This window comes from Ochotona princeps, chromosome 2, assembly GCF_030435755.1.
Source record: "Ochotona princeps isolate mOchPri1 chromosome 2, mOchPri1.hap1, whole genome shotgun sequence".
Classification (NCBI taxonomy): domain Eukaryota; kingdom Metazoa; phylum Chordata; class Mammalia; order Lagomorpha; family Ochotonidae; genus Ochotona; species Ochotona princeps.
Genome location: NC_080833.1, coordinates 105,872,056 through 105,933,003, shown reverse-complemented (window position 1 = coordinate 105,933,003; position 60,948 = coordinate 105,872,056). Strand labels below are relative to the sequence as shown.

The window sequence follows — 60,948 nt, the reverse complement described above, 5'->3', positions numbered from 1 at the left end:
CGGACCCTGCACCCACATGGGAGACCCAGAAGAGCTCCTGCCTCCTGGCTTTGGATTGCCGTTGCGGCCTCTTGGGGAGTGAATCATGGGACAGAAGATCTTCCTCTCTGTCTCTTCTCCTCTCTGTAATATCTGCCTTTCCAATAAAAATAAATAAATCTTAAAAAAAAGAAAAAGAAACGTACTAAGAGCATAATAAGCCTTCGATAAATGATAGCTTTTATAAGTAATTTTATTGGAAGGGCATAGGAACAGAGAGGGAGAGATAGAGCTTCCAATCTGCTGGTTCACTCCCCTAAATGGCCACACAGCCAGGGCTGGGCAAGGCTGTAGCCAGAAAACTGGAACTCTATCAGGGTCTCCTGCATGGGTGACAGGCCCCAGGTAACTGGGCCGTAATTCTCTGCTTCCCCAGGCACATTAGCAGGGAGCTCAATTGCAAGTCAGGACTCAGCAGCTTTACCCACTGTGCAACCTTCATTAGGCCCAATAGGTGGTATCTTTAATACTATATTGTTTCCTATTTCTTCTACTCTTGTTCATGGTTTACTGTGGGGTTGCATCCTAGAAGTAGAATTCCTAGGTAAAACTGTGGGATCAGTGCTATGGCACAGTAAACTGAGCCTCCGTCTGCAGTGCCAGCATCCCATATGGGCACTGTTTGTGGCCCAGCTGCTCACTTCCAGTCCAACTCCCTGTTAATGTTCTGGGAAAGCAGCAAATGGTAGCCCAAGTGCTTGGGACCCTGAACCCACATGGAAGATCCGGAAGAAGCTCCTGGCTTCGGACCGACCCAACTCAGGCCATAGCAACGATTTGGGGAGAGAAGCAGTCGATGAAGATATATCTCTCTCGGTCTGTTCCCTGTGTAACTGCCTTTCAAATAAAAATAATAAATAAATCTCTTTTTTTTTCAAAGATTTATTTTTTATTGCAAAATCAGATATATATATGTATATATATATGTATATATATGTATATGTATATATATATATATAGAGAGAGAGAGAGAGAGAGAGGAGAAGAGACAGAGAGGAAGAGCTTCCGTCCTGTGATTCACTCCCCATTCGGCCACAACAGCCGGTGCTGCGCCAATCTGAAGCCAGGAGCCAGGAGCTCTTCTAGGTCTCCCACATGGGTGCAGGGTCCCAAGGTCTTGGGCCATCCTCGACTGCTTTCCCAGGCCACAAGCAGGGAGCTGGATGGGAAGTAGAGCTGCCAGGAATAGAACCGGAGCCCATATGGGATCCCAGTGCATTCAAGGCGAGGGTTTTAGCTGCTAGGCTTCCGCACTGGGCCCAATAATAAATAAATCTTTTTTTTTTTAAGTCTTCAAAATTTTATTCTCTAGGAAAATAAGTCTTCCAAAGTGTCTGCATTATTTTCCAAAGGTACAAGATGTTGATGACAACTTATATATATTTAAATAAATTCCATTTAAATGCTTATAATGATTGCATTCTCTCTTTTATTTATTTATTTATTTTTAAAATTACATTGCATTATGTGACACAGTGTTATAGGCACTGGGATTCCCCCCACCCCTCCCCTAACCCTCTCCCCATGGTGGATTCCTCCACCTTGTTGCATTACCACAGTTCTAGTTCACATGAGATTCTTTCATTGGAAACATATACCAAGCATAGAGTCCAGCATCTTACTATCCAGATAAGTTCAATGGCTTGTTGGGGAGACCATCTCTGGTCTGAAAGTAGAGCCGGCAGAGTATCATCCCAATCAATTAAAAGCCCCAACATAACATCAGCAACAGTTTATAACGTTATGGAATTAATTGACATAGTATTGAGTAACCAATAAGTTAAAAACAAAATGCAAGTTCTTAACCACATCCTGTGACTTCTTCATTGACATTTCAATTTTAGTTTATATACAACTGGGTTCTATACACCTTAAAATGGCTATAGATTACTATTCAGCTGTCTCATGTCTATTTTCATTATAGTATTTAGCATTTTATAGCGTTGAAGCATAATTTTGCTGAACCTGGCTTTTTTTTGGGTAGCCTAGACTGGCTTATAACTCTAACAAGACATATGTCAACAGTTGAGGTGCAGAACAGTTTTAGGAGGGGTGTGCAGAGAAATCTTCAATACCCTAGTGAGGAGTAACTAATCTTTGTGTCCCACCTAGTAAGGTATAAGTGCATCCCCGTTGACCGATTCCTGTCTGATTCTAAGCTTTCCTTGTTGTTCTCTATCTATTCTAGATTGTTTCTTTGTTTGTTTGTTTGTTTTGAGGGGTTTCCGGAGTGATCCTGATGGTCATTGCCAGAGAGGGTGGGGACCCAAAGTTGGAACCAAGCGAGGACCAGAGAAAGCTCCCCTCCCTAGTCCCAAAGGAAGTTTACTGTTTTGTTTCTGCGGACGGCTCAGGGCTCTTGGCTGTTGTTCTGACGCCCTTAGATCTAGCGAGGAAGGATTTGGCCTTCTTCCATCCCATGTGGTAGATCCAATCAGGAGTGGATGACCTCAGAGTTCTCGGCCTCCGAAGGCACTCCAATTCCCCGTGGTCTCCTTGGCAGTTGGGATGTAGTACTTGGTGCTCGTACTGATGATAGTCCTTGGTGAGGATCCTGGAGTCCTCAGGGTTGGGATACAAGCCTCCTCCTGTCCCCCTGCTCCGCTGTGGGGTTCCCCCTGCTCCGTGCATATGACCTCCTGTTAAGAGGTTGTCAGGATCGCTCTTAATTCCCCCTATATGTCTTTGTAGTTTAACTATTGTCTAATGCTGATTCGAGTCTGTTGTCTATAAGTAACCAGTTATGATCCTGGTAGGTTGTATTTCACATCTTCCTTACACATTCTAGGGAGATGGAAGATTTCTCTGCTCTCCTGCCCCATTACGGAATAACATAGGGTCTTAAAAGTATATTAGGTTTTACAGTTCTTTGATGCAGATCATAAGCAGTCTGACTCACATTGATTGTTGGTTCGTTGGTTACTTCACAATATCTGATTGCATGTGAGATAGGCTGTTTGAGGTTGAAATAATATTACAATATACAGGTACTATTTTTCATATTGACATCATATCATATTAAATTAAGGCAAACATGTGGTATCTAACCTTTTGGGATTGGCTCATTTCCCTTAGCATTATGGTTTCTAGTTGGGCCCATTTGGCCACAAAGAACTGCATTTTCTTTTGTTTAATAGCTGAGTAGTATTCCATGGAGTAGATGAACTGTAGCTTTCTTCTTTTTCCTATTTTTTTTTTTAAAGATTTATTCATTTTGGGCCCGGCGCCATGGCCTAGCGACTAAAGTCCTCGCCTTGAAAGCCCCGGGATCCCATATGGGCGCTGGTTCTAATCCCAGCAGCTCCACTTCCCATCCAGCTCCCTGCTTGTGGCCTGGGAAAGCAGTCGAGGACGGCCCGATGCATTGGGACCCTGCACCCGCGTGGGAGACCTGGAAGAGGTTCCAGGTTCCCTGCTTCGGATCGGCGCGCACCGGCCCATAGCAGCTCACTTGGGGAGTGAATCATCGGACGGAACATCTTCCTCTCTGTCTCTCCTCTCTGTATATCTGACTGTAATAAAATGAATAAATCTTTTTTTTTTAAACGTTTAATCCAACTAGTTTTTTTTTTTTTTAAGATTTATTCATTTTATTACAGCCAGATATACACAGAGGAGGAGAGACAGAGAGGAAGATCTTCCGTCCGATGATTCACTCCCCAAGTGAGCCGCAACTTGCCAAAGCCAGGAACCAGAAACCTCTTCCAGGTCTCCCACGCGGGTACAGGGTCCCAAAGCATTGGACCGTCCTCGACTGCTTTCCCAGGCCACAAGCAGGGAGCTGGATGGGAAGTGGAGCTGCCGGGACTAGAACCGGAGCCCATATGGGATCCTGGGGCGTCCAAGGCGAGGACTTTAGCCGCTAGGCCACGCCGCCAGGCCCGAACCATAGCTTTCTTATCCAGTCTTCTGCTGATGGGCATTTCGGTTGCTTCCATGTTTTTGCAATTATTGATTGTGCTGCTATGAACATAGGGGTGCATGTTGGTTTCTCGTGTAACAGGTGTTTTGCAAATATTCCTAGGAGTGCTATTGCTGGATCATATGGTATGCAGATTTTGAGTTGTTTGAGTGTTCTCCAAACTGATTTCCATAGAGGCTGTACCAACCTGCAGCCCCACCAGCAGTGGAGAAGGGTTCCCTTTTCCCCACAACCTCGCCAGCAAGTGTTGTTGGTGCTTTTTTTGTATTTGGGCCAATCTTACTGGTGTTAGGTGGTACCTCATTGATGTCTTAATTTGGATTTCCCTTATTGCCAGGGAACTTGAGGTTTTTTTTCATGTGTTTGTTTGCCATTCAGAGCCCATATGGGATCCCAGTGCGTTCAAGGCGAGGGTTTTAGCTGCTAGACTGCCACACCGGGCCCAATAATAAATAAATCTTAAAAAAAAAAAACAGCATGCACAGTTTACCTGTTAATCGGTATTAACTGGCACCTTAGTTAGGTGCCAGTTGCCACACTCATCAGTCGTGAATCAATGCTCACTTGTCCTAACAATCTCATCAGTACTAGAGTTCTAGCCTCATCCAGCCTCACCAAGTTTTGCCCAGGGAGACTCAAAACACTGTTAGGTAGGAGTAGTAGGGTCTGGTGGTCCAAACCACACTGGGGCAATCGTAGTTCATGATAATGTATTTTTAAAATATGTTTTATTTATTTTTATTAGAAAGATCAGATTCACAGAGAAAAGGAGAAACAGAGAGAAAGATCTTCCATTTACTGGTTTACTCCCCAAAATGGCCACAATAACCAGAGCTGAGCCAGAAAGCCAGGATCCAGAAGCTTCTTCCTGGTCTCCCACATGGGTGCAGGGTCCCAAAGCTTTAGGCCATCGATGGCTACAGGAAACTAAATGGAAAGTGGAACAGTCAAGACAAAAACCCATGCCCATATGGCATGCTGGCACTGGCAGGTGGAGAAGTAGTCAGTTAAGCCATCGCCCCAGCTGGAGGACAGAACAAATTGATCAACTACCCAAGGCAAGTGTTGGCAGAGAATATCTGGGAGACTCTACAGTGGACTATGTCAACCAGTGGATTCTAGAGAGATTTCATCATGCTTGGAGTGGCAAGACATGCAGCAATTCAGAACTACTGAACTATCAAAACCTCTTGAGTAGGACCCTCGGTAATGCCCCACATTGGGGACCCTGGGGTGGTGGGTGGCTGTCCTCGCTCCCAGGGTACAGAGGCGTTTAGGAGTCTGGGTGTGGCTTCTCCCCTTATCTTCCTTCTTCCCCCAGATATAGGAAGGAAAAAGAGAATGAGGAAATCATGGTCTCACCCACCTTCCTGTAGCCCTTGACCCTTATCATTCTAATTACCAATGTAAAAATCATCAAAAATAAATTAATTAAGATAAAAAAACATTTACTTTGACGTAACAATGATAATGATGCTTTTTAGAATTGTTTGTAATCATTGCTTTAACCATGAAGTAAAAATGAAACAATTGGATGTTGTGCAAGGATTGTGTTGCTCTCTGTATAGACAACTTCTCTGAGTTGTCCATTATGAGCTCTAAAATATAAATAAATATATGCTATGGAAATATCCAAAAGACAAGAGTTGGTAGGATTTAACACAAAGAAAAAAAATAAGGAAATGGAAAGGCTGATTGATTTGATCTGTTTACACTGAGTACATGTATTGTAATATGATAGATATTTCATAAAAAGGAACAAGCTTTACATGTTAATCAAAATATATATTTTTTAAATTGGGTCTGGCGCTGTGGTATAACAGGTAAAGCAGCCACCTGTGGCGCCAGCATCCTAAATGAGTGCTGGTGTGAGTCCTGGCTGTTCCGTTTCCCCCAACTTCCTGATAATGCACCTGTGAAGGCAGTAGAGGTGGTCCAAGCACTTGGGCTTCTGTCACTCGTGCCAGAGACCAGGATGGAGTTCTTGGCTCTTAGCTTTGGCCCGACCCAGCCCTAGCTTTTGCAGGTATTCAGAGACTCATTCAGTAGATGGAAGATCTCTCTTCCTATCTCTCTTATTTTGACTTTCAAATAAATAATTTTTTAAAAATTGTTCCTAATATTTTAAATCTTCACATGTAGCCACTGTGAGTAACCACTGGAATAATAAAGGAAACTATATCTCTACAAAATCTTTTTGGCAAGCATATAAACAGATATTTGCATGTAAATTTTAAGGTTAATTTATTTGAGAGCTATGGAGAGTCAGACAGACGACAGAGTTCTTATCCACTGCTTTATTGCCCAGATACCCTGGCCAGGACAGTGCCAGGTCAAAGCTGGGAGCTGCGGAGCCATCCAGGGCTCCATGGGAGTGTCAGGTGCCTAATTACTCGAGCAGTCAGGGCTTACTTCCAGGGTGTGCCTTAGCAGGAAGCTGGGGTTAGGAGCCAGCCAAGAGCCAAACCCAGGTCTCTGATATGAAATACAGGTACAGAAATCACTGAGCTAAAGGCCAGTTCACTGGATTTCCATCTACAATGTGGCTGGGTATTGCTACATCGCTTTTTAAAAAGGTATCATCATGGGCCCTGTGCAGTAGCCTAGTGGCTAAAGTCCTCACCTTGAACGCACTGGGATCCCATATGGGTCCCAGTTCTAATCCCAGACCACCCCACTTCCCATCCAGCTCCCTGCTTGTGGCCTGGGAGGGCAATCAGGAACGGCCCAAAGCCTTGGGTCCCTGTACCCATGGCTCCTGGCTCCTGGCTTCAGATCAGCTCAGCTCTGGCCGTAGCAGCCACCTGGGGAGTGAATCAGTGGATGGAAGATCTTCCTCTCTGTCTCTCTTCCTTTGTCTCTGCCCCTCCATCCCACCCAAATGAGTCTTTTTAAGCTTTGCTTTCTGAGTAGCCTTTTGGTAAGCCAGGAAAAGAAATGAGACTTCCATACTATGCATTTTCCACATGGCCTGTTGGCATTTCTACCCATGGAGGGGGACCCTGGAAGGGTGCAAGTTGAAACCAGCAGGTCAGATACTACAGAGTGGGGCGGGAGGAGGGACAAAGACTAAACCAATCCAGACTGGGCACAGAGACTCCATCCCAGGACTCTCCTGGTCCCATGCCAGCTTGGATGAGAGGCTCCTGCAGCCAAACTCCTGGGACACTGGGAACAGCCTCTGTCCCTCCTTCCCAGGCGGCCCGGAGGGGGGTTCCCAGGTGAGCAGGCAGAGGCCCAGGGCTCCCCAGAGAAGGAGGGCTTTGTCTCTACCCATCCCAAGCCCGAGGAGAGAAACTATAACTCCCGGAGCTGACTCCAGGGACCAAAGGTCCTTCCCAGCTCCTCACGACACAGCTTTTATTTTCCTTTGGATATTTTATTTACTGTTTGTAACATGTCCAAAATGGCAAGTTTATTAGGGGTTCTGATGGCTTAATTTGGACCATTAACCACGACTGATGCAATTCCTTTCTTCCCAGGGCCCTTAGCTAGCCAGGTGAAGAGGAGCTGATTGCACAAAAGCTGTTTTATGGTTCTTGTCTCAGCTCCTCTGGAACCTGGCTGGGTACGAGAGAGATGGAGGACACTGGGGATGGCCCGTGTCACCCGTGTCCCTGTAACTAAAGTGGCAGCTCCTCCTCCTCTCTGAGTGCATCTCTGGTTTTCAAACTCAAAGTGCAGCTTTCCTTTGCATGCAGTCAATGGGCAGCAGGGTGTGGGATTTCTGTTTCTGTTCCACAGCAGGGAGCTGTCAGCAGGGAGCCTCACTCTCATACACAGTTAGTAGAAAGGAGAGCCGTGGACCTCCTTTAGACCTGGAATCAGACAAACCAAAAATTGTGAAACACAAGTGGGTAGGACAACAGAGGGAGCATTAGAATCCTTGCTGAACAGCAGACCACAGCCAAGGCTAATTAATTAGGTGCGCGATTATGGCATTTGTGGTTTAAAAAGAATTGTTATCTGGGATAAATAGTGATGCAAGAAATGACGTCTAGGACTTATTTTCAAAAAAAAAATTAGGGTAGAGGGAAACTAAGAAGTATGTTGGGGACCCTGCGCGGTAGCCTAGAGGCTAAAATCCTTGCCTTGTATCTGTTGAAGTCCCAAATGGGCACTGGTTCATGCCCTGGCTGCTCCACTTCCCTTCTAGCTCCCTGCCTATAACCTGGGAAAGCAGTCGAGGACAACCCAAAGCCTTGGGGACCCTATATCCACATGGGAGACCCAGAAGAAGCTCCTGGCTCCTGGCCTCGGATTGGCTCAGCCCAGGCTGTTGCTGCCAATTGGGGAGTAAACTAGTAGATGGAAGATCTTTCTTTCTGTGTCTCCTCTCTGTAAACCTGACTTTCCGATAAAAATAAATAAATAAATAAATCTTTAGGAAAAAAAGAAGAAGGAGAATGCTAGAAAAGAAGGTGGTTAGGAACTGAGTCGATTTTCATTGAAGAGGGGCACTTTCCCAGAGGTTTATCAAACCATTTTACTCTACTTCTGCACATTTTGAAATTCTCCAAAGAGAGACCGTACTCTCTCCAGGACTCCATCTCTCTCTCACTTTCTCTCTATCTTACTTTTTAAAGGTGTTGCAAAGTGTATTTTCATATTTGTCATTTTTTTAGAGCTTTATTTATTTTTATTGGAAAGGCAGACATACAGAGAGGAGGAGAGACAGAGAGGAAGATCTTCTGTCCGATGATTCACTCCCCAAGAGACCACAATGGCTGGTGCTGCATTGACCCGAAGCCGGGAGCCAGGAACCTCTTCCAGGTCTCCCATGCAGGTGCAGGGTCCCAAAGCTTTGGGCCATCCTCGACTGCTTTCCCAGGCCACAAGCAGGGAGCTGAATGGAAAGTAGAGCTGCCGGGATTAGAACCGGTGCCCATATAGGATCCTAGCGCATTCAAGGCGAGGACTTTAGCCACTAGAACACCACACTGGGCCCCTGTCATCATTTTTTAACAATGGAAAAACAGAGGCAAAGGCTTTAAGACTGCAGGGACAACAGTGAGCTGCACATGTGCTGAGCTGGAAGCAAATTCACTGAGTTCAGTGCATTCCACTGGTCCCACAGGGAAAATAATATAAACTTCAGCATCGTATGGGTCAAAAGAGGTCAGTGTGACCCTCAGATCTAACGGCCAACAGGTTTCGGCAAGATCACCACCAACAACAACCTAAATGTATAGCACACCTGGTGTCTCCCGAATCCTGGGACCTGCCCTAAGAGCAAGTGGGAGCAAGATTGTACAGTCAACAGTGCAGCCTCAGCACAGTGAAATAGGAGGTGGAGAATGGTAAACCAGGAGCTGGAGGTACAGAGATCATAGAGGAAGTCTAACATAAGAACGCAGACCTGGAACTCACTGGAGGGAGTGGCACAAATGACTGTAAACAAAGAGCCATATACCAACTGCAATAAGAAAATTGCATTGTAGACCTGTGGGTGACACAGCTTAGAAACCTGCCCCAAGGAGAAGAATCTGATAAATAGAAGTACAATGAAAAAGAGCAAAAGAGAAGACAAAGGCACAATGAATATTACTGAAGACTCTCCTGCAAAAGAGCAAAACCCTTTGCCAATTTCAGAGTTCACTTAGGAAGAAATCAAGAAAATGTGGGATACAGAATTCAAAACACTTGTTATAAAACTTTTTATCAACAACAAGAAGCACATAATACAGGAGTTCAAGGAATTTTAGGAATATGTCACACTGGAAATGAATCAAATGAAAGCTGATATATCAGAAAAGAAGAATACAGTAGACGAAATTAAAAGTGCAGTGGAGAGTCTCCAAAATAGAATGAATGAAGCACTAGAAAGAATCTCAGAATTGGAAGATATTTGTGGTCACCATGGGAAAACAAACAAAAAGGTGGAAGCAGAGCTGGGTCAAGCTAAAAAAAAGTATTTGGGCCTGGCACGATAACGTAGTGGTTAAAGTCCTTGCCTTGAACGCACCAGGATCCCATATGGGTGCCGGTTCTAATCCTGGCAGCTCCACTTCCCATCCAGCTCCCTGCTTGTGGCCTAGAAAAGCAGTCGAGGACAGCCCAATGCCTTGGGATCCTGCACCTGCATGAGAGATCTGGAGGAGGTTTCTGGTTCCTAGCTTTGGATTGGCACAGTACCAACCATTGTGGTCTCTTGGGGAGTGAATCATCAGACAGAAGATCTTCCTCTCTGTCTCTCCTCTTCTCTGTGTGTCTGACTTTGTAATAAAAAAAAATATATTCAATAATTGAAATACACTATTAAAAGACCAAATATAAGATTATGGGAATCCCATAAGCTACAAAAAGAGAAGCTAGGCTTAAACATGTGTTTAATGAAATAATAAAGGAAAGTTTCCCTAATCTAGAGAAAGAATTGGGAAACAACATCCAGGAAAGGCACAGAACTCCCAACATGGTTGACCAAAAGCAATCTTCACCACAGTACACGATAATCAAGCTCTCTTCAATCAAACATAAGGAAAAGATCCTTAAATGTGCAGGTGAAAAAAATTAATTGAGCTATAGAGGAAAATCAATCAGACTCACAGCTGACCTCTAACAGGAAACTACAGGCAAGAAAAGAATGGAGTGGCATATTTCAGATTCTAAAAGCGAAAAAAAATGTTGGCCCAGGATAATGTAACCAACAAAGTTTTCATTTGGGGCCCGGCACCATGGCCAAGTGGCTCACGTCCTCACCTTGAACACACCGGGATCCCACATGGGCTTTGGTTCTAATCCCGGCAGCTCCGCTTACCATCCAGCTCCCTGCTTGTGGCCTGGGAAAGCAGTCAAGGACAACCCAAAGCCTTGGGACCTTGCACCCGCGTGGGAGACCTGGAGGAGGTTCCTGGCTTGTGGCTTCAGATCGGTTCAGCACCGAATGTTGCCGTCACTTGGGGAGTGAATCGTTGGATGGAAGATCTTCCTCTCTGTCTCTCCTCTCTGTATATCTGACATTCCAATAAAAATAAATAAATCTTTTTAAAAATAAAAAGCTTTCCTTTGTCTTTGAAAATGAAATAAAATTCTTCCACGGTAAACAAAAGTTAAAAGAATATGCCTCTTCCAAACCTGCCCTAAAAAGGATATTAAAGGGCCCCGCGGCGTGGCCTAGCAGCTAAAGTCCTCGCCTTGAACACCCCGGGATCCCATATGGACGCCGGTTCTAATCCCAGCAGCTCCACTTCCCATCCAGCTCCCTGCTTGTGGCCTGGGAAAGCAGTCGAGGATGGCCCAATGCATTGGGACACTGCACCCGCGTGGGAGACCTGGAAGAGGTTCCTGGTTCCCGGCCTCAGATCGGCGCGCACCAGCCCGTTGCGCTCACTTGGGGAGTAAATCATAGGACAGAAGATCTTCCTCTCTGTCTCTCCTCCTCTCTGTATATCTGACTTTATAATAAAAATAAATAAATCTTTAAAAAAAAGGATATTAAAGATGTTCTCTTGACAGAGAAAAGGAATAGTGCCCATCAAAACCGAAGGCAAATGTGAAAATCATCCCAGTAAAATAACAACAGAAGGCTAAATCAATTAACAACCTATTGCTAAAATTACAGGACCAAGTTACCGCCCATTCATATTAACCCTGAATGAAAATGGCTTAAATTCATCTATCAAATGTCATATATTAGTAGACCAGATTTAAAAATCAAAACTAATCTATTTGTTGCCTGCACGACACATATGTCACCAACAACGATCAGTGGAAACTATATCTCCTGGATTTCGATTTTTTTTTTTAAGTTTCATCTCTTCAAAACACTTTTCTTTCTCATTAATTTCTTCACTGACTCATAGATTATACAGTAGCAACATTTTCTTCAAGAAGGTTCTTGATTACCTTTCTCATTTCTTCAACAGCACATTAGTCATTCAGTAGTATATTATTTAACTTCATGATGTTGTTAATTTTTTTCTTCCTGTTTTGTTTTTTGGCTTTTCATTTAAGGGGATGTACATTAACCATGTAATGGAGACTATCATATCCAGAAGTGAGGATACATTGCAGTATGCATCTCTACATCCAGACAAAGATGGACTCCCAATGGAACTGTTAACTGTATCTTAACAATAGGATGCTGGACTCTGCCATCGTCCATGCCTGCAATGATAGACATGTGACTGTTTTTGAAGAATTATACTACAACAACTATATAGGGGAACTCAGTGAGAGGGGAAGGACTTGAGCAGGGGATAAGGAAAATCCCAGGGTCTATTGAACTTTATCATAAAATGATAATAATGATTTTAAAAGGAAAAACAACAACAACAAATAAAAACAGAAATGACCTAGCAAAAGTTCAAGGGACTCCCTACTTCTCTGTACATAAATATACAAAATTATGGGCCCGGTGTGGTGGCCTAGCAGCTAAAGTCCTCACCTTGAATGTGCCGGGATACCATGTGGACGCCAGTTCTGATCCCAGCAGCTCCACTTCCCATCCAGCTCCCTGCTTGTGGCCTGGGAAAGCAGTCGAGGACGGCCCAAAGCCTTAGGACCCTGCACCCACGTGGGAGACGTGGAGGCAGTTCCTGGCTCCTGGCTTCGGATCGGCACAGCACCGTCCGTTGTGGTCACTTGGGGAGTGAAACATCGGATGGAAGATCTTCCTCTCTGTCTCTCCTCCTCTGTGTATATCTGACTTTGTAATAAAAAAGAAAAAATCTTTTTTAAAACATAAAAAAATAAATATTCAAAATTATGGACCTAAAAGTACACAAATTAACAGTCATGGTTTAAATGTCCCTTCCTCCTTTTGTGTCTCCCTGGCGGCTTCTTCTTAGGGCTGTCCCCAGGAAGCACCTTGTGAAACTGAGGCAGATCTTGTCCTGGGGACAATCCCTGCAAGCAGCCAGAGGTGAGAAGAAGGGGAGACCTCAAATGAAATGCAACGAATGTGACAGCCCTCACGATGTCATTCCTGAGTGGGGAAGCCCTCGCCATGCCTAAGCTTCCAGGAGCCTAGGCTGAGGCCACTGTCCCTACTGCTCATTTAGGTCTCCCCCCTCAAAAGGTTGAACTCACTGTGGTTCAGAGACCAGGAGTGGAGCAGCTGGGTGACTTGAGAAAACTCCACGTCCCTTCGCAGTTGCCTGCAGGCTGCCCCTCTGCTAACCCCATGAGCCTGGCGCCAGTCACACCCAGGGAGAAGTTTTAGCCAGTGCCCCTCCCTGGCTCCCAAGGCCCGAGAGGCCGGTCTGTTAATGCCAGGAGGGAAAAGCTGGACAGAGCTCAGATACTCTGCTTAACTGAGGGAAAGTGCAACCTGTCCAACTAGTCCTGCCTCAGGCCTCTGCACGCTGCTGCCTGCATTTGTAGGCTTAGGGACTGTTTTGTGTGCAATCAAATCTGTGCTTGAATGTACTAGATAAGGTCATTTAATGGAATACTCACTTCCGCAACCTCTTATGTTAACCTACTTGTCTGAATTGCCTCATCCAAAATGAACTTTATTATGTAAATGTTTGCTTGATTATCAATGGTTTTTGAAAACGTCATCTCTCTTGGGAACATGTGCTATGGCGTAGAGGGTTAAGCCATCACTTGCAGAACCAGCATCCTCTATGGGTGTCAGTACAAGTTTCAGCTGCTCCTCTTCTGATCCAGCTCCCTGCTAGCGATCCGGGAAAACAAGCAGAGGATGACTCAAGTCCTTGGACCCCTAAACCCACGTGGAAGACCTGGAAAAGCTCCTGGCACCTGGCTTCCATGTGGCTCAGACCCAGCTGTTGCAGCCAGTTGGGAAGTGAACCAGTGGGTGGAAGATCTGACTCGGCACAAGCTCCGCAGAAATGTTGGCGGAGTGTAAGAACAGATGGATGAATAGTGGAAGGCAGGTCCATGCACATGTGTGTCTTCCAGGGGACAGACAGGCAGAGGTGCCTCGAAAGGCATCATGACCAGTGCCTCTGCCTAGCAGGGCCCTCACCTGGGCCACACTTGATGTTCGACCTTTCCTTTCTCCTAATTTTGTTGTGTTAATACCTTTACTTGGGCTTTTAGTTGCAAAAGTAGTGCATGTTTAATGTTTTTGTAAAAAAAAAATAAATAAAATGCATAGAGAAAAGAAGGAAGGAAGGAAAGAAAAGAAAAGAAAAGAAAAGAAAAGAAAAGAAGTAAGGTAGGTCATCTCCTTCCTTTCCCTGGCCTTCTGTAAAGGCAAATTTGGTTAGAAACCCTTCCAGACCCTTCCATTCCCTTCCAGACCTTTCTATTCCTTCCCAGACCCCTCTAGGCTCTTTTGTACAGCATGGCTGTTGAAAGGTAGGGACCACGAGCCTCACTGCCGTTTCCCTCTCCTCCAGGAAGACCCCACTGCTCAGTTCAGAAGATAAATGCTTCTTTACTCCTTCCCCATGCCAGAGGGAAAGTTTGTTCTAGTACAAACCCATAACTTTCTACATTCCTGTATCCTTCTGCGTCCCCAGCTGCCCTGCTCCCAAAACAAAACAATGCAAAACAAAAACACCCACAGGCATGCTGCTAGCCCTGGAGCTGGGTGGATGTAGCGCAGGGGATCCTGGCCCTTTCTGCACCAGCGTTTCCTCGTGGGTAGAAGGGACCCTGCGTCCCCTCCAAGGTGGTAGGGAGGGAAAACCCATGCATGCTCATTCTCCCTTCTCCCTCCTATCAGACTCCTGCTGCTTTTGCTTCATCCTTATCTTGCTCAAGGAATGCCAAGTTCTTCCCTCTCATCACCCCACATTAGATTAATCATAGAGACTCCCAACTTCCTTATCTCCTGTTCCTGTTTTTTCCTGTGGCTTGTTCCCTTTCCTCACATCTCACATATCAAGAGGCCCCCAAAGCAATCTACCCCAGGGTGGCAAATGGCGGGGGAGGGGGTTGGCAGCAGCCACGCCCACCCCAGCCCCAGTTCCGATACCCCATGTCCCTGGAGGAGGAGCCACTTCCTGTTTGTGGAGGCCAGGACTAAAGTTCAGGAACAGCGGTTACGTAACCCCCTGGCCTCCTCTAAGGCTACGTGTGCTTCCCTGGAACTTAAACCAACAAAAATAAGGTTGGCCCCATTCACCCTGGCCTTCCCAGGCAGCCTCCCCAGGATGGCAAGATTGTTGACTGGGTTCAGGAGACTTGCCATGAATCCTAAGTTGACTAACTCAGGTTGCATTCTGGCTAAGGAAGGGTAGATCCGATGGGAAGCCAGTACAGTTCTTCAGCTGGTTAAGGCACCAAAGCCTGTAGGGCCAGCATCCCATAGGACACCTGTTTAAAGCCCAGCTGCCCCACTTCCAACACAGCTCCCTGCTAATGCATTGACAAAAGTAGCAGAACATGGACCCACTGTACTTATATGGGAGACCAGGATGAAGCTCCTGGCTCCTGGCTCTGGTCTGGCTCAGACCCAACCATTAAAATGAACCAGAAAGATCTCTTTCTCTAGGTCCATTTTTCAAATAAATAAAACACATCTTTAAAACAAAACCAAACAAAAAAAAAAAAAAGAGGAGTATTGAGGAAACAATAGCTCTCCACTATTAACAGTAAAAGCTTAAATTCTTTGCCAGAGGCAACAAAGGGGCCATGGGTTGCTTGTCCTGGGTCTGCCTCCAACTACAGCCCACCCTGAGACACTTCCCCAACCATGGCCTTGCAGCTCCAAGAGCAAGAGCACAGTGAAAAAGCAGAGGTGAGGGACGCCATGGAGGTGCAATGAGGAGCAGTCAGGTCAGAGCAAGGGGCAAGAAGGAACTGGCAGCCAAGGAAAACTCTAGAAGAAACAAAGCCGTGGAGCTTCCTGGAGCTTGACTCAAGAAGCCGTAAGCTTGGGATTACTTTGTGTCTCATATCTTACATGGTGGGCTACCTCAAACCAAAGATCAGGAGGGTGGAGGAAACAAGGCGGGAAGTAAAAGAAGACTAGAGGGGCAGGAGGAAGGCAGATGAGGAAGTTGCAAAGGACGCAGCCCATGGGGCAGCAGCCTGCACAGAAGGCTTCCTTGTTTGCCTGGCTGGCTGATGGCATGATGGTGAGGACGAGAGACACAGGACAGGGCCAGGAGGGGTGGAGGGTGCTGGGGGTAAGGTAAGCTTCCCCTGCCGCTCCCGGCCTGGGCAGCCAGAGAGGAGCTTACACCCTGGGTCCATGAGCTCTTCACTGTGGGTTCTGGAAGAACAGACATCAAAGGCTCCAGTATAGCTGCCCTCCTCCACTCTGGTTCAGAAAACCTGTCACTCTGTCTATGGGTCCACTCAAACTCAAGTGATGCCCTCTTGCCTACCCCATAAAAACTTCACCTCCAGAACTTTTTTTTTAAAGATTTATTTATTTTTATTACAAAGTCGGATATACAGAGAGGGAGAGACAGAGAGGAAGATCTTCCATCTGATGATTCAATGCCCAAGTGACCACAACGGCCGGTGCTGTGCCGATCCGAAGCCAGGAACCAGGAACCTCTTCCGGGTCTCCCACGAGGGTTCAGGGTCCCAAAGCTTTGTGCTGTCCAAGGCCACAAGCAGGGAGCTGGATGGGAAGTGGAGCTGCCGGGATCAGAACTGGAGCCCACATGGGATCCCGGGGTGTTCAAGGTGAGGACTTTAGCCACTAGGCCACCACGCTGGGCCCACCTCCAGAACTTTTATCCAAGAAGATGAAAGTGGTTTCTGCAGACTCAGAGCTGGAGCCGGCAGCAGGGGTTTCCCTGGGCAAGCAGCCAATCTTAGGGAAAAAGAGGCTGTTAGCACCAAGGAGAGGGCCAGATTGGGTGGGCTCCCTTACTGGAGGGCTCCCCTGAGGGAATTAACGGGATCAGGTTGTAACCCTAGGATGAGTAATCCCTCTGCCTGCCTGGGGCAATGGCCTTCCCCGGGATTTCCTATTAGCAGGTGCAGCAGCCCACCCCACAACCAGCTGGAGGACACCTTTTCCTGAGGATTTTTAAGAATTGTCCCAGGTCTCTTGGGAACAGAGGCATCAAGATGGGCTGTCCCTGGGCCCTGCCCTTCCCCTCCCCCCAGTCCTTCCATATATGTTTAGCCCAATAGCCACTGAGGCACCAGGCTGGGATGGGTGGGGGGAGGAAGTTCACTTTCACCTCCCAAGGTTTATGAGGTTAATAGCAGGTAATCATGGGCTGCCAACTTCATCTCCACTTCAAAGCAGGGAGGGGTTAATGGAAAAAGTAAGGGGTAATTCCTGGGCCCCAGCTCTGTGGGAGCCACTGCAGCAGGAGGACCTGGGTAAGGAGAGCTCAGGTGAGAGGGACTGTAATTTCAGGACAGGGATTCCCAGGGTGACTCTCCCCACCCTGGCTGTGCGGATGTGAACAGAAAGGCCCACAACCCTGGGTGCCCTAGATGCCAAGAGATGAACCCCAAAACATAGGTGAGTGCCGGGAGGTGGAGGAACCCTACATGTGCATTCTCACACACTCACACACAGGCACGTATTCTATGTATCCATAAACGCTGGCACACTTTCACACAGGCACACGCAAACACACACACACAGAGAAGCTAGCACAAAAGCACCAACAGCGCCCCCCAACCCCTGTCCCCAGCACAAAACTATACACACACATTCACCCAAGAACCTACATCAGAGCTCACAAATGGGCAGCACAGAGGCACAGAGGAACACACATGCATGTCCCCATGCATGAGGGAAAGAGACCCATGTGCAGTACAGATTTTCCTGTATAGGAACAATGTTGCGTGTACACACACACATACACATACACCATAATTCAAACCACAGCTGCCGGGCTACTTGAGAACATCCTGGCCAGTTGCCCGTGCAGTTCACCCTGCAGCCCAGGCCCTCCCCCGGCCCCGCCCCCAGTTGGCTGTGTATAAATTCCCTCTTGTTGCCCCTTGCCGGTACAGGCCATCTTGGACACCAGCACAACTCTCCACCTCGCGTTTGCGCAGCCTCTACCCACTCCCGGCAAGCCTGTCAGGGTCAGCGGGTTCCAGCGACACCATGGGTAAGGAGAGGGCTTCCCATAGCCCCACAGCTCACCGCTGCACTGTTTGTTCCTGCTCTGGATGGGGCAGGGAGGGCTGGACTCTGCTCCAGGAGCTTAACTCTCTGCACCCCTACCCTCACACCACCGCATTCCTCGGTGCAGCACAAGTGCCTGCAGAAGGAAGAGAGCCCACTCTGTGTGGGAGGGTGGTCCTGGGCTTCCCACCCAGTTCCATTCTGCAGGGGGGGCTGCTGAGAGAACCAGGGGGGGGGCCTTAAAGGGAGCCTCTACACACTTGGCGGTCACCCAGATAATCCTGGTTCCAGCTCCAGGCCAACTTCCTGCTCCAGAAGTAGAACCCAAAAGCCTTCAGTGTTTGGGTCACTCTGCAAGGCACTGACAGCCAAGACAGGGACCCCCCCATTTCAGTGTCTCTCACCTGCACCTCTGCCTCCCTCCCTCAGCAATCCCACAGTCCCTGTCCTTGCCCCTTTAGAACCATTGTTCCTCTAACCTGGTAAGATTCCCAGAAGCCAGCCTGGCATCCAAAACCAAACAAATGGGGCAGGTGTTTGGCACAGCAGTTAGGATACTACTGGGGACAATCGTATCGAATATCAGAGTGCCTGGTTCAAGTCCCGGGTCCTCTGCTTCCAAGCCAGCTTCTTGGGAATGCACACCCTGGGAGTCAGCAGATGATGGTTCAAGCCCTTGAGTCCCTGCTACCCATGTGTGGGACCTAGATGGAGTTCCTGGTCCCTGGCTTCAGCCTGGTCAGACCTGGCTGTTATAGCCATTTTGGGAGTGAAGCAGTAGATGGAAGATCTCTCCCTCTTTCTCTTTCTCTCTCTCTCACTCTCTTTCAATTAAATGTATAATTTAAAACAAAACAAAACAAAACTTAAACTGTGCCTAGGTTCTTCTTTTTTTAAAAAAGATTTATTTATTTTATTACAAAGGCAGATACACAGAGAGGAGGAGAGACAGAGAGGAGCGCAACGACCGGTGCTGTGCCAGTCCGAAGCCGGGAACCTAGAACCTCTTCCGGGTCTCCCACGCGGGTGCAGGGTCCCAAAGCTTGGGTCGTCCTCGACTGCTTTCCCAGGCCACAAGCAGGGAGCTGGATGGGAAGTGGAGCTGCCAGGATTAGAACCAGCGCCCATATGGGATCCCGGGGTGTTCAAGGGGAGGACTTTAGCCGCTAGGCCATGCCACTGGGCCCCCTAGGTTCTTCTTAAAGATGCTCAGGGACCTGGTTTGAGACCCAGGCTTGCTGGAGCCTAAGTGGCGTGGCTGACCCTAAACCGCCAGGAGGGGGGAGGGCAGAGAGCCAGAAGAGCAGACACTGTGGAGGGGGTATCACTTCCTCAGCACCTTCCCTCCTCTATGACTCTTTCTGGTTTTGTGGCGTTTGCTTTTGTGGTTCTTGTTGTATCTGTTTTGGTACCTTGGGGGTGGTTTCCTTTCCCTTACTGACAGCAACCTCCTTGGCATCCCCCTGGCATCATGTGCCAAGCCCTGGCCCGGTTGGTGGTGGAGCAGAGCAAATCTCCTCAATGCCTTGGCTTGGCTCTGGGCTTGCCCCTCCCCCAGTGTGCTCGCGGGTTCTCTCTCTCTCTTATTCTAACTATCTGATCCCAAGCTCTACTGGCATTGTCTGTTTCCTCTGGCACTTTCTGTTCCATGTTTGTTTATCCTCCCCCTTAGGAAAGTGCTTCTGCAGGCTTTTACTTTGTCCACATTTATCTAATGCTTCTTACGAACTTTTTCTCGTTTATACACACGTGCTCTGGACACCCTGTCTTCACTTGCACATTTAGAGAAGGAGTTAAGAGAGTAGAATCCCTTTCTGCAGCTGAAGGACAAAAAGACAAGAGACCCAGTTTCAAAGCTGTTGCAGGAGGCAGAGCCCAGTGCTGTTGAACTGCAATCCAGCGTTTCTTTCTGCCTTCAGCTCCTTGGTGTGGCCTTTTTGGCCAGCAGTCAGGAACACAAAGGCCAGCTCCCCACCTGTAGTCTCCTGAGCTCTGCAGAGTTGGGCCAACCACCTTCCTGAACCCATAAAGGAAGTGAGGGTGCGCCCATAGTTCCCCCCTCAAAGTGGCCTTAGGTCATGAAGCTGCCATCTACACCCTAACCTTGAACTTTGGCCTCCTGTGCCCTTCTAGGTGACCAGATTCTTAGTTAGGCTACCAGGCTGCACAGCCTTGCACTGGGAGAACAGGAATTATCCCTGCAGGGTCCCATGGTGTAGATCCATTTTGGAGGTGTAAACAGGCATCACCCCTTGCCCCGATGACTGCTCTGGAGGTGATGGGGCTCCAGAGCCCAGAGGGCTGCATGCCGCTGTCTGTATCTCACAAAGTCCGCTGTGCCATTCTCTTGACCTCCTATTGGATAGATGAAGTGTGTGCAAGCTGAAGTCAGGAGCTCCAGCTGCATCCACCCCTCAGGGGTGGGACGAGGCTGGGACCCCAGGGGCCCGAAACCCCTGCAGTTCACAGCCTCTGCTGTCCACCGACAGGTCATTTCTGTGCAGCTCCTTCTGCCACACTCTCACACTGCTCAGGCCTGGGTGGGGAGGGAGGCTGGGGGTGGGGCCTGCCAGGAGAGTGTGGGGGGCATGTAGAGAGAGGTCTTTCAGCTCCACAGAAGCTGCTCCCATCCACCTGTCTCATTATCTCAGCAGACACAAAGTGCGTCAAGTGTGGGCCTGGCTACGCCACCCCTCTGGAAGCCATGAAAGGTAACTGTTAAACAGCTGGGAGTCCACATCACGTTGGCTAACCCATGGTGGGGGACCCTAGCCCTGGTCTTCGCCTCCCCCCATCAACCCTGGGACTCTGGGCACAGTAAGTGCTGCTGCCATTCTCCCCACCTCACCGTACCCCACTGCTCACTTCTGCCCTCTAGGACCACGGGAGGAGATTGTCTACCTGCCGTGCATTTACCGGAACACAGGCATTGAAGCCCCGGATTATCTGGCCACTGTGGATGTGAATCCCAAGTCCCCTCAATATTGCCAGGTAGGACACCAGTGCACCCCAAGACCCTCTCTTCTGGTGCTGTCCTTTCCTGGCTGTACCCTTCATCTTGTGCAGGCTGCTCAATGCACAAGGACAGCCTCCCCTGGGACCCAGGGCAGGGCTGGAATGCAGCTGACGCCGTGCTGCCTGCCACAGACAGGCCCAAGGGGGAGAGGAGCCACGTGGGCAAGCCCCACACCCTGTCCTTCCTCTCCAGGTCATCCACCGGCTGCCCATGCCCTACCTGAAGGACGAGCTGCATCACTCAGGATGGAATACCTGCAGCAGCTGCTTTGGCGACAGCACCAAGTCCCGCAGCAAGCTGGTGCTGCCCTGCCTCATATCCTCCCGCATCTACATAGTGGACGTGGCCTCGGAGCCCCGCGCCCCAAAGCTGCACAAGGCATGTGCCCTTGCCCAATTGGAAGCCCTCATGCACCTGTGGCCCTGGCACCTTACAGGCGGGAAGCACCCTCACCCCATGTCACTGAGCCAGATGCTTTTGCTCCTTGCTTATTGGTAGGATACAACTCACGAGCAGGGAGGGAGGAGTTAGCCAGTTACGCTGGGGTCACCCTTGAGCACTGCACACACAAAGGCCAGGAAACCCAGGCACAGGAAGGAAGCATCCAAGTTCCTGAGAGACAAGGAGAATCTCAGCACCCAGTTAGGAGTACAGGGAATCCTCCTGGTGCCAGGCACTGGCTGTGCTAGCTGCTGGATGCTGGCACCACCCAGCCCCACAATACACAAGGTGTCCCTGGGCGGCGGGCCTGCTGTCAGGACAGAGCCTGGAGGAGCATCAGTGCTTTCTGCATGGAGAATTACTGCCAGTCTCCCTGACTGTCCCTTAAAGTTCTATCAGAGTCACCAGCTCAAAGCTGTGCCTGGTGCCTGCTAGGAGAGGAAGGTACATGTGCTTGTCCACAGATAGAGTAGGGGTCTGCAGATAGAGTGGGGGGCATCAGGGTAAGGAGCAGAAGACCCGGACTGCATTTCCCACCTGCACCCCTGCCACCTCAGGTCATCGAGGCCAAGGAGATCCAAGACAAGTGCAATCTGAGCTACCTGCACACTAGCCACTGCCTGGCCAGCGGGGAGGTCATGATCAGCACCCTGGGAGACCCCAAGGGCAACGGCAAAGGTACCTCTCAGCGTGGCTGCTCTGTGAGCACCAGGAGGCATTGGGGTGGGTCCTGTGCCCAGGGAGGGGTAGAAATGACCTCCCATGCAGAACCAGGTGCTGGGTCCTCTCCAACACCTAACTTTAGCTGTTCCCATGACTTCTGGAACTGGAAGTCCTGACTGATAAAGTCAGTTGAAAGGCAGTCAGAACAGCCTGCTGCGGGCGAATGAACATGCATGTGGCCCTCTAAAACAACGACACACAACAGCAGCTGCGTGAATTCTCACAACCCCGAGGGCTCCTCAGCTTCCTATCTGCCAGCTCGTTCCTGGCAAGATCCAGGTTGACAAACACAGAATGTCCGCTGTGTGCCAGACACACATGGAGGCAGGTGCTGTGGTGACCCTGATTGGCAGATAGGAAAGCTGAGACACAGATGGGGCAAGAGACTTAGCTGAGGTTACACAGCTAATCAGTTATAGAGTCAGAACTCAAATCCTGCAACCTGGTCCCACTGTCCATGTCCTAGTCATCACTCAGTGTTGCCACAGTATGTTCCACCAGATCCCTCCATCGGGCAGGCGTTGTGGTGCGGCATGTTAAGCCACTGCTTGGGGTTCCCCCCTTTCCCATCAGAGTGCCTGGTTCGAGTTGTGCCTGTTCCACATTCCTGATCCAGCCTCTTGCTGACATGCGTGGCAGGCCGTGCATTACCATGGCCAAAGGACTTGGGTTCCAGGATGGAATTCCAGGCTCCTGGGTTTTTTGGGGAGAGGGGGGTGTAAGGGAGAGGTGATGGGTGTTTTTTGTTTTTGAATATTTATTATTTTTATTTGAAAGGCTGAGTTACATAGAAAGGAGAAACAGAGATCTCTCATCACCAGGTTTACTCCCCAAATGGCCACATTGGGCGGAGCTGAGCTGATCTGAAGCTGCATACCAGGAGCTTCTTCTTGTGGATGCAGAGCCCAAGGACTTGGGCCATCCTCCACTGCTTTCCCAGGCCATTAGCAAGGAGCTGGATGGGAAGTGGAGCAACTAGGACATAAATCAGCGTCCATATGGGATGCCGGCACCACAGGCAGAGGATTAGTACGCTCCATCACCATGCCAGTCCCTGGTTTTGGTTTAGCCAGTCTTAGCTATTTCAGGCTTTTAGGAAGTGAACTAGTGGATGGAAGATGGTGGGGAGTGCAGTATTCATAAACTTTGTAACACTCAGGAGGAGACATCTGGTTGTATTTGCAAAGCTATATGAAGGTGTTATAACACAGGAAAGACACAACATATTGAATTATGAATAAGCTTGGTTTGTGTGTCTCGTTAAGGCAATAAAAGGAAAGAGGCTGCCACCCTGGGAAGGGTCCCCTTCCAACTAGGGGGAGGAAGGGCCACAGGAGCACGAGGTCCCGAGTCCCAGCAGGTCTCTTGACTCAAAGGGAGAGGAAATTCTAGGGAGGGGAGAGCCTCCACCTCCAGCCAGGACACCTGTGAATGGGACCCTTTGGAGGCATGGATTTCAAGCCAGTAGGAAGAAGGGGTCAGACACCACTTCCGGCCTCTTAGGCAAAAGAAGGGAAAATTGAGAATGGCCTGGCTGCTGACTGAATCTCCAGTGCCTTACACGCTACTTCCTGTCCTACTCAGGGGGCTTCGTGCTGCTGGATGCGGAGACTTTTGAGGTGAAGGGGACATGGCAGCGGCCTGGGGGTGAGGCACCCCTGGGCTATGACTTCTGGTACCAGCCTCGACACAATGTCATGATGAGCAGTGAGTGGGCGGCACCCAACGTCTTACGAGATGGCTTCAACCCTGCCGATGTGGAAGCTGGTGAGAATGCAACCCACCAGCCCCAACTGCCACGGGCCCTCCCTGCCACTTCTCTCAGATGGCTCCCAGGCTGGGTGTCAAAAAAGAAGATGTTGTGGGCCCAGACTGACTCCAACCTCCTTCTGACCCCCCCAACCTGCCACCCTGGTGGGTGGGTGTCCAGCTTCAGCCCGTGCCCTTCTGTCTGATCCCAAGCCCCCTCCACCCACTGCCACCGCAGGGCGCTATGGCAGCCACCTGCACGTTTGGGACTGGCAGCGCCGGGAGCTGGTGCAGACCTTGACTATGAAGGATGGGCTCATTCCCCTGGAAGTTCGCTTCCTGCATGACCCGGCCGCTTCCCAGGGCTTCGTGGGCTGCACCCTCAGCTCCACCATCCAGCGCTTCTACAAGAACGAGGTAATGTGCCACCCTCTAAGGGTTCCCCTTTTGGCAGCAGCGCCCTCTGCCCCCACCCCCCACACACACACACGCACACCAGGCTTCTGTGAAAATGCTCCCCGGCTCCACCAGCCAGTCCAGGCTTCCCCAGGAACACAAACTAATGAAGACCCAAGCCTGGGGTGTCCTTTCTCAGTGCTGGACTCCTTTCCAGCTGATCTTGGAAAACCAGCTGAAACTGAATGGCACTGACCGGCACTGACTGGGTAATGGATGAAGAACAGAGGTTGTTTTAGCTCATGGCTATGGCGGCTGAGAGGGCCTGAGTCCAAAAGCCACATTTGTTGAGTCCCAAGGCAGTGCAGGATATCACATGACCAAAAGAACACACACATACACAGGAGGCAGTGCCACTCCCTCTCCAGATAATCCAGGAGCCCACGGATCCATTCAATCAGTGACCTACTCACTGGCCCCACCTCCTAATGCCTTACAACAGGAGCTTAAAAATATATCAGCTTGCAGACCAAAGCACACCTGAACCCTGATGGGTCCTGTGTTTTTCTTCCTCACTCCTTCCTTCACAAGCTATTTGATGAGTTCTTGAGTTAGACGGCATTGTGCTAGGAGCTGGGAAGGTAGCAGGGCGCAGCAGACAAAACTCCTGCCTCAAGAACCTGCCTGGCAGTAGACGCTAGCGGGAGAAGAGCTAGGGGAGACCCAGATGGGACCCTTAGCACCCAGGACCAACGGCTCACCTCCCTGCCTCCCACCCTCACCTTCCACTCTCCAACGCAGGGAGGCTCTTGGTCCGTGGAAAAGGTGATCCAGGTGCCACCCAAGAAGGTGAAGGGCTGGATGCTGCCCGAAATGCCAGGTGAGTACCCAGGGGGACAATGGGACTTGGAAGGTTCACTCCCTGCCTGTGGAACCAGAGTCCTTTAAGTGTCTGAACCAGATGGAGCACTGAGGCTAGTGAGTGATTAAGACACCCACACCCATCTTGAAGGATCTGGGTGTGATCCCTGGCTTCAGCTCCTGCGCCTGGCTTCCTGCTGGTGCAGACCTTAGGAGGCAGCAGGTGCAGACTTCCATAGCTGAATGATGGAGCTTTCAGCTCCCACAGCCCAGCCCCAGGCCCTTGCAGGTGCTTGAGGGAATGAGCTTGTAAGTAAGCTCTGCCTCTCCAGTAAGTAAATAAATCAAGTTTTATTTATTTTTTTAAAGATTTATTTATTTTATTACAGCCAGATATACACAGAGGAGGAGAGACAGAGAGGAAGATCTTCCGTCCGATGATTCACTCCCCAAGTGAGCCGCAACAGGCCGATGCGCGCCGATCCGAAGCCGGGAACCTGGAACCTCCTCCGGGTCTCCCACGCGGGTGCAGTGTCCCAATGCATTGGGCCGTCCTCAACTGCTTTCCCAGGCCACAAGCAGGGAGCTGGATGGGAAGTGGAGCTGCCAGGATTAGAACCGGCGCCCATATGGGATCCCGGGGCTTTCAAGGCGAGGACTTTAGCCGCTAGGCCACGCCGCCGGGCCCAAGTTTTATTTATTTATATTTTTTTACAAACGCCTCTGGAAGCAGGCAGTGGGAGCATTCTCTGTGGGAGTACCTGGGTTTACATCCCAACTCTGACCCCCGTTCTAGCATCAAAAGTGCAGTCTCCCTCTGCATTTGTGCACCCTAGGAGGCAACGGGTGATGGCTCCAGGACTGGGGTTGCTGCCACCTACAAAGGAAACCCGGCTTTGACCCAGTTTTTACAACAGGCTCCTGAGTGGGGCCTGGCCCAGCCTCAGCTGTTATTAGCATTTGGGGAGTGAACCAGAAGTTGGAAAATTGCTTCCTCATCTGCCTCTGTCTCTCTCTACCTCTCCCATGAATCAAAATTAAGTCTCTATTTAAAACATTCTCAAAAGCCTCTGATCCCCATACTGCTCCCTAGGCCTGATCACGGACATCCTGCTGTCACTGGATGACCGCTTCCTCTACTTCAGCAACTGGCTGCACGGGGACATCCGGCAGTACGACATCTCCAACCCACAGAAGCCCCGCCTCACTGGCCAGGTGGGGGTCCCAGCAGGGAGGAGCAAAGTGGGGAGGTAGCTGGGTTGGGGAGATAAGGGAGGTGAAGTAAAAGCAAGAATGTGGCTGAGGGATGCTACAGGCCCAAGCCTATGGGGAGCTGTGGCTGGACATAGGGACACATGTCTGCCAAGCCTGAAGGGCCCTAATCAGGGCAGGGGAAGTTATTCTTCCTATACCATCCACCTTTCCCACCATTGTCCTCCATCCTCATCCTCTGACCCTGCCCACTCAGATCTTTCTAGGGGGCAGCATTGTGAAGGGAGGCCCAGTGCAAGTGCTGGAGGACCAGGAGCTCAAATGCCAGCCAGAGCCCTTGGTGGTCAAGGTGAGGGGTCTCCCTACCCTACAGGCCACCTCAAAGAGGATGTTGGGGCAGGGGTGCGGGATGGGAGCAACATCTCAGGGGGCTCTAGGGTGTTGGGCCAGTCCACCATCCAATCACCCCTCTTAGAGGACCTGTGCATGCCCCTTCTATCTGACACCTGCTCTTCCCAGGGGAAGCGGGTGGCTGGAGGCCCTCAGATGATCCAGCTTAGCCTTGACGGGAAGCGTCTCTATGTCTCCACGTCGCTCTACAGTGGCTGGGACAAGCAGTTCTACCCTGATCTCATCAGGTGAGATGCAGGCTACACAGCAGCCCCTGCTTGCCGCAGGGCCTTCCTCTGACGCACACGTGTAAGAAGGGCTGGGCATCTCTGTCCTCTCCTTTACCCGCTTCCTCTTTGCCACAGGGAAGGCTCCGTGATGCTGCAGGTTGATGTGGACACAGATAAGGGAGGGCTGAAGTTGAACTCCAACTTCCTGGTGGACTTCGGGAAGGAGCCCCTTGGCCCAGCCCTAGCCCACGAGATCCGCTACCCTGGGGGCGACTGCAGCTCTGACATCTGGCTCTGAAGCTTCCCCCACATGTCCTCCTACCCCTGCACCCCAACTCCACATTTGGAACCTTCATTCCAGAGGGACCTGGCTTCACTCTGCTCACCTTCTACCCACAGCCCCAAGCTGAGACTACAGAAGCCCAGAACGGTGCCTCCACTCCTGCTGTTTTTACAAGAGCCCTTGCAATCACCAAGAAATAAACTACTGAACTTCTTCCTCATGTTGCCTTGTCTTTGGGAGCAGGGGCCTGACACTCCCCACGGCTAACCTACTCAGAAAGGGCAGAAGGGGTCTGTGGCAGTATAGTTCATGCCTGGGATCCCAACCTGAGGCCACAATGCCCAGTACAGTGACTTTGTCACAGTGCACCTGAGGGACTGAGTGCCAATTGCTCTTTCTAAACTTTTCTTGGTAAAATTTTTTTCATTTACATATTTATTTGAAGGACTGACAGAGATGGATGATCCCACTGGGTTACCCCAAAATGCCCTCAACAGCCAGGATTGGGTGGACCTAGAGCCAGAAGAGCCAGGAACTCCATTGGGGTCATTGTCACCTGCCTCCAGGGCACAGCAGCAGCAGCAAGCTGAACTGGAAGCAGACACAGGACTTGACTCCAGGCCTACAGATAGGGAATGTGGAGTCCTGGGTGCTAAGATGACCTACTGTGCTACAATACCCAACAATGCCTCCAAAAGCATTGGGGTTTTGTTTGTTTGTTTGTTTTTGTTTTTAAGATTTAGTTATCTGAAAGAGTCACAGAGAGAGAGATCTTCTACTTGATGATTCATTCTCCAAATGGCTGAGGCAGCCAGGGCTGGGCCAGATTGAAACCAGAAGTCAAGAGCCTAGAACTCCATCCAGGTCTCCCATGATGGCTCCCAGGGGCCATCTTCTGCTGCTTTCCCATCCACATTAGCATGGAATTCGATGAGCAGTGGAATAGCTGGGAGGGACTTGAAGCAGTGCGCATATGGGATGCTGGTGTCATTGATGGCAGCTTAGCTCATGGTGCCACATGCTGGCCCCTTTAAACTTTTTAAAAATCCATGCTTTCCATTAATGAACCTAAAATCAACTCTCTCTCTCTCTCCCTCTCTCCGCCCCCCCTGCTTTTCAAATAATGTGAAAATAAATTTAAAGACATAAAGAGATATTGTACTCAAGAAATATGTAGATGGTTAATAAGCACACGAAAAGATGGTTAACATCATTAGCTACTAGAAAAATGCAAGTTAAACACAGTATGGAACCAGCATTGTGGTGCAGTGGATTAAGCCACAGCTCACAAGGCCAGCATCTCCTAACAGAATGCCCCTTTGGGCCTTTATTGCTTGACTCTTGTCCAGCTCCCCGCTACTCTGCCTTGAGAAGCTGTAGAAGGTGCCCCAAGTACCACCCATGTTGGAGACCAGGATGGAATTCCAGCCTCCTGGCTTCAGCCAGGGCCAATTGTAGCCATTGTGGCCATTTGGGGAGTAAACCAGAGAATGAAAGATATTTCTCTCTCTGTCACTCTGCCTTTCAAAGTAAACAGATCATTTTAACACATACATACACACACACATGCATGTACACACAGACCGGAGTTGTGGCTAGAGGGTTAAGTACTGCCTACAACACCAGCATCCCATATGGGCTATTGTTCAAGTCCCAACTGCTCTGCTTCTGCTCCAGTTTCCTGCTGATGAGTGTGGAAAAGCAGCAGAGGATAATCCAAGTGCTTAGGCCCCTGCACTCACATGAGAGACCTGGGGATTAGCGTCTGGTTCTTGCTTTTGGCTTGGCCCAGCCCTGGCTGTTGCAGTCATTCGAAGAGTGAACAAATGGGCGGGGAGCTCGCTATTTATTTATTTACTTATTTATTTCCTTTCTTCTTTTTTCTCTCTGTCTGTAACTCTTTCAAATAAAAATAAATCTCCTTAAAATTAAAAAAAAATCACAATGTGATGTCACAGTACACCTAATACAACGGCTAGAATGAACAGTAGCCATAATGCGAAAGGGCAAGAATGCAGAGCAACGGGGTCACTCAGCCACTGCTGGGGAGAACGGAACGGACCAACCACTCTGAAAGCTCATTTGACAATGTTTGTGTGCTTACTTTATGACCCAACAAATGTTTTCTTGGCCATTTGTCCCAGAGAACTAAAGATATAGGTTTGCATGAAAGTCTGTATGCCCTTGTTCACAACAGCTTAACCAATAAAACATTGTGGTACATCATACCACAGCTGGGCAAGAAAAATGAACCTATGATTAATACGCAGAAAGACTTGCATAAAACTCAAAGGAATTGTGCTCAAAGGAAAAAGTCTGTCTGGGAAAGATACTGTGGTGCAGCAGGTGAGCACCACTTGGAATGCCCGCAGCTGTATCCAGAGAGCCTAGAAGTGAGTCCTCCCTCCATTCCTGATCCAGCTTCCTGCTCCTGCGGACCCCAGAAGGTAGCAGAGGATGCCTCAAGTACGTGGGTCCCTGACACTCACATGGAAGACCTGTATGCAGTTGCTGGCTCTTGGCTTTGGTCTGGCCCAACCCTGGCTATTGCAGGCATCTGGGGAGTAAACCACCCAGTGGATGGAAGATTCTCCTCTATCTGCGTGTATGTGTATGTGTGTGTGTGTGTGTGTGTGTCTGTCTGTCTGTCTGTCTGTCACTCTGCCTTCCAAATAAATTTTTTAGGAAAAAAAAAAAAAAAAAACAACTCAGGGCCCAGCATGGTAGCCCATTGGTTAAAGTCCTCACCTTGCATGCACCAGGATCCCATATGGGTGCTGGTTCATATCCCAGCTGCCCCACTTCCCTTCCAACTCCCTGCTTGTGACCTGGCCAGAAGAAGCTCTTGGCTCCTGACTTCAGGTTGGTTCAGCTTTTGCCATTGTGGCCATTTGGTGAGTGAACCAGTGGATGGAAGAACTTTCTCTCTGTTTCTCTTTCTCTCTGTAGATCTACCTTTCCAATAAAAATTGATTAAAAAAAAAAAAAAGAAATCTCGGTCTCAAAAAAAGTTACATGTTATGACTCAATTTATATAGCTCAATGAAATTTTTTTGTTTATTTAAAAGAATAACAGAGAGGGGGAAGAGACAAAGAGAGCTCTCCCATCCACTACCTCACTTCTCAAATGCTCATGACAGCAGGGACTAATCCAGGCTGAAACCAGGAGTCAGGAACTCAAACCAAATATCAAGGACCAAGGTGCTTAGCCACCGCCTGCTGCTTTCGAGGGTGCAAGTCAGCAAGAAACCAGAATCAAAGACAGAGCTGGGCAGGTGGGGAAAACGCAACGGCTCAATTGGCTAATCTCCACCTGCAATCACTGGCATCCCATATGGACACCGGTTCATGTCCCAGCTGCTCTACTTCCCATCCAGCTCCGTGCAGACACTGGGGCACCCTGAGGTGTGATGCAGGGATCCCAAGTGGTGTATTCAACCCCAGCACTGAACCTGCAGAACATAAGTATCTACTTTGTCAAAATGACAAAATCATAGTATTAGAGAACGTATTAGTGGAGAAGAGCAATGTAGTTATAAAGGGAGGCATGAGGGATCCTTGTAGTGATGATATTGTTCTGACCCTTGTGTCTTGACCTTGGTGATTATGTGCTACATGTGGTAAATGTGAAAAGACTACATAGAATTGAGGGGTCAGTGTGGCGCACAGCTGGTTAAGTCACTGCTTGCAATGCTAGCATCCCATATCAGAGGGCTGATTTGAGTCGGAGCTGTCCCACCTTGGATCCAGATCCCTACAAATGCACCTAGGAAAGCAGCAGAGAATGGTCCAAGTGCTTGGGACCCTGATTCTTGTGGGAGAATCAAAAGAAACTCCTGGCTCCTGGCTTTGGATTTACCCAGCTCTGTCATTGCAGCCATTTAGGGAGTGAACCAGCAGAAGCAAAACTCTCTCTCTCTCTCTCTCTCTTTCTCTCTCTCTCTCTCCCTCGTTCTGTAACTCTTTCAAATAAATAAAATAAAAATTTAAAAAAGATTTAGGGTGGGGCTTCTCCCTTTATGTCCTCCTTTATCCCAGATACAGAAAAAATAATGTAGAAATAATTGTCTTACCCACTTTCCTGTAGCCCTTGAACTTTTGTTCCCTAATTAACTATGTAAAGATTGTCAAAAACAAAGAAAAAAGAAAGATTATTAGGAAAAAAAACACACAAAACTAAACTTAAGTGCACACAAATAAATGAGTGTAAAACCAGAGAAATCTCAGGACACCTGGTGGAATATATCAATGCCAATTTCCTGTTTGTTATATTGTACTATGATTGCCCAAGATATAACCCTGGGTAAAAAAAAAAAAAAAAAAAAAAAAAAAAAGACACAGGAGCTCTCCTCTCTGTTATATCTTGCAACTATTGCAACTTAAAAAGCAATTTAGGAGTCAGTTCAAAGGAGCTTCTACTAGCCACAGATGGAAGAATATGAATACCAAAGAAATGATGCATAAAAGCAATTGAAATGCATTAAATACAAAAATCCACATTTAGTGATTGCACATAAGCACCCTTACAATCCTTTTTTTTTTTTTTTTTTGCACCCTTTCAAACCTAACTACAATTGTTTGGAAGATGCTCTGATGCTTTCTCATGACTGTGAAAACTGGAAAATAAAGAGAAAGAATCAAGTATTTATGTTACTTTTTCTCAGGAATTTACCTTGAGACAACTGATGAGGGGTCAGCATGATGCTGGGAAAGCAGTCGAGGATGGCCCAGGTCCTTGGGACCCTGCACCCACGTAGGAGACCCAGTAGCTCCTGGCTTTGGATCTGCTCAGCTCCAGTTATTGCTGCCATTTGGGGAGTGAACCAAGATATGATAGATCTCTGTCTCTCATTCTTTCTTTTAATCTGCCTTTCCAACAAAAAATAACAAATAAATAAATATTTTTAAAAATAAAATAAACTGGCTGATGAACAAAGTTCTTTATAGATTTCCAGCTAGTAAATTCAGAAGGAATGAAAGAATTTGAATGCCACCAATTTGTAGCTTCTGATGATAAATGCATCTAGCCAATGACCATCCACAGCTACTGAAACCATTAAATGAAAAGTCTGAGGCACCTATTCGTGTGGCTGCTCCAGCTCCCACTCAGCTCGCTGTTTGTGGCCTGGGACAGCAGTAGAGGATGTTCCAAACCCTTGCCATTCCCAGGCCGTAAACAGAGAACTGGATCAGAAGAAGAGCAGGCAGGACACAAACTGGTGTCCATATGGGATGCTGGTGCTTGCAGGTAAAGTATTAGCCCGTTCAGCCACCATGCCAACATTGGGTGTACTCATCTGCTAATATACGTGATCTCCAAAAAGGGGGACTCATCTGGCAAGAAATAATCGCTTCACCTACTACATTCAGGGCTTCCAATGGGCCAGGGATTCCGAACTTTGTGTGTTATGGTTTTAGGCTACTAGTTCAGGGTCACAAGTTAGGAAGCTTCATTTCCCCACCTATGTAAACCTTTCTGTCCATTTGTGAGCCAAATGACTCTCATCTATCACCACTGAAACCTGAGAGGCGTTGGTACTGTGTTGTTGCCTAATCACTCCCCTCATAAGTCCCCATGGAGGCCCATGATGGGGAGGGGCTCTCTCTCTCTCTCGTTTGCTTGCTTCCACACTCTGGCACTCCAACCCCTGGATTTCCCAGTACCTGCTTGCTTTCTGGCTTCCCATGGACAGACTCCAAGCCCCTGAACACGGCCCCTGTATATCTGTATTGCTCACCCTCTGTTCACTGCTTGGGTGAGTCAGTGAAGAAGCGAATGTTAAGAGTCTTTGTATTTCTAATTTGTGTACGTTCAAGAGTTCCAGGAGAGGTGAGGCCGCTAGTAGCAGCAATGGAACTTGGACAGAAAAGCCAGGAAAAGGAGAGTGTCTGTAGCTTTGTGTGCCCAGGTTGTTCACTGTATATCTCTTAGAATAATATATATTGTTGGGAAAGCCAGGACATAGGTCCTCAGTTTCATGGACAGATTTCATGGTAATGACCATTTGTTCCTCTCAGGATTTCGATTCAGACTGGATTGCTATATGAACTTGTCATTTGTTAATTTCTAGTGGGCCCTGCCATCACCAAGCTTGGTTAATAAAGACTCCTTAATACATCCTAGACTTGTCTGTGTGATCTCTCTCACATCCTGCAAAAGTTGTCCACAGCAAAACAACCAACAAGCCCAGCACTGTAAGCAAAGTTAGCAAGTCATTGACCAGAGCTGACTTTCGGGGCCTGGTCAGCTGTGGCTGGGATTCCTTGAGTTTAAGGCAGTGGGACTCACCAACCTGGCCAGAAATATGTGCCAAGGAGGCCTCATGCCAGCACCAACCAAACGCTGGCACCATTGGCACCGTAGAGTGAACATGACCTAAAACCATGACTCCATCTGCTCTGCCCTGACTGGGACAGCCTCACCAAACACAGGTCATGGCCAAAGGTCATCGCACTGAGGAAACTCCTATACTTCCTCTGGTGGTCAAAGATAAAGTGGGAGGCTACACAAAACCTGAGGAGACTGTTGGGCTTCTTAACAAACTTAAAGCCTGGAATGTTATCAAAAAGGCCCACACCTCTCAGAGAATGAGGGCTGGCAAGGGCAAAATGAGCAACAGTTACTGGACAGACACAGCGCAGGGGACGCAACCTCACCCCGACTGGAGGATAGCAGGCTCAACTGGGCCTTCCCAGATGGCTCTGGTGTTACTCTGCTCCATGTGAGCAACCGAAGCATTTATTATTATTAGTTATTATTGTTAGTGTTATTATTACACTAACAATTATTATTATTATACACTAACTACTATTATTAGTGTGTGAAAGGCAAATCTACAGAGAGGAGGAGAGACAAAGATCTCATCTGCTGGTTCAAGCTCCAAATGGCCTCAGTGTTTGAGGCTGGCACCAGAAGTTTCTTTCAAGTTTCCCATGTGAGTGCAGGGGTCCACGGACCAGGGTCATCTTTTATTGTTTTCCCAGGTAAATTAACAGGGACCTAGATTGGAAGCGGAGCAGCTGAGACTTGTCAGCACTGCAAGCAGAGGCTTAGTCTACTATGCCAAGGTACTAGTCTCAACTTGGGCATTTTAAAGTTTGCTCCTTATAGTTATATAGGGCATTGCTGCATCTGAACTGAGAGTCTGTCTGGAAGTTAGATGAATTGTACAGCATCTGGCACTAAACGACTTCTTTTTTTTTTATTATTCATTAATTACATTGTATTACATGACACAATTTCATAGGTACTGGGATTCTCCCCCCTTCACCCCAAACTCTTCCCCCATGGTGAATTCCTTCACTATGATGCATAACCACAGCTCAGGTTCCTTTGGGATTCCCTAATTACAGGCTCACTCCATACAGAGTCCAGCATCCCACTGTCCAGTCAAGTTCAACGGCCTCTTAGGGAGGCCCTCTCAGGTTTAAAGGCAGAGCCAGCAGAGCGTCACCTTGATCAATTAGAAGCTCCAACATATCATCAGCAACAGTCCAGGTATGATGAGACTGGTGCAGAGTCCACTGATAAACACAGTCTATCTTAGAGTTTCCCCTTGTCCAGTTTTCCGCTGCAAGCATATAGCTGAGGTGGTTGACTGATCTACTCCATCTTCCATCTTTTCTTGGTTAATGTTTTGATTCCTCCATTTTGTTCAGGGGAATCCCCAAAGAAACTTTCAGGCGTTCCCAGTCCAGGCTCCTATATGTACTATTAGTAAGCACAGTGCCCGCCACAATCCATCACTCCGATCAGCTGGTGGTTGTAACCCCTGGGTTGGATCTATTCTGAGCCCCGACCTCCATTGGAACCAATGAGTATTGCAGCTCTCCCCGGCTCTGCCCATCACACACTAGTCCCTCACCTAAACCTTTAGTGGGAGGTATGCTGGTTGGGTGCTGCATTCCCTACTGGCACAGGCCATTTTGCCTTGGCATTTTGTGTTTTGTACTGTTATTAAACGACTTCTTAACAAGGTAACAACAACCTTCCCTGCGTAAAACACACAACACGCACCTCAGCAGGATCTTGGAAAGTCCGGAGATCCAAAGAGCGCTCAGAGCTCCTCACTCAAGAAGATGGACACTGAGTTCTGAAATAGAACCCACAGAAGAATCTGAGGATTGTACTGAAGCTAAACCCTCATGCCAAGTCCATGCGCGAGGACACTGCCGTCCTTCCCCATGCCAGGGTCACAGAATGGGAAAAAAGCAGCAGCAGCACCAACAGCCACACGAGAGCTGTAGGAGGGTCAATGGCGGTGCTGATGTTGTGGGGTAGGCAGCTTGTTCAGGATCACAAGTTTGCAAGCCACTCACACCCACCACTACCTAGGGGTCCCCTTCTGCCCACCTATGATGCTCACATATCGCCACCTGGAACCTCTAAGGGAAGTATTGCGTTGTTGTGTAACCACTCCCCTCTCAAGCTTCCAAACAGCCCCATGATGGGGAGGGGCTCTCTCTCTCCTTTGCTTGCTTCCACACTCTGACACTTGGCCTCCCTAGTACCTGCTTGCTTTCTGGCTTCCCATGGACAGACTCCAAGGACAGGTAGCCCCTGAGCATGGCCCCTGTATATCTGTATTGCTCACCCTCTGTTCACTGCTTGGGTGAGTCAGTGAAGAAGCGAATGTTAAGAGTCTTTGTATTTCTAATTTGTGTACTTTCAAGAGTTCCAGGAGAGGTGAGGCCGCTAGTAGCAGCAATTGAATGTGGACAGCAAAGCCAGGAAAAGGCGAGTGTCTGCAGCTTTCTAACTGTGCCCAGGTTGTTCACTGTATGTCCCTTAGGCTAACTTACTGCTGGGAAAGCCGGGGCGTAGGTCTTCAGTTTAACAGATGGACGTCAGGGTAATGACCATTTGTTCCTCTCCGGGTTTCGATTCAGACTGGATTGCTATATGAACTTGCCATTTGCTAATTTCTAGTGGGCCCTGTTATCACCAAGCTTGGTTTAAAAAGACTCCTTAATAGGGCACGGCGCGATAGCGTAGTGGTTAAAGTTCTCGCCTTGCACGTGCCGGGATCCGTTATGGTCGCAATTTTAATCCAGCGGTCCCGCTTCCCATCCAGCTCCCTGCTTGTGGCCTGGGAAAGCAGTCGAGGATGGCCCAAGTCTTTGGGACCCTGCACCCACGTGGGAGACCCAGAAGGGATCCTGGCTCCTGGCTTCAGATTGACGCATCTCCAACCGTTGCGGTCACTTGGGGAGTGAACCATCGGACGGAAGATCTTCCTCTCTGTCTCTCTTCCTCTCTGTATATCCGCCTTTCCAATAAAAAAAATAAAATAAATCTTAAAAAAAAAAGACTCCTTAATAAATCCTAGACTTGTCTGGCGTGACCTCGCTCACATCCCACAACAGTGAAGAAAGCAAGGTGGGCTACTGATACAGAAGTAGCCGTGAGCAGGGGAAAGGTTGCCCCGACCAAGGCCAACCACAGAACAACCTGCCATAGAAAAGAAGCCTGCATGATATATTTATTCCATAAACATGAAGTCTTTTTGGACAGCTTTCTATTCCAGTTTCTATTTTTTAAGATTTATTTATTTGATTTGAGTTACAAAAAAAGAAAGGGACAGAGAGAGACAGGGACCTTCCAACAACTGATTTACTCCCCAAATGGGCACACAGTTAGAGCTGAACTGATCTGAAGCCAGGAGCTTCCTCTGGGTCTCCCACACATGTTCAGGATCCAAGGCTTTGGGGCCGTCCTCCACTGCTTTCTCAGGCCACAAGAAGGGAGCTGGATGGGAAGTGGAGCAGCCGGGACTGAACTGGCGCCCACTGGGATCCCAGAGCGTGCAATGCAATGATTTAACACTGAGCCATCGTGCCAGACCCATCTAAAACCAGTTTCTTGAGACATCACCACTACCTCCTGGGATCTGTATTAGCAGGAAGCTAGTCAGGAGGAGCCCAGGTATTCAAATGGGGGACTTGGATGTCTTAACCGGCATCTTTTCCTGCTCATCTACCTCTTTTAAACATCTACCTCTTTTAATTTTTTAGCTGTGACAATGGCCTTGGGATAGTATTTTTAAAAATTCCTTATTGCTCAGTCACACTACCATACTTACTGAAAATACTAAAGCATTTATAGATAAAATGATGTCATAACTGTTTCCATACCACCATTTAGAATAACTCAGAAATAAGAGGAAGTAGAACACAATAGGGTGATCAAATGCTGACAGTTGTTAAGACAGAAAAAATGTTTTTTACAAAAATTAAGAAGTAAGCTTGGGCCCAACACAGGGGTCTAGCCGCTAAAGTCTTTGCCTTGAACGCGCCGGGATCCCATATGGACACTGGATTTAATCCCAGCAGCTCCACTTCCCATCCAGCTCCCTGCTTGTGGCCTGGGAAGGCAGTCGAGGACGGCCCAAAGCCTTGGGACCCTGTACCCGCGTGGGAGACCTGGAGGAAGTTCCTGGCTCCTAGCTTGAGATCAGTGCAGCACTGGCCATTGCGGTCACTTGGACAGTGAATCATTGGACGGAAGCTCTTCCTGTCTCTCCTCCTCTCTGTATATCTGATTTCGCAATAACAATAAAATAAATCTTTAAAAAAATTAAAAAGGAAGCTTATTTATAATAAGAAGGAAACGATAAACATATAGAAATTACTGGCTATCTGTTTGGCATGGCTGCTTTCGAAAATATTATAATTAGCTGCTCAACAAATATTCCCAAACTTCCCTTGCCTACCCAAGATAACTCCTATCCTCAAAATTTTTTTTAATTCTTTTCCTTTTCCTTTCCAAATATCTACTTGAAATGCAGAAAGATAGAAGGAGAGACAGAGATCTCTCAAGACTGGTCCATTCTTCAGATGCCTGCAACAGCCAGGGCTGGGCCAAGCTGAAGTCCCAAGTCCAGAGGTGTCTCGCTTGAGTGGCAGAGACCCAAGCACTTAAGCTGACGCCAAGAGCAGGAAACTGGACTTGAAAGTGGAACCTGAACTCAAAACAGGCACCCTGGTGAGCAATGTGCTATCCCTTCATCACTGTGCCAAGCATCTATTCCATTGTTGCCTCTCATAACTTAATGTTTTAGTCATCTCTGTATTTATTTGTAAATTACACATTATCCCATTTTCTTGACATTAGCTGTTCATAAATTACTTTGCATTTTTTCCTATGTTTTAGTTCTTCTGGTTTCTCTCAGATTATTTATTTGAAAGGCAGTTACAGAGAGAGGGTGGGGGAAAGACAGCGAGATCTTCCATCCACTCCACTGCTTCTCAGGCCATTCGCAGAGAGCCAGGTTGGAAATGGAGTCACTGAGACATGAGCCAATGCCCATGAGGCTTGCCGGCAGTATCACAGCTTCAGTCACTATGGTACAATGCTGGTCTTCAGGGTGTAGGAATAGAACTGCTGAAATATTTAGCATATACTGATATACTCACATATTCAACTTCACCAAGTAATATTGCACTATTTTCCAAAATGCCTACACCAAATCATACATCCACAGCTGTGCAAAAGAGCCATGCTAGGGACCAGCACAATGACTCAGTGACTAAATCCTCACCTTGCAAGCGCCACTAATTGGTGTCCTGGCTGCTCCACTTCCCATCCAGCTCTCTGCTTGTGGCCTGTGAAAGCAGTAGAGGATGGTCCAAAGCCTTGGAACCCTGCACCTGCATGGAAGACCAGGACAAAGCTCCTGGCTCCTGGCTTCAAATCGGTTCAGCTCTGGCCATTTGCAGCCACTTGGGGAGTGAACCAGCATTGAAAGATCTTTGTCTCTCTTTCTGTGAATCTATCTTTCCAATAAAAATAAATCTCTAAAAAGTTATTTTAAAAAAAGACCATGCTAACCCTCAATAATGCCAAACTAGTACATTTTTACCAGTTCCATATTGCGATAAGGTTTCCTGTTATGGTTTTAATTTGCATTTTTCTGATTATAATAGACAATGAACAACTTTTCATGTTTGTGATCCAATTCTTGCAACTTTCATAAAATTTCCTCTGCTTTTTAAAATTTGGTTGCTTTTCATTTTTATTTAGAAGAGATCTTTTTAAATTATTTTTAGAAATTATTTTTTATTTGAAAGATTTTTTACAGAGTGAGAAAGAGGTCTTCCATCAATTGGTTCACTCCCCAAATGGCTACAATGGCCAGAGCTGAGCTGATTCAAAACCAGGAGCCAGGAGCTTCTTTCAGATATACTACATGGGTGCAGGAGCCCAAGGGTTCAGGCTATCCTCAACTGCTTTCCTGGCCGTAGCATGGAGCTAGATTTGAAAGTGGAGCAGCTGAAACTCAAACCGGCTTCCAAATGCTATGTTAGCACCACAGGTGAAGGCCCAACCCACCACGCCACCGCACCAGCCCTCATTTCCAACATTAATGGGCAAAAATGATGGTGCCAAAGAGTGAATTCTAAGTCCAGACATTTTAAGTTCAGATCCTGATTTCTTCTGCTGTTTGCGTCATAACCTTGGGCTAATTATCAACTTTCCGTTGGCAGCAGTCTCTGTGAAGTGGGAATAGTCCCAGTCCCTATGCCATGGAGTTGCTCTGAGACAGGCAGGGAGCATGCAAGGCCCCTATCCAGTCCCAGCACATAGGAGAAGGCTCCTATAAAGAGCGCATGCACTAAGCTTTGGCTAAGCACTTGGAACTGCGAGGATGATGCTTTTCAGGCCATTTTTATCGTTACTTCTCAGGGAAGGCTCTCCCCTGCCTCCAGTTTTGTTCCTCGGGGCGCTCTTAGCACAACACTTAAACAAAGAGGTCCCTGTGTTTCCCTGTCTCACCCCTTGCAAGGTGATGTCAAGATAATCTTGGTCAGGCTAGGTTACTCATTTCACTAAAGCTTTTCAATTACCCTTTCACCTGCAGCCTAAAAGTGCCCACTGAAAGCTCCTAAAAGAACTGCTACGAGCACCGCACAGGGTCTAACATGCAATAAACACCAAATGAATTTCTAGCTAGAAGAGCCTAATTCTCCCAACTCCACAGCATTCTGGACCCTCCCCACAACCCCGGGTTTGGCTAGCAGTGAGGCCATGGATGCTGCAAGGGGTAATGGCGACGCGCCGTCCTTTGAACACCAATGCGCCCGAATTAGAAGTCAAGACTGCAAAAACAGCTGGTGCAAAACACACGTCCCTTAAAGGGCAACACCGCAGTAGTGACCACTCTGATGCTAGCTGCAAAACTTGGTCGGCATGGGTGTTTTGCCCAGCAGGGCATCTCCGTTACTTTCATCTGATTCACGCCCAAGAAAAAGTCTTCACAAGGTTCAGAACCCTTGGCATGGCCTTAATTCTGGGCAGTGTTCCTTAGGGGTAAGAAGATTCTGTGGGCAGCCAACACCCTCTGAGGAAGGGAGCCCCTGAGCGCGGTGCAAATACACCATCAAGCAAGGTAAAAGAAGCGCACGTGGGAGGCACCAAGAAGCACTACTTCAGCTTGATATGGTACAACTGATGCGGTTTAGTCCACGCCAAGGAGGAGCTAATGCCACCAGAGATGCAGGTCCTTCGCGCCCGCTCGGGAGGTGGGGGAGAAGAGCGAGGACTGGGGCGACGCGGAAGGGCTCAATCTGTTTAACTTCGGCAGGGGGTTGCGTGAGCTTCCAGCCAACGTCCATCAAGGCTCCTCGTCCTTCTCCAGGGAAATGTGCTCATCCACGGATCGTTTCCTCCCCCAGCAGCTCTGACAACGTGTTTGCAAGCAAAAACCCAAACACAGGTGGACAGGGGCTCCAAGCGGCGGGATCTCCCCTCGGAGAGCCGAGCGCCCGGCCTTAGGTCCTGCGGTCTCTTTAAGAACAGAACCTCTCGGTACCAACCGAGCCTCAACCGACCCCTAGATTTTAACCGAAACCTCACCCGGACTTCCCCCTCTTGAGTCAAATAAGCCTAACTTTGGATTTTCCCTCCTGCGCTGGCCAATCAGATTCTGTTGCCAGGCAGACTTGGGGCAGCCGCCGGTGCGAGCTCCGGCCGCCTTCTGTCTCCGGGTGGTGGCGCCGACCAATGACGGAGCGGGCCGTCCTTGTAGCTAGGCAGATCGTGGCTGCCGCGACCATTCAGAAAAAGGAAAATAAAAGCAACGCACGAGCCCGCCGGGCCGGGGCTGTGGGGCTGGGCTCGAGTGGAGGTGACTGCCAGGTAGTTTCTCTTTCTCCGCCCTCCCCCGCCACCCTCTCTAGTGGCCGGGGTCGGCAGGCGCCTGTCCTGAGGTAGGGAGGGGGGCGACGTGAGCCGGGAGGAGAGCAGAAGAGGCGACGTGGGCTGTTGTTTTCCACAGCTTCTCGGCCCCGCGTGCACGTGCCCCGAATTCGGGACCCCATTCCTTCCTGCCCTCATCGGGGCGGCACCCGGGAGTGGGGATGGGGGTGGGGAGCTGGCCGGAGGGGGGCGCGCCGCGGGGCTGGCGTGAGGGGAAGATGACGTAGGGGCCGGCGCCGTGGGCAGGGGGCAGCGGCGGCGAGGCCGTGACGGGGTCAAGTCCTGAGAACTTGGGCCCAGTTGTTTTTTTTTTTTTTTTTTCTTTTCCTGGCCTGGAAGACTTGAGTGCTTTCTGATCACCCCAGGCAGATGCAGTGGGTGAGGAGGATATTGGAGAGAACTTTGTTTTTTGGGGTTTTTTTGGATTTTGTTTAGGGGTGGGGGTCCTTGTTTTTGAGAGAGAGGAAGGTCAGGGCGAGGATGGGAATCCGAGGCCGCGATGTTAGTGTCTGTCCCCAACGTGAGCTCCCAATCCCTGTATCTCTTCCTGGACAGTTTCTCCCAGATGTGGGAGACATATTAGAAGGGGGATGGGGGCGACAGAATAGCGGGGAGATGGTAGAGAAGGACCTGGCGGAGTCATGGATTGGTTTCGGATTTTTTTGGAGAAGGCTGACTGGTGAAACAAAGACCCCTGGGAAATTCTGCAGGCTTTGTTTCTGTGTGGAGACCCCAGAAGTGCCCAGGGCCCCCCTTCCCAGGGTGAAGGGGTAGAAAGCCCACGTGGGTTTAGTCTTCAAGCCCCTCTCTCCCTCTCCCCTCCAGCCTCCATGCTGGCATGGCAGAAGAGGAGCCTGATGCCAAGAGCCCCAAGCGGGGGGCACGGGCCCCGCCTGGAGGAGCTGAGGCTGGGGAGCCCACCACTCTTCTGCAAAGGCTCCGAGGTACCATTTCGTAAGTAGCCTTCTCCAGATCCTTCTGCAGGTCTGCATGTAGACCCTACCCCCCTCCTTGTCACCCTGCATTACCTCTGTGGGGTGCTCTGCCTGGCCCCCCTGACAAGCCTCTGAGCAGGGAGCCATGGGTGAGCACCTGCTAGCCATCCCTTCCTAGCAGGCTGACACAGGGGATGGGTGAACAATCTTTTGTGTGTGACCTGCAGCTTTTTCCTCTCCCCCCACAGCAAGGCCGTGCAAAACAAAGTAGAAGGAATCCTGGTAAGTGTGTTGGACAGCAGGCTGGAGAGAGCTGGAGTTGGTGGGGCAGGACTACGTTCCTGGCAGGTAGAAGGGGTGGGAAAGGCAAGGCGGTGTGGCCCACCTTCTCAGGAGACACCTGGCTGTGCAGCTTGCTGCCCACTGAGGGTGTGGACGTCCTTGGCCTCTCCCAGGGACCACTTGTATAGGAGCCCACAAGCCCCTTCCCCGTGTGCTCCCGGAGGGCTCCGCAGAGTGCAGGGAGCACTCAGCCAGCCATCATTTCTGTGGCCCCCCCGATGAGGCTGTATGTGAAGGATCAGAGGGTCTTGTGTGGGGAGCAGCCTGGCCTTACTGCTTCTCCCCACCTGTATCTCTCCATTCCCCTTCCCCCTAGCAAGATGTACAGAAATTTTCAGACAACGACAAGCTCTATCTCTACCTTCAGCTTCCCTCGGGGCCCAGCACTGGAGACAAAAGGTAGGTTCGGTGGTAGGGTTTTAGCTGCCATAGGCTCCGGTTCTTGGTGAAGGGCATGCTTGCGAGGGGTGTGATGGACAAGGAAAGCTCATAACTTATATCTCTGATCAAGAAAAATGGACCCTAGAGCTGGCTTGGCACTGGGGAGAAGGCAGATTCTGGCTGAAGCAGATTTGATTCAGGCTACTGCAGTTGGAGTCTGGGAAGAATCAGCCAAAGCATTTGGTTCTGAGGCGTGCTTGTCCCTTTTCCTTCCCCTGTAGCTCTGAGCCCAGCGCCCTCAGCAACGAGGAGTACATGTATGCCTGCAGGTGGATCCGCAACCACCTGGAAGAGCACGCGGACACCTGCCTGCCCAAACAAAGTGTCTATGATGCCTATCGGTGAGTGGAGGGGATGGACAGGGGTAGGGAAGTGGACTTGTGGCCATGGCACTGACCCCTCTGCCCTAGAAAGCCCCTTATCTGGCTTCTCTAAGGGTTCCCCACACTTGATCCCTAGGGGCGCTCTGATCCTAGCTATCCTCCTCTGAGTACCCCCCTCCCGCTTGTCTATTCCCCACCAACCCCACCCATACAGGAAGTACTGCGAGAGCCTCGCCTGCTGCCGCCCGCTCAGCACGGCCAACTTTGGCAAGATCATCAGAGAGATCTTCCCAGACATCAAGGCCCGACGGCTGGGTGGCCGGGGCCAATCCAAGTATCCTTGACTGGCCAGGGTGGGCCTTGGAGTACCTGGGGAGGAACCCCCAGAGTGTGGAGACCCAGGAGTGGGAGCAGCCTGGCTTGCCTCAGGTGGGGCTTGGGGTCACACCGTGGGTGGGCTGCTCCTTGACTCACATCAGATACTGCTACAGCGGCATTCGGAGAAAGACCTTGGTGTCCATGCCACCCCTGCCTGGGCTTGACCTGAAGGGCTCTGAGAGCGTGAGTGACAGCCTTAACCCTCCTCCAGTTCTGTCCTGCCCTCCTAGGTGAATGTCTGAGGACTTGGGGGACATGTTTTGGGAGAGCTGACGTGGTAGCAGGCCTTATGAGTGTGGGTTCTAGGTACCTTCCACCTGCCCTGTGGTGGAGGCAGAGGACAAAAGAACTTCGGGGTTTCTGGGATGGGAATAGGTAAAGGCTACTTAAGGTCAGAGAGGGACTGAGGATCATGCGGTTTGGTGTGCGAGGGAGGGTGTGTCTTTCCATACTACAGCCGGAAATGGGCCCAGAAGTCACCCCTGCACCCCGAGATGAGCTGGTGGAGGCAGCCTGTGCCCTGACCTGCGACTGGGCAGAACGAATCCTGAAACGATCCTTCAGTTCCATCGTTGAGGTCGCCCGTTTCCTGCTGCAGCAGCACCTCATCTCTGCCCGGTCTACGCATGCGCATGTGCTCAAGGCCATGGGGCTTGCTGGTGGGTGTCCCTTCCGTTTCAGCAGAGAAGCCCTCAGTCACTTCCGCTGCCAAGGGCCCTCCCGTGAACCAGGATAGACACACCTTGGGGTCTGCTTTCTCTTCCAGGCAGCCCTTGTAAGACACACTCTAGATCTCCCCCTTTCCCACATCCCTCTCAATGAGTCAGGCCTTCAGCGCCCCACCCCTCACTAGATTCCTTCTCCTGGCCACCCCTGCAGATGAGGATGAGCATCTGCCTCGGGAACGGTCTTCTAAGTCCAAGAATGGTGTGGAGCACGTGGAGAGTGGAGCACACAAGAAGCCAGAGAGGCCGGCCCAGGTAAGGGGGCTACCGTGGCTGCCTTGGGCGGGGGGCTTAGCATAAGTCCACCCTCGCCCTGGGGGCTCCTGGGCCCTGCACCGGCTCTAATGCTGTTTTCTGTTGTGAAGCCTCCTAAGGAGCTGGAAGCCCGGGCCGGGGCTGCAGGCCGGGGCAGCGGCAGTGGCAGCAGTGGTGGCAGCAGCGAGCGGAAGAAGAACGTAGTTGAGAGCTCGGCCCCAGCAGCCAGTAACCCCCAGGTTAACGCCCTTGTGGCCCGGCTGCCTTTGCTCCTCCCTCGGGCCCCTCAATCACTCATCTCGCCCATCCAAGTCGCTTCTCCCATCCTGGCCCCCAAGCTTCCTTCAGGCACCCTGAAAGTGGCTACCCTACCCTTGCCCACTAGGCCTGGGAGACCCCAGGCAGCTGTGCCCATCATTAACATGATCTTACCCCCTGTTCCTGCTCTGCCCACTCCCAGGCCTGGGCAGGTGCCACCCACAGGACTCCCTCCGCAGAGAAGTAGAGAGGTAGGCATAGGTGGTGACCCAGGAGCCCATGACAAGGGTGGCAAGAGGACAGCCGAAGTCCCCTTGAGCGAGGCGAGTGGGCAGGACCCACCTGCTAAAGCAGCAAAGCAGGATCTAGAGGAGACAGCAAGCGACGTCAAAAGGAAACGGGGGCGCCCACGGAAGAAGTCAGGGGGCAGCAGGGAAAGGAATCCCACCCCTGACAAGTCAGCAGTTGCTTTGGTGGACGCTGACCAGCCGTCTGTGCTGTCCTGGGAAACGTGGGGCTCCAGGAGGGAAACCAGCTCTGCCGGAGGATCAGGGGCAGTGGCAGCAAAGTCAGGGCCCAGGGGAGAGGCCGAGAAGGGGGCAGCACTCACGCCAGGTCAGGAAGACGCCACTGCCTCCAGAGGAGGAAGGGGCCCCAGTTCTCGGCATGCCAAAGGAGAAGAGAAAACTTCCCACGTCACCCCAAAAGTCAGCGTCATCAAGGGCAGCCGGAGCCACAAGGAGGCCCTTCAGCTGGCCAGGGGAGAAGCAGATCCTGCACCCCAGGGTCAGAAAGACTTCAAGGGGCACATGCTCCAGAGCACTTTAGCCCACGAGCGGAAGGACCCCAAAGCAGCGCCCCCATGATAGATGTGTGTGGGGAAGAAGCCCTTTCATTCTTGCGTGAACTCTGCCCGTCTGCCTAGTAGAGGCTCTTCTCTGCACTTGCTTTTCTCGTGGCTCTTCTTTCCAGAAGGGAAGTCCACTCTCCTCTCATAGACACAGCGGGGTCACCCCCATCTCACACACTGCCTGGGTCCTGCCTCTGACTTTCCAGCTAAATACTTTGACTTCAGTGTAATTTGCCAATCTATATTGCCCTCTGACCTGGGCCCCTGTGCTGTCCTGGGGGCAATAGGGATGGGTAAGTATGATGAATGTATAGGTTAGGAAATCTTCTGGCTTTAAGTCATAGAAAAGCCTAACTCAAACTAAGTTAAAAAATAAAGTTAAAATTAAAAAAAAAAAATAGAAAAGAAAGGATTTATTGGCTCCTGTAACTGGAAAGCCCAGAGGTAGGGCAGGCTCTGAGTGGAGTTTGACCCAGTGGCTTAATGTGTCTCTAAAACAGTGCTCCTTCTGCAGCCACCCTGGGGCTGCCGGGACTCCTAGCATTACATATTCTTACCCTTCGCCCCCACCCCCATTTCAACCCCCCAAAAAAGAGGACATCTTTGTGTGCCCCAAGGGTCCTAGCATAAAAGACCAGCCATGTCTACACCTGAACAATCTGACCCTTAGCCTGATATATGCAAATTGGCTATTTTACAACAGGGACTGCACCTTTAGGGAACGGGGTGGGATCAAGCTCCTGAGAATCATGTAGATGTCATAAATGGAAAAGGAGGGGAAAGTTGGTGGGGAAGCAGCAGGCCCTCAGCTGCTCCCCTGAAGTGCCGCTCGGTTTGGCTTCTGTGAGGCACAGGTAGAGGGAGGTCTGCCAGCCTGCTTCCCTTTCCTCTCAGGCGTGCAGCTCCCTTGCTGCACCTGTAACCACTCCCCTCTGTCTCGGAAGGCAGGGGAGGGCAGTTTCATCCCCTGGGCGGCACTCCGCAGTCTCCTCCTTTTGCTCCACTGCATCATCTCAGATGTAGAGCCCCTTCCTGTTCTGGATTCAGCTTTCTCACCTTCCGCTGCATCCTCACTTCCCTCGTCCTTCACCCTGTTGCCACTTTTCATCAACCAGAGCAACCGATTCCCTAGTCGTTTTGCTGAATTCATTCTGTATCCACCAGGTGTCACTATCCTGTCATGCGTGTGCCAGGACTTGGCCAGCCCTGTGGGGCTTCGGCTAGTTGGTGGTTCTGCAGGTCAGGGAGCACCAACGGGAAGGGAATGCGGACCCTCCAGGCATGTCCCGGGGAAGGCCTTGTTTATTGAGGACTAGGCAAGCTTCTGTCAGGGAATCTTGGTTCTCACCAAGAAATATAGATTTGTCTTTCAGGGAGACTCAATGAATTTCAACAACAGCAAAGGTTTTTTTTATTATAATATGTAATATTTGATATCTATAAATAAAATATAGCATGAATAAATTATGAAGCTAATAACATGAGTGCCTATGGCCCATCTCTCAATTTACACAGTGAAACTTCAGAAATGCCATTGAGTTTCTGTTTCTCTTTATCCTGTCCCTATCCCTCTTATAGGTAATTGCTGTCCCTAATTTTGTTAACTGTTTTATATATATATATATATATACAGACATATATAGCTATATATATGGATTCTTTAAAAATGTGTTGTCCTTTTTTTTAGCTTTACAAGAACATTACACTCTGAACTGTCCTCTGCAATTTGCATTTTTCTCTAGTTAACACTGTTCCTAAGATTCATCCATGTTAACAGAATGCTATGCTATATATTTCACCGAGTGCATAAGCCATAAGTTACCCATTCACCTACTACTGGATAATCTGGGCTGTTTGCAGTTTTTTGCAATTATAAACAGTGCTACTATAAACACTCTTGGGTACGATAGTGCTTCTGTGTTCACAGTGAGGTTTTTTTTTTTTCTTTTTAAGATTCACTTCTTTTTATTGAAAAGGCAGATTTTTGGAGAGGAGAGACAAAGATCTTGCATCTGCTGGTTCCCCAAAAGGCCGCAATGGGGCCAGAGCTGAGCCTATCCAAAGCCAGGAGCCTGGAGCTTCTCCCAGGTCTCCTACATGGGTGCAGGGTCCCAAGGCTTTGGGCCATCCTTGACTGCATTCCCAGGCCACAAGCAGGGAGCTGGATGCAAAGCCAGAACACAAAACAGCACCCATATGGGATGCTGGCACTTGAAGGTGGAGGATTAGTCAATTGAACTATCACACTGGGCTCTCAGATTCCTTCAGAGCTTTCCAAGATGGTGCTTTTGATCTATATACTCACTCTGAGTTGGAGTTTGCTCTTGTCTTATTCCCTGGAAGAGTTTAAATCAGATCAAAATGAAGAGTCCCATGAAAGTTTAGTAAAGCATCTGAGTGTGATAAAGCTATCTAATCTTGATGGTTCTCTGTAGGAGCTTTTGTAAGTATTCAGATTTCTTTAAGATGAAGATTATTTGAGCTTTCTGTTTCTTCTTGAGTCACTTTTGGTAAAATGTGTGGGAATTTTTGTTGTTCTTTTTGCGGGGGGGGGGGGAACTCTCCCTCTTCTATGAAGTCCATAGATCTCTTTAAGATTTATTTATTTATACTGGGCCCGGCGGCGTGGCCTAGTGGCTAAAGTCCTCGCCTTGAACGTGCTGAGATCCCATATGGGCGCCGGTTCTAATCCCGGCTGCTCCACTTCCCATCCAGCTCCCTGCTTGTGGCCTGGGAAAGCAGTCGAGGACGGACCAAAGCTTTGGGACCCCTGCACCCACGTGGGAGACCCGGAAGAGGCTCCTGGTTCCTGGCTTTGGATCGGCGCAGCACCGGCCATTGTGGTCCCTTGGGGAGTTGATTCATCGGATGGAAGATCTTCCTCTCTATCTCTCCTCCTCTTTGCATATCTGACTTTCCAATAAAAAAATAAAATAAATCTTTTAAAAAAAGATTTATTTTATTTATATTGGAAAAGCAGATTTACAGAGAGAAGGAGAAACCAAGATAGAAATCTTTCCATCCATTGGTTCACTCCCCAAATGGCCTCAACAGCCAAAACTGAGCCGATCCAAAACCAGGCACAGGAGCTTCTTCCAGGTCTCCCACACAGGTATAGGGTCCAAAGCTTTGACCCATCCTCCACTGCTTTCCCAGGCTGTAAGCAGGGAGCTGAACTGGAAGTGGAGCAGGCAGGAAGAACCGGTGCCATCGTGCCAGCCCTGCTTTCTTTTTCATCTCTGCTACCTGGGTAGTCCTACGCCCTGTTTTCATTCTTACTATTTACTTCTGCTTTCTTTCTCTTTTCTTCTTTGAGCAGGTGTACTACAAATTTATTTTTCTTGAGAATTTGCAGATGCTATTTTAGACATTGTTGATTGTCCTGTATATATTTTTTCCACTTCATTAATCATGATCTTACCCATAGTATCACTTCTATATTCTTTATGATTAATTTGTAGGCTATCTTGTTTGTTTTAAGATTTATTTTTATTTGAAAGAATTACAGAAAAAGAGAGAATGGTTGCCTCCACCAATTCACTCCCCAAATAGCCACAATGGCTGGAGCTGAGCTTATCCGAAGCCAGGAACCTCTTTTAATGTCTTTCACATGGGTACAGGCTGCCAAGGACTTGAGCCATCCTCCACTGTTTTCCAAGGCCGTAAGCAGGAGCCGATCAAAAGTGGAGCAGCTCCACTTCCCATCCAGCTCCCTGCTTGTGGCCTGGGAAGGCAATAGAAGATGGCCCAAAGCCTTGGGGTCTTACACCCATGTGGGAAACCTGGAAGAAGTTCCTGGCTCTTCTGGCTTCAGACCAACTCATCTTAGCCACTGGGGCCACTTGGGGAGTGAACCAGCAGACAGAAGATCTTTCTCTCTGTAAATCTGCCTTTCTAATTAACAGTAAATAAATACTTGCTTGCTACAACCTGGACTATACCAGAATCAAGCAACGAGTCAGAAACTCAACCCAGGTTTCCATGATGGGAGGCAGGGACTCAAGTATTTGAGCCATTACCTGCTATCTCCCAGGGTGTGCACTGTTGGAATTGTGGAACTGGGAACAGAGCTAAGGCTTAAAGCTAGACACTCCAGTGTAAGATGTGAGAGTCCCAAGCAGTGTCTCAACTGCCATGCCAAATGCCTCGCCTGGCCCAGGTTAAACTGTCTACAGTGCTGACAGTGGCACCTGTCCTCACAGCAAACCTGTTTCTACTACTGCTTGTTTCCCATCCTGCACAGGTTTCAGCATAATGTTACTTTTTTCTCTTTAGATGATGAGATTATGTTGCTATAATTTATCTAGGATCTGATTACAATTTAATGAGAGACCTGTCTCTTATCCATGTTGCCAGTAAGAAGAGTCTGTTACTGTAGGTTTTTAAAAAATTGTTCTGGTCCCAGCGTGATGATCTAGTGGCTACCGTCCTCCCCTTGCGTCTGCCAGGATCCCATGTGGGTGCTGGTTCGTATCCTGGCTGCTCTGCTTCCCTTCCATCTCCCTATTTGTGGCCTGGGGAAAGCAGTAGAGGATGGCCCAAAGCCTTGGGACTCTGCACCCTTGTGGGAGACCTGAAAGAAGCTCCTGGCTTCTGGCTTTGGATAGGCTCAGTTCCAGCCATTGCAGCCACTTGAGGAGTGAATCTGCAGACAAAAGATCTTCCTCTCTGTATTCTCCTTCTCTCTGTATATCTGCTTTACCAATAAAAATGAATTTTTAAAAATCTTTTAAAAATTGTTCTTTTTAAGATTTTTTAAAAATGATTTCATTTACTTATTTGAAAGGCAGAAAGACAGACCTTCTACCTGCTGATTCATTCCCCAAATAGCCACAAGGGCCACTTAGACTGGAGCCAGCAGCTTGGAACTCTTATCAGGTTCTCCCACATACCAGGGTTCTAGGTACTTAGGCCATTAGCAGAAAGATGGATCAGAAGCAGAGCAGGGAGTGGTCCAGCATAATGGAAGCGCTACAACCTGGCTCAGTAAAGCTGCCGTCTACAATGTTGACAACACATATGGGCACGTATTCAGTGTGTCCTGGCTGCTCCAATCCAGCTCCCTACTAATAACCTGGGAAAAATAGAAAATGGCCCAAGTGTTTGGTCCCTGCACCCATGCGGAAGTTCCTGATGAAGCTCCTGGATCCTGGATCCAGCCTGGCAGTTGTGGCCATCTGGAGAGTGAGACAGCAATTGAAGATGTCTCCCTGACCCTTCCCCACCATAACTTTCAAACAAACAAAACCAAAAAATGTGGAGCACCCAGACTCAAACCAGTGTTCTAATAAGGAATATGCTGGTGTCCCAGGCAGTGGCTTCACTTGTTGCTCAGATCTGGGCGTTGTGGCCATCTGGGGAGTAAACCAGCAGATGGAGGACATCTCTCTCTTTCTCTCTTTCCTCCCTGCAACTCTGCTTTTAGCATAAAAATATTTTTTAAAAAGTCAATACTGTACTGCAGAAAAGCTATAAATTCAGACACATCAGTTTTGACTTACTAGTTTGGGAAGAATTCATGGGAAAGGTAGTAAGCTTGAGTTAAACCTTGAAGGGAAGTAGAGCTTGGACAGGTTGAGTTCTAAGGAAGGCATTTCAGGAAATGCAGGGCTGTGGGGGTATGGCATGGCAGTGCAACCCAGGAAAGAGAGAGAGCTGCGGGGGTATGGCATGGCAGTGTAACCCAGGAAAGAGAGAGAGCTGCGGGGGTATGGCATGGCAGTGCAACCCAGGAAAGAGAGAGAGCTGCGGGGGTATGGCATGGCAGTGTAACCCAGGAAAGAGAGAGAGCTGCGGGGGTATGGCATGGCAGTGTAACCCAGGAAAGAGAGCTGCGGGGGTATGGCATGGCGGTGTAACCCAGGAAAGAGAGCTGCGGGGGTATGGCATGGCAGTGTAACCCAGGAAAGAGAGAGAGCTGCGGGGGTATGGCACGGCAGTGTAACCCAGGAAAGAGAGAGAGCTGCGGGGGTATGGCACGGCAGTGTAACCCAGGAAAGAGAGAGCTGTCAGACACAGAGATGTGTAGGAACAGTAGAGTAGTGAGAAGTAAACTGAAAGAAGGAGGCCAACCATTATGGTTCCCTGTTGCGTGAATGAATGAATGAAAGGTCATGGTGTTTGCATGAGAGGATGGAGGAGCTGGAATCCAAGGAAGCAGCCGGGCAGCTGTTACTAGCGTATGGAAGGAGATGAGGACCAGGTCCAAACAGCTGAGAGGGGGAGGTCAGAGGCACATGGGAAAATCGACACTGGTGACAGAACAGGGGGAGCTCCCAAGGAGATCTCACCACCACTCTATTTGACAGAGGATTTGTTCGTTTTAGGAGACAAGACCATTGGCTTATTTTGAGATTGGCATGGTTGTTAGGTGATTATAATAAAGTAGCTTTCCATTCTGACTCTAAAATGTAGTATGAAACAAGTTATTCTATAGTCCAAACACTCTAGTTGGTAAATGAAAAGCTAAATTGAGACTTGGGAGTGTACCTGCTGCTGCTTCTCCAACATTCCTCACTCCCTCTTCCCCTAAATTCCAATCCCCACTCTCATACCGCTCCTGCCTTACCTGTCAGTAAGGTCTTATTTTGTTCAAATAGTCACTAAAATCAGAAATCATCTTTTGCTATTAAATCAAACAAAACTCTACATGCCTAGCCTATGGCTGAAAATAAATGAAAACAGTATTTACTTCTGTGGTTATCATTTTCTTTAGCAATTAAGGCAAGTGTTGCATTTACGAAGTACACTAAGTTTGGGGTGGTGCAGTGGTGTGGCAGGCTGAGCCTCTGCCTGTGGTACTGCATCCCTAATGGGAACTGGTTCAAGCTCTGGCTGTTCCACTTTCAGTCCAGTTCTCTGCTTATGGATCGGCTCAGCACTGGCTGTTGCAGAGTGAGCCAGCAGATGGAAGATCTCTCTTTCTCCGTCTCTCTCTTTGTAAATATGCCTTTCCAATAAAAATAAACATAAATCTTTCAGAAAGACAGGAAAGAAGTTACACTAAGTGGGAGAATTAGGATCATACATTCATCTATGTGTTATACCTCATGTATTGGTTCCTCATTAGACCTATTACTTCATCTGGAAATATCTGGGCCATGACTCACTGCTTTCCCAAGTGCACTAGCAGGGAGCTGGATCCAAAGTGAAGCAAGCAGTTGCGGCTACAATCACCACCCATTTGGGATTTCAGTGCCACAGATCATGACTTTACTGGCTATGCCACAGCTTTGGCCCTATTAAAAATGTCAACTATAAAGGGTATTTACAATAGAATTTGAAATAAGATACTCCAGTGTTACCAACTTTTGAGGAATGAATCAGTGGATGAAAGATCTTCCTCTATGTATCTCCTTCTCTGTAAATTGAACTTTCCAATAAAATAAATAAATCTTGGGCCCGGCGGCGTGGCCTAGCTGCTAAAGTCCTCACCTTGAACGCACGGGATCCCATATGGGCGCCGGTTCTAATCCCGGCAGCTCCACTTCCCATCCAGCTCCCTGCTTGTGGCCTGGGAAAGCAGTCAAGGACGGCCCAAAGCTTTGGGACCCCTGCACCCGCGTGGGAGGCCCGGAAGAGGCTCCTGGTTCCTGGCTTTGGATCGGCACAGCACCAGCCATTGTGGTTAATTGGGGAGTGATTCATCGGACAGAAGATCTTCCTCTCTGTCTCTCCTCCTCTCTGTATATCTGACTTTGTAATAAAAATAAATCTTTAAAAATAATAATAAATCTTTTAAAAAGTGGCCACAACAGGGCCAGGCATGGTAGCCTAGTGGCTAAAGTCCTCACCTTGCATACACCAGGATCCCATATGGGCATTGATTCTAATCCCAGCGACCCTGCTTTCCATCCAGCTCCCTGCTTGTGGCCTGAAAAAGCAACAGAGGATGGCTCAGGGTCTTGGGACCGTGAACCTGCATGGGAGACCCTGAAAAAACTCCTGGCTCCTGACTTTGGATCTGCTTAGTTCTGACTGTTGTGGCCACTTTGTGTGTTTTTTTTTTTTTTTTAAGATTTATTTTATTTTTATTGGAAAGTCAGATATACAGAGAGGAGGAGAGACAGAGAAGAAGATCTTCCGTCTGTTGATTGACTCCCCAAGTGAGCCACAACAGCTAGAGGACTTGAGACTGTCCTCTACTGCTTTCCCAGGCCACAAGCAAGGAGCTGGAAGGGAAGTAGAGCAGCCAGGATACGAACTGGCACACATATGGGATCCTGCCACATGCAAGGCAGGACGTTAGCCACTAGGCCACCACACTGGGCCCAAAATAAATAGAATCTTAAAAAAAAAAATTAAAAAGAGAGAGGTCTCCTACTATAGTGACAGGAGGGGGCTCCAAGGGAGGAAAGATCCTCTCTTTCTATATTATTTCCACAGGAGGAAGGAATATGTGAGATTTTAAAAAATGTTTTTAGTTGATCCAAAATTTATCAACTGAGTTTTCTTTTTTTTTTTTAAGATTCATTTATTTTATTACAGTCAGATATACAGAGAGGAGGAGAGACAGAGAGGAAGATCATCCGTCTGATGATTCACTCCCCAAGTGAGCCGCAACGGCCGATGCGCGCCGATCCGAAGCCAGGAACCAGGAACCTCTTCCAGGTCTCCCACGCGGGTGCAGGGTCCCAATGCATTGGGCTGTCCTCGACTGCTTTCCCAAAGCAGGGAGCTGGATGGGAAGTGGAGCTGCCGGGATTAGAACCGGCACCCATATGGGATCCCGGGGCGTTCAAGGTGAGGACTTTAGCCGCTAGGCCACGCCGCCGGGCCCTATCAACTGAGTTTTCAAAAGTTTGTTCCAAGCCAGCATTACTTGTAAATGTCACTTATTTCTTCCTTCCTTCTTTAGAAAAGACCTTTGATAAACATCTAAAATGTCCAGGTTGAACACAGCTGAGATGAAACTGGATCAAATACTGGTACTGTTTTTAACTAAACTATCACCTCAAGTGTTTGAGTGCCGCAAATTTATTCAACCAACCAAACAAAAATCAGAATGGCACAGCATATATTGTAAATAAATCAAAACAATGGTTTGTGTAACAGAAAGACAAAGCAGTGGCACATTAATCCAAATCTAGCAGAATACAAAACAATGAATGTCTATTGCATAGTAATTAAACTGATAAGGGTTTCCAAGTGAGCCACGATGAAAGGGAGGTCACCGTGAAGGTGCTGACCTGGCCTGGGGAGTGTGGGAAAGGGAGCGAGTTGACCAGCTGGAAGTCCACTGCCACTGGAGAATTGCCACGTCTGGTACTGAGCAGGTCACAATTATTCACTCAGTGTTAAGATATAGTTTTGCACACAAAGTGCAAAGTGCTTCTACTACAAAACTGAACTTTATGGCAATGGAGGTGTACTTAAGTATTTATATCCACAATGATGGTTTTTCCATGTACTTTTTTTTTTAAGATTTATTTTATTTTTATTACAAAGTCAGATGTACTGAGAGGAGGAGAGATAGAGAGGAAGTGGAGCTGCTGGGACTAGAACCAGCGGCCATATGGGATCAAGGCGAGGACCTTAGCCACTAGGCCATGCTGCCGAGCCCTCCATGTACTTTTAAGATAAAAAAGGGGGGCCCGGCGGCGTGGCCTAGCGGCTAAAGTCCTCGCCTTGAACGCCCCGGGATCCCATATGGGCGCCGGTTCTAATCCCGGCAGCTCCACTTCCCATCCAGCTCCCTGCTTGTGGCCTGGGAAAGCAGGAGAGGACAGCCCAATGCATTGGGACCCTGCACCCGCGTGGGAGACCTGGAGGAGGTTCCAGGTTCCCGGCTTCGGATCGGCGCGCATCGGCCCGTTGCGGCTCACTTGGGGAGTGAATCATCGGACGGGAGATCCTCCTCTCTTTCTCTCCTCCTCTGTGTATATCTGGCTGTAATAAAATGAATAAATCTTTAAAAAAAAAAAAAAAGATAAAAAAGGGGAGGGGGTCAAAAAAGTGTGTCGGCCAGAGGAGGTTATTAAAACCAGCAAAGAGATGTACAGCACAAGTTCTCTGATACTGGTACACAGAAGTATGATTAAATTGAGTCATACAGAAACAGTTTTCCAGAATGAATATTACTAATACTCATTTTTGTAAAAGTTTTGCTAGGCAAAACTCCAATTAGCAAGAAAAAAAAAAATCCAATGTCTCCCCTACTCCCAATGAAATGCAGCTGTGATTTCATCTGTAAACTAATGCTCAGATGATTTCACATAATTTTAATCTCAGAATTCTCTGGGTGCACTGGAGATTGTAATAACCAAAAGTACTCCATTATGATTTTTTTTTAAAATGATTTTTTAAAAATGTAACAAATCAGACTTAGGAAAATTATCAATTTTATTCACAGTATCAGATTTGGCAAATTTGTTTCAAGTTAAGGTGGCAAAAATCATAAATCAAATCATCAACTCATTTGTCTCCCTTCTCATCTCCTTTCACCTACTGGGCGATGAGGAACATGCATTAACTCTATTGTGAGGGAGGAGCTGACCTTATGAGACACTTGACTAAATGACCATGAAGGAAAATAAAGCACTTTCTTTTCTTCTTTTTTTTTTTTTAAAGATTTATTCATTTTATTACAGCCAGATATACACAGAGGAGGAGAGACAGAGAGGAAGATCTTCCGTCCGATGATTCACTCCCCAAGTGAGCCGCAACAGGCCGGTGCGCGCCAATCCGATGCTGGGAACCAGGAACCTCTTCCGGGTCTCCCCCGCGGGTGCAGGGTCCCAAAGCCTTGGGCCGTCCTCAACTGCCTTCCCAGGCCACAAGCAGGGAGCTGGATGGGAAGTGGAGCTGCCGGGATTAGAACCGGCGACCATATGGGATCCCGGGGCTTTCAAGGCGAGGACTTTAGCCGCTAGGCAATGCCGCCGGGCCCGGCACTTTCTTTTCTTTAGACTTATTCCGATACTTAAAAAATAAAAAATAAAGACAAAAGGGCTCTTTTGGTGTTTTGTTTCTTGACAACCACCAGAAAAAATCATTTAATGAAATAAAGGGTTTCTTTGTTCTTTTTCTTTTTTTTATAACACTTGAAGCACTTGCCTATGAGAAACATGTAAGATAATGCATTTACAGCCATTGCTATAAGTTTATAATGTATTTTTCTATCTTGTTTTACATGTGTATAACATTCAAAAAGAATTTTTTTCTTGATTGAGAAAACGATACAAAATGCAAAATGCACAATTTTAATAACTGAAAAGTGCCAATTGTTTTGCAGTACTTTATTATATTGGGGGTCTTGTCTTTTCTTGAGCTTTTAGTTAGCTAATGAATGAAAACATTAGACACTTTAGGTTTTAGTTGGGATTTTACATAGCTTCCATTTTAATTCTTTGTTCCTTGCTGTTTCTATTAACTCATAGCATTATTTTAATAAATGTTATGCCAACCTAAAAAAATAAAAATCATAAAAACTGTTTTTAAAATTTGTTTGGAATAGGTAGAGAGGCAGAGAGAGCCCTCCCATCCACTGGTTTATACTCTCAATGCCAGCAACAACTGGAGCTCTGCCAGGCTGAAGCTGGGAGCCAGGAACTCAATCTGGGTCTTTGAAGAAGTGGCAGGAATCCAACTACTTGAGCCATCACCTGCCGTCTCCTAGTGCACGCATTAGCAGGAAGCTGGCATCAGTTGCAGAGCCAGGAATAAAACCCAGGCACTCCAATAAGGATGCAGGTGTCTCAAGCAAGTCTTAGCAGCTATGCCCATGCCTGCCCTTGTGTGACATTTTCCATTCTAGGCCAGGGCAGGCAGTTACCCTAGTGGCTTAGATATCCCTTAGAAAGCCTGTATCACACATCAGGGTGTCTGGGCTTGACTCCCAACCTGGCTCCTGATTCTAGCTTCCTGCTAAGCCAGTCTTTCTCTCTGCCTCTCAGAAAAAAAATAACTAAACTCTGGGCTAAAGCAGGGTCATCACCTCTTGATACTTACATGATAGCTGGTTGGCAGCCGGCTAGGAGCTGCTAGGCCTGACAGGTGGACTGCGGTGGTGACAAATTCAAACCATCTCTGGCACTTCTGTCCTGTTTCCCTGCTCGCGTTTCATCATTGTCCTCCTGCTTCTGCCTGGCTGATCTGCTTGCCCATTCATGGTTTGAGCAGCTTCCTACTTCTAGTCTTCAAACATACAAACTTTCTGGCCTTTAGGACACTCTCTTCTCTATTTTCCTGCTGAACCATACCCAATATCTTTTCCAAGACCTGATTTACATTTACAAGAAGCTTTCCAAGTATTCATTCACCATCTACTGGGTGGCTGGCTGGGTCTTCCACACTGATTTTTATTTTTATTTATTTATTTATTTATTTTTTAAACCTGAGTAAGAAAAACAAACGGCACATGCTTAACTGTAGTTGACATTCAAATAAAATTTGCATTCCCAAAATATTATACAGTAATTAGAAAATACCAGCCAAAGTAATATTAGGATACTTTTACGTGCGGTCTCAACAAATTTGAACAGAAGCAAATTTTAACAAAGGTAAATTTTACAGTGAAACATAGCAGTATATTAAGGATCTTAACATGTTTATTTTACTGCTATTTGACACTATGATACAAAAATAAGAGGATTTACTTGACATTTTTAATAAATATCTCATGGGCTGTTGAGTGCCTTACTGGTGAAAAGATTTAACTGGCTAATCTCATCAATCCACACACTGATTTTTAAAAAAAAAAAAATTTTCATTGGAAAGACAGCTTTACAGAAAGAGAGGGAGAGACAGAGAGAAAGATCTTCCACCTGCTGGTTTATTCCCCAAATGTGTTGGGGTCCATGCAGTGGATATGGGGGACACGAAGGTGTGAAGAGTATTGTTCCATTGCAGGCAGGGCCGCAAGGAACTTCCCGTGTATGGCAGGGCCCTGCGGATGTCTCTACAACCACCTGAATGCAGCTCCACCTTCCTTTGCATGGACACTGGACCACCCTGTGGAAGAATTCTAATCCATTCAGGCATTGCTTGCTACTGTGGAGCTGGCCTTTTACTCAATGTGAGCTTGGAGGTTAATATCAATAATATCAATAATAACGTACTGTCTTGGCTGTCCCCATTGACCTTATGCTAATCAAAGGACCTGTATTTAGGGTTTCATTCTTTCCTCCATCTTTAGGTTCTCCTTTTCTTTGTGATACAAGATTAAGTTGTAGAATAAGAATTGTAGTAGGAACTTCTGCTGTTTTTAGGTAAAACAAATGGCAGAATTATCCTTAGAAACACCCACTTGACCATGAAAAAGTCTGAGCCAGAGTTTGACTGTTTCTGTACAAATAAAGCGGACAGCTTTCCCGCATTGTCCATTATGATCATGAAATCTTAGTGGTCCATTTCTTTCCTCTTTACGCCTCATCCACGCACCCTTCTCGAGTTCCGAACTCAGCTGGAGCTGGACTCCGGCACAAATGGCTGCAGATGGTGAGCCCATCTGAAACCAGGAGCCAGGAGCTTCTTCTGGGCCTCCCACATGGATGCAGGGTGCCCAAGGCATTTGGCCATCCTCACTGCTTTCCCCGGCCTTAAGCAGCAAGCTGGATGGGAAGTAGAGCAGCCAGGACACGGACTGGTGGAGGGTTAGCCAACAAGCCAGCCTCATAAACAAGCTTTTGGGTTTTTTCTTTAAAATTTTTTTTAATTTATTTATTATTAATTCATTAATTACATTGTATTATGTGACACAGTTTCATAGGTACTTGGATTCTCCCCACCCCTCCCCAAACCCTCCCACCATGGTAGATTCCTCCACCTTGTTGCATAACCACAGTTCAAGTTCAGTTGAGTTTCTTTAAAATTTTATTTACTTGTTTAAGAGACAGAGTTTCTAGTCACTGGTTCACTCCTTGATACAGGCTAGAGCGGGGCCAGCCTAAAACCAGGAACTAGGAACTTAATCCAGGTTTCCCAGCTGGTGGCAGGGACTCGAGTACTTGAGGCATCACTGCTGCCTTCACAATGTGTGTCAGAGGAAACTGGAACCAGCTATCGGATCCAGGTACTCATAGAAGGCATCCTAACAGACGTGTCAACCTCTGGACTAAATGCCCATCCCAAGCTCACATTGCTTAGCCTGCCTTTCAATGAAATACTGAAGCAGAAACCTCCTTTTCTCTCATCATCTAATCTGTATTACCATCCTAATAAAAAGATAGTACTATAGGAGCCACCTGTACTCTCTCTAGCCTCACCAAACCCTGTAAAGTGTTACTATTACCACATCCACTCTGCAGACCCAGAAACACAGGTTCAAAGAGGTTACTTCTGGGGCCAGAGCCTGGCATAGCATGCTAAGTCTCCAACCTGTGTTACAGGCATCCCATAGGGGCAGCAGTTCATGTCCTGGCTGCTCCACTTCCCATTTATCTCCCTGCATATGGCCGGGGAAAGCAGTGGAGGGCGGCCCAGGTCTCTGGGCTCCTGCACCCACGTGAGAGACCTGGAAGAAGCTCTTTGATCTTGGTTTCGGATCAGCTCAACTCCAGCCATTGCTGCCATTTGAGGAGTGAACCTTCTCTTTCTCCTCTGTAAAACTCTTTCAAATAAAAATAAGTAAATGTTTTTTAAAAAGAGATCACTTCATTCATCCCAAATCAAACAGCTTATAAATGGCAGCAAAAGTGTGGTCCAAGACCTGAAAAAACTCATGGTACACACTATCAAGTCAAACCAAAGGCTGTTGACTGTGAAGTAAAACTCTAGGAAAGGTGTTGGGACACAGATCTGTGAGGCTCTCAATCAACAGGGCAAAGGGACAGATACACAAAGCCAGCACTGGAGGCCCATCCACAGGACCTGTTTTTATTTGGTTAGTCCTCCATGGTTTGGTTTAGAAGCAGGAATTAGGACCCCTACATGCTTCTCATTTCACTCACCTCTCCCAATCTGGGCCTGTCGAGCCCCTCCCCGGAGGGCTCAGCTTCTGAATGCCAGAGGTCAAAGGCCTTTCCCGGCAGGTGGTGACCTCGGAAGGCAGAACCGGGGCCTCGAGTCCGGCAGC

General features: G+C 48.4%; 3 protein-coding genes across 7 annotated transcripts in view; all 3 read left to right on the top strand.

The window, feature by feature from the left end:
* The first annotated feature begins 17,812 nt into the window (after window positions 1-17,812).
* SELENBP1 (selenium binding protein 1) lies at window positions 17,813-27,290 on the top strand. 2 transcript variants are annotated; one of them, XM_058660261.1, is made up of 12 exons: window positions 17,813-17,913; window positions 20,582-20,641; window positions 20,809-20,921; window positions 21,139-21,324; window positions 21,945-22,065; window positions 23,695-23,877; window positions 24,098-24,276; window positions 25,057-25,135; window positions 26,210-26,331; window positions 26,585-26,677; window positions 26,848-26,966; window positions 27,084-27,290. In XM_058660261.1, exons 1-12 carry the CDS (start codon window positions 17,910-17,912, stop codon window positions 27,244-27,246), a joined length of 1,422 nt encoding a protein of 473 aa, XP_058516244.1. In that variant the 5' UTR covers window positions 17,813-17,909; the 3' UTR covers window positions 27,247-27,290. The 2 variants fall into 2 exon arrangements, with proteins under 2 accessions (XP_058516244.1, XP_012783576.2); XM_012928122.3 differs by having other exon boundaries at window positions 17,814-17,913; window positions 20,585-20,641.
* A 13,950-nt stretch (window positions 27,291-41,240) lies between these two features.
* Window positions 41,241-46,131, top strand: RFX5 (regulatory factor X5). Of its 4 annotated transcripts, none has more exons than XM_058660257.1 (10): window positions 41,241-41,368; window positions 42,254-42,382; window positions 42,612-42,645; window positions 43,022-43,104; window positions 43,368-43,487; window positions 43,684-43,803; window positions 43,949-44,030; window positions 44,305-44,506; window positions 44,727-44,827; window positions 44,938-46,131. In XM_058660257.1, exons 2-10 carry the CDS (start codon window positions 42,267-42,269, stop codon window positions 45,949-45,951), a joined length of 1,872 nt encoding a protein of 623 aa, XP_058516240.1. In that variant the 5' UTR covers window positions 41,241-41,368; window positions 42,254-42,266; the 3' UTR covers window positions 45,952-46,131. The 4 variants fall into 4 exon arrangements, with proteins under 4 accessions (XP_058516240.1, XP_004588946.2, XP_058516241.1 ...); XM_004588889.2 differs by having other exon boundaries at window positions 41,296-41,439; XM_058660258.1 differs by lacking the exon at window positions 41,241-41,368 and adding an exon at window positions 41,784-41,806.
* Window positions 46,132-60,926: 14,795 nt separating this feature from the next.
* The window catches only part of PI4KB (phosphatidylinositol 4-kinase beta), a 33,279-nt gene continuing 33,257 nt past the window's right edge, over window positions 60,927-60,948 (top strand). Inside the window, exon 1 of the mRNA XM_058660255.1 lies at window positions 60,927-60,948. This exon is cut by the window's right edge and continues 109 nt beyond it. The gene's annotated coding sequence lies outside the window, so the exon portion shown is untranslated.

Coding starts and splice junctions, on each gene's coding strand:
- SELENBP1 (XM_058660261.1), top strand. Junction 26,678..26,847: donor CAGAGCCCTTGGTGGTCAAG/GTGAGGGGTCTC, acceptor TGCTCTTCCCAG/GGGAAGCGGGTGGCTGGAGG. Junction 26,967..27,083: donor TTCTACCCTGATCTCATCAG/GTGAGATGCAGG, acceptor TCTTTGCCACAG/GGAAGGCTCCGTGATGCTGC.
- RFX5 (XM_058660257.1), top strand. CDS start 42,267: ATGGCAGAAGAGGAGCCTGATGCCAAGAGCCCCAAGCGGGGGGCACGG. Junction 43,105..43,367: donor CCCAGCACTGGAGACAAAAG/GTAGGTTCGGTG, acceptor CTTCCCCTGTAG/CTCTGAGCCCAGCGCCCTCA. Junction 43,488..43,683: donor AGTGTCTATGATGCCTATCG/GTGAGTGGAGGG, acceptor CCACCCATACAG/GAAGTACTGCGAGAGCCTCG.